At 41.9% G+C, this 72,089-nt stretch overlaps 1 protein-coding gene across 1 annotated transcript; it reads right to left on the bottom strand.

The window, feature by feature from the left end:
• Positions 1–28,918: 28,918 nt before the first annotated feature.
• On the bottom strand, positions 28,919–56,126 carry LOC145797652 (uncharacterized). The gene is made up of 8 exons (XM_082885047.1): positions 56,040–56,126; positions 46,498–47,160; positions 46,083–46,244; positions 45,433–45,996; positions 31,338–31,583; positions 30,635–30,686; positions 29,654–29,982; positions 28,919–29,041 (listed from the first exon to the last, which is right to left on the bottom strand). Exons 1-8 carry the CDS (start codon positions 56,124–56,126, stop codon positions 28,919–28,921), a joined length of 2,226 nt encoding a protein of 741 aa, XP_082741173.1.
• Between the last annotated feature and the right edge of the window lie 15,963 nt (positions 56,127–72,089).

The following is a 72,089-nucleotide window of genomic DNA, read 5'->3' on the forward strand; positions in this document are numbered from 1 at the left end:
AACAGATAGAAATTCAAAACCACATATATTCACATAATTGGCACACAAAATCATATCAGGCACATAATCAAATTGATAATAAAGACCCATTAGCATAATACGGAACAGGGTTATCACAGGCTTCCCCCTTTTAGGAAGTTTGGTCCTCCAAACTTATTTCACCTTTAGTTGAAAACAATTCGGAACACCTTTCATTCAATGGTTCCAATCCTTTTTTATAGTCATTTACTGCTTAGTCTCAAAATCAAGCAACACTCTGTTCTCAATCAGTCAGAGACTTACCTTTCCCTCCATACATGACTTGTATGGTGTCGCACCGAATTAAAGTGTAAGCTGTCGTCGTAAGCAAGGCCTGCCAATGATGGATAGATCTTTCCAACTTCCCTGAAAAATCTAATGCATATTTTTGGAGTATTCCTCCCAAAAATCTAAAAAGTTCTTTTTGATTATACCTCAATTTGCGGATGGAAAACAGCGTCGAATCATAATTCAGTCCCCATTGCCTCTTGAAGGCTTATCAGAATTCAAACACATTTTAGAATTTCTGTCTAAAACAATAGATACTGGGACCCCATGCAAACGAGTAATCTTATCGATGTAAACAGTGGCTAGTCTACAAGCGCCATACAAAATTTTACCGAGAGAAATGAGCGAACTTAGTAATTCTTCATATAATAACCCAAATGGGACTTATAACTTGGGTGCTCAAGGTAGCCCCACAATGAACTTCGTAGTCACATATTTCCATTTTCATTTCGAAACAGAGAGAGGTTGCAGTAGTTCTGCCAGTATCTGTTATTCAACTTTGACTCGTTGGCACCGAAAACATTCAGACACAAATTCAACAATTTCCTTCTTCACAATGGTTCGCCAACATATTTGTTTCAGATGCCAACTAACCTTACCATAGAAGTTTGATCCATTTCTTGTCACAGAAGTTCAATTCATTTCTCAATAATTCTACAATTCACAACTCAATTCAGCACTTAGTTTAGTGACTCATCATAGTTATCCAAGGTTAACCAAAAGTCTTCAGGAATATGAAGTGGATTTAGATACTGATTCTCGAATCAATAAAGGTAGCATCGAAGCAATCAATTTCTAACACAATACACGAGTCCTCAATTCATTCAACAGTTTACGGTTTACAATTCAGTCCACATTCAATCCCCTGTTCTATCGAGTCTTTCCATATTATCTGATAATTGTCAAAAACATAAGGCAATGCATGTACAAATCCCCATGATGTCAAGGACAATATCAAAGGAGTCAATCACATATTAAGCACAATTTACACATCCCCAGAGCCCCAATTACAGAACATAATGGCATTGAGCAGTTATTTACACAGAGCGTACTGAATTCACACACTTTCGGATAATCAGGGTTTTTCAAAGTTCCTTTGATGCTAATAATATCCACACAATACCAAAGGATGACATTTCGGACAAAACAAAGGAATAATTGTCTCGGAATCGAAGCACACTCGTTCACGACCGTCGGTGGCCGACTCGAGACCGATTAAAAAAACCCACCCGTACAAAACCGTCGGTGGCAAAAGAGATATCTCAACAAAGGTGCTACATAGGCTTAACGTCCCCTAGCACGAAAGGACGCCCCAAGAATGTCATCAAAACAAACATAATACCACTCACCATAACCTGATTTCCCAAAATCCGATAACACTGAAGCAGACATATGAAACATATTCTGATTAGTCGAGGATAATTATTCATTACTGTTTACAGTCAAATCAATCTATTGTCATTGGCTTCAATAGCGTCAAACAAACAAGAATGTGACAATACACAAGCATTGTTCCATAAAACTCCCAATTACGGGATTTGCTCAATCCCGTTCACTTGTAACACGTATGTCTCTAACAACTATAGGTCGGTTCTTCATAGTGTTCATGGTTAGATCGGTCTGTTGATAGCCCACAAAAGGTCTTTCAAGTAAGTCAAGTACTCCAAACAGATTCAAGTTTTGCGTCTATCAATTTTTTTGCCAAGAATAATCTGGCCACTTATTTATACACGATTCTTAATTCCCTTTTTACAAAATCAGATTAGATAAAGGGTCTTATCGATCAATCCAAGAAAAGGTCTTGCCAAATTAAGTGGAACAAAGGCCCCATCAAATTATATCCAATGAGGGTTCTACCGAGCCAAATCAGACTAAGGTTCTGTAAGGCATATTCTGTTTGCTTAGGTACATGGTTGATAGTTTCACAACTATTCTAAGTTCATCAGTCCTCAAAGTCATATCAGAGTCATTCATCACAGCTGTTCATATCAAAGTATTTCAAGTCATGTACAACATAGCATTGTCCACATAAGTTCAGGTGTAGTTGCATATGCATGCAGTTGTTCATATCAGGAGGTATGTATCATAATCAATATAGCAGTTCTCAAATAAGTCTTAGATGCAAGCACATGGTACACAGTAACACATTAAGCAAAGTTCTTCGATTACACATAATATAGGATTTATCACGCAGAGGTTCCAAATCAATCACAAAACATAGGTTTATGAGTCGGGCCCAGTATAGGCACATAATCCAGTCAATTCTCTACCAATCAAAATGCACGGTCTCACAATTATAGAGTTCGTTACTTGGGGTGCTCAACTCAGTCACACAATCACAGAGTCACAATTCAAGTGGTTTAGTCAATGAAGGTAGTAATATAACAAATCACCCCGAGCATAGGTTTAGATGTACATGTGTATGTGCATGTGCAGAGTTATTCAATATCCCACACATATTTCACAAATTTCCCAAATGGAACATATACATTCAATGAATACGGTCTCGATCTTGTGGGTCTAATCAATCTAGATACACATGCAGCAGATACGAAAGAATATGCCGATCCGAATCAAATAATACCCCAAGCAAAGATGTACACATGTACTAATTCAGAATCAATCAACACATAAGCATTCGTTTATAAACAGTATAGATACCTGGGATAACAGTTGCAGTATTTTGAGCGCTTTCTGGGATGAGTGTGATTACTCTATCCTGATTAGCAATTCCTACCATTGGTACGGATCTAGCTGAGGCAGAAGATTTATTCACATTTTGCTCAGTCCGAGGACAGTTCCTCGCCATACGGTCCATTTCACCACACCTATAACAAACCCCAGAAATCTGATAACAAACTCCTCAATGTTTCTTACACTGGTGGTGGCAAAGGTTCTTGCCGTAGCGGCAACTAGCATTGTTGTCTTAAGATCTCGGCCATTTCTTGTACTATTCTTGCCAGTCTATCAAGTCGGGCTGTGGAAGAGCCTTCCAGCTCATATGCCCTTAATTTACCCACTCTCTACACAAACTCTTATTAAACCTTGCCGATTACTGTAGTGCCCAATACAAAAATAAACACAGATACACATGCGTACATTCGCACGTTGTTATGTTCTCATTTCATGTATCGTCAAGATACAATTAATCACATACGTAACAGATGATTGCATACTTATCAGATATCGCATGTTGAACATTTACTAAGTAGTTATATACTCAAATCATGTTCATATTTCACATAGACACCCATTGGCAGAATCGAATGCATATAGGCAACTTTTCATGATTCATATGTTCATGTATGTGCATTATAACAAAACAAACTTCTTGTACACACTAGTGCAGGAATTCATATCTCATATAATCACATGTTCTCAACATTTGATTAAACTTGCATTATGGTTTATACAGAAGATTCACAGGTATGCATATACTAAAGAGCATACATATTCAAATATTTTGCAATGCAAGCAATTCACAAACTTATAGCACATAATCGTTCATATCAAAACAGTTAGGCATTTTCTCGATGCTTCCAAATTCATACTTATCATATGAATGCATCCTAGATCTTCTCTAGATGCTTATTGCACTTTTGGACAAGTGTGTGAGTTATTAACTCGTGCTTTGATACCACTCTGTCATGACCCGAACCTGCCCCCGTGGGTTAAGGACATAACCGACCAGTAATCATGATATTACTTACGGCCCCAAACCAAACCAGATGTATTTTAACAGAGTTAACGGGGGCCAAATGGAAGCAATTTTAAAACTTTGTCCATAGAGTCGTGCTTATATGCACATCATAACATTCCATACATACATATGTTCATAACTCACAACAGAAAGTATAGTAACATAAGGTTCTATATAGACAGGATCATTCGAATCTAAGTCAGCCAAAACAAAGCTATGTACAGACGTACACCAAAGTCCTCGCCAACATGACAAAATAACATCGAATGGCAGAAGAGCGAAGACGCATCTTGTGCGTGAGACGCAAAGGCTGACTCTTCAAAACTTTAGTTGTTCCATACAGACTTCACTGGGGCTGGGTTTGGACTTTTCCTGGCTCACCTACAAACACATGAATGAGCGTGAGCGATAACCCAGTGAATAATATCAAATAAGGAATATACATTGGAACAATATGCATTAAACAGCCTTGGGCCCAATTTATATTTCTAACTAATACATACATACATAGATATATGTAAGTTAAGTAACTGCGGTTCCAAACATATCATACGGCCTCGGGCCCAATCCATTCGTATCATTCATGTCAAACTGTTATTCATGACAAACTATCATTCGTGTCAAACTGCTATTCGTGTCAAACTGTTATTCGTGTCATACTATCGTTTGTGTCAAACTGGCCTCTGGCCCATTCATATATGTCAAACTGGCCTCTAGCCCATTCATTTATGTCAAACTAGCCTCTGGCCCATTCATTCATGTCAAAACGACCTTCGGCCCATTCATTCATGTCAAAACAGCCTTTGGCGCATCCATTCTTTCTTGTCAAAACGGCTTCTGGCCCATTCATTCTTTCTTGTCAAACTGGCCTTTAGGCCTTTCAAACTTTCATATCAAACTGCCCTTTTAGGCCTTTCAAACTTTCATATCAAACTTTGTCCACTATTCAAACTAATGAACTTTACAAAATTTACATAGAAGTAAGCAATTGGATAACAACATATTTCAGATATTACTCACAGTGATCAGCTTGTGGATTTGCCTTGGAGTTTGACCCTACATATCACATAACACATATGGGTCACAAATAATTCAATCCGTTCTTTAATTCACATATTCCTGTTTAGGCTTCATTCTTATCTCTTTAATTCAATTACAATGTTCAATGTATGCCTAAAAGTGCTTAGAAGTGAAAGGGAATGGAAAACAGAACACATAATGCATTTTCAAAATTTCAGAAAACATGGTCCGAGCTCGAGCGTGGACTTCCCCGCTCGAGCGAACCCAACTGGTCTGCAAAAGTGCTGGTTGCATCAAATTCACGGTCGAGCGTGAACTCGGGCGCTCGAGCGGAAGGTCTGTCTACATAGCTCCCTGCTCAAGCGTGGACTTCCCCGTTCGAGCGGACCCGTGCTTGCAAAAAAATATTGGGAGCATGAATTCCCCGCTCGAGCGTCGGTTCCCCCGCTCGAGCGGACATCATAAATTCTGGGTTTTCCAGAATGGTTTCTTGAGTTCAATTTCGTTTCAACCATATTTCTTGCATATTACGGCTCTAATTTCACACATACATATACCCACACGATACCAACACCAAATCATAACACAATGAAGCTCCATTTCTTGAATTACTAACATGCATGCCTCAATTTAACCCAAATTCATCACCAATACATCAAATTCAAACATGCAAAGCTCATACCTCCATGATCTACTCTTGCATGTGAGAAATATTCATTCATATCAACTTAATTGGTGAAGAGATGATCAAATACATGGATTTCAACAAGATTCAACATGGATTATACACATTGTGTTCAAATATGGAAATTCATAGCAATTTCCTACATACATGCATCTATTGACTTCAAATACAACCAAAACCAACCCATTTCATCATAATCAATTCATTTCATGTTCATTAACATCATACAACTTTGAATTCACAAAGTTACAACTAATATTCATAAATTCACTCACCTAGGAGCTTCAAACACCCAAGTTCTAGCCAATTCTTGAGTTCAATCTTCAAATTCCCAAGCTTGAGCCAAAAATTTCACAAGTCTCTCCCTTTCTCTCTTTATAGCCGGCTCTTTCTCTCTCTCAATGCACCAAAATCAGATTTTGAGCTCAAGTGTAGGAATAAGTGCATAGGGCCTTTCTACATAAGTTCCCACGAGTCGCAATTTAATAATAATAAATGATTGGGCACTAATTTACCAGTTTAATCAACTTAATCTGGTCCGAATCAATTTCTAATTAAATTTCACCGTAGGTTCTAAAAATTACGCTAATCACAATGGCGTAATCAATTCAGGTTTTGTGGCCGATAAGGCCTTCAATTTATTTCCCAAAGTAGATAATCAAACAAATACTCCTACGGTGAACATATAGAAATTCAAAACCACATATATTCACATAATTGGCACACAAAATCATATCAGGCACATAATCAAATTGATAATAAGGACCCGTTAGCATAATACGGAACAGGGTTATCACATCATGCCTGCTGCTTTCGGAGATTTTCAAAGTATTATGTTTATTATCATGCCTGTTTGTTTTTATCCTTTTAGCTTGTTTGATCGCTCTGTTGTGGAATTCAACACTAGTGGTGAGGAAATATGGATTACAATGTACATGATCCATTTGGAAGGGTTACTAATTAGTGTGTGAAAGGTAGGGGGGAAAAAAAAGATAAAACAAATTCTGATTTTTCGTCTGTTGGATATGTTATGTTAGATTGTTGTTCTGGTAGTGGAATAGAGTTTGGGAATGTGGAAAATGTTCATAATTAGTAGTTTTGTTTTGTCAATTGGTGTTGATCACTACCACAACATGATGTTAGCAATGTTGTAATTGTTTATGTTGTCCTATGTTTTGTGTTAAATTTTCATAGGTGGCTTGAATTTGTTACCACTACATATTGCTTAATTATTCTTCCTAAATCGGCACAACCAGAGAGTAATAACCATGTCCTATGTTATGTTAATTAATCCTATTTATGATTGTGGTTACATTCTTGATATGATTTTGAATGCCATTTATATGATTATATGTGTTTTTGAATTTCTATATGTTCACCGTAAGAAAATCTGTTTGATTTTTTGCTATAAAATTTAATTAAAGGCTGTAGAGGAGACTGAAACTAAAATTGATTGTACTTTTGCGATTAGCATGATTTTTAGAGCCTACGATTAAATTTAATTAAAAATCGATTCGGATTAAAATAATTAGATTAAATCAATTAAATGTAAAGCCATTGGTTAACACTAATTGAGATGGATTAGTTTAAATTAATCACTTAGTATATATATGAGTTAAACACACTTAGGCTCCTCATTTTTACCTCAAGAATCTAAAAATACACTCTAGAGGGAGAGAGTGAGCCGAATTAGAGAGTGAGGGAGCTCAAACTTGGGGATTTGCAAATGAATTCAAGAAACTAAGAGGATTAGCTCAAGAATTGGCTATATTTGGAAGAATTGAAGCTCCTAGGTAAGTAATTGAGCTCAAATTCATGAGTGTATATTTATAACTAAGTGAATCCAAGCATGATATGTGACTAAGAACAAGAATTGAGTTGAATGTAATGAAATTGGAGTTGTATATACATGCATGTTTGCATTCACCATGATTATGTTCATTTGAACATGAGACATGAAGAATTGAGTACCAAATCATACATGCAAGCATAGTTTTGTTGAGCTTCATGATTATAAGCATCATTTGTGCCATTTGAAATGAAATTGGAGTCAATAATTAACATGCATGCATGATTCGTGAAGGTAAGAAACTTGAATGCATAAGTTTTGAAATTGGCAAAGAATTTGGAATGATTTTGGAAATGGACAATGATTCTGGACAATTGGTTTTAGATTATCTAAGTTTTTATGATACACAATGTTTTTCTATGTTTTTGGCATCAATTTGCAAACTTTGGAACTTTGGGGTTGTGTTTTGAAGCTCAAACAGTTTGCTAGAAAACCTAGAATTCGACACATCCGCTTGAGCGAGGGAAATCTCGCTCGAGCATGAAAATTTAGCTCCAAGAAGTTTTGCAGAGATTTGCACAGTGGCTCGAGTGGCAGACTTTATGCTCAAGCAAACCATGTTTTGTAAGACTCCTCGCTCGAGCATCAAAAATCTCACTCGAGCATAAAATTCATGCAACCAACACTTTTTCAAAGTTTTGCAAGCCACTTGAGTGACCAAAGTTGCACTCGAGCAAAGGGCCCTGTTTCAGAAATTTTGAAAAGTTGTTTTACATTCCGTTTTCCGTTCTCTTTCATTTCTGAGCACTCTTAGGCATGCATTGAACACTGTAAATGAACAAAAGGGATAAGAAAGAGGCCTAAGAGAAATAATAAGTTAAGAACGGATTGAATTGTTTGTGACCCAATGTGTTATGAAATGTGTAGGGTCAAGCACGAGGGCAAATCCATTGACGAAACACTGTGAGTAATATCTTAGTAAAGATATTTTGAACTATGTTACTTTTCAAATACTTACTTCTGCATAAATTTCACAGATTTGTTAATTTGAATTGTGAAAGAATGTCCGTTATGCAAATGAATTGCGCCAAAGGCCGTTTGACATGACTGAATTGGGCCAAAAGCCGTTTGACATGAATGAATTGGGCCAAAAGCCATTTGACATGAATAAATTGGGCCAAAGGCAGTTTGACATGAATGAATTGGGCCCGAGGCCATTTGACATGAATGAATTGGGCCCGAGGCCATTTGACATGAATGAATTGGGCCCGAGGTCGTCTGATATGAATGAATTAGGCCCGAGGCCATTTGATAAGAATGAATTGGGCCCAAGGCCGTTTGATATGATGGGCCAGAGTTCGTTTGATATGTTTGGGTTTGATATCTTCGTTACGAATTTTATTCATGTAGCTTCTTTATTTTGATATTATTCACTGGACTTTCGCTCACTCTCATTTAAATTTATGTAGGTGAGCAAAGATATGTCCAAACCCAACTTCAATGAAGAATGTGAGAGGAGGACAAGCTTTATGGAGTCAGCCCAAATGTCTCACGTACGAGACTTTGTTTTTGTTATTTTGTTTACTCTTTTTGATTCCTTGGTGAATACGTTGGATCACCCATGTACATAAACTTTTGTTTCGCTAACTATTTATTTGAAGTTCCTAGATGTACAAGATGTTAATTCTGCCTATATGTGTGAGTTATTATGCAATGCTTTCGAAATAATTCTACTATGCCATATAAGCACAGCTCACTGGACAAAAATTTTAAGTGTGTTTTCGTTTTGGCCCCCTTATTTCTATTTAAACATGTTTAATCAAAATTGAGGCCGTAGGTAATCTCTTGATTACTGGCCGGTTGTAGACACCCCATTTTTTACCATTCTCAAGAGTTGGATGTCATAGCTTGTGCACTCGATGATTGTGACTATTTGTGCTCATTTTAGTGCCCAAAGTCCTTGGCGGAATGCCCTGTCTTTAAGCTTTCAAACCCCGTCCTTTTTATGCCTTGTTTTAGACCAAAACCTCACTGCTTTAAGCTTGCAACCTCTGGTGGCCTGCTGGCCACCAGTGACCTTTTTGCAGATATTTTGTTGACAGTTGTTCCAGTTGTTGGCACAATGGGCTTCATCTCCATACACGTGTATAGAGGGATATTTCTCAGCCAAATGCATGTTTTTCTATATATATGGGGTCTCCTCGCCCATTTTTGAGGGTTAGAAAATTTGGAACAAAAATCTCTTTCTCTCTCTCTCTCTCTCTATATATATATTTCTCTCTCTCTCTCTAGCAAATTTGTGCACATTAGCTTAGATATACTAAACTTTTACCTACACCTCTTTAACCAAAGTTGATCATCTTTGAGCTGAGGCTCCTTGAAGCCTTCTTGGAACTCTTGAAGGTGGTTTTGGCTTGAATTAGTGCCTAAAGTTGATCTTTGCTTCAAGAGGTATACTACTTCCCTTTTAAGCTTGCTTTATTTACTCTTTTTTTTCTATCTACTGTTTTTGGGCCATAAAAAGCTCTGTTTTTGTAGGCTGAAATTCGTGTTTTAGGCCATTTAAGGTTAGGGGGGTATCTCACTCTTCTTTATTCCTTGCTTACAAGGCTTTTTCCACCTTTGTTTCCCACCTTCAAGCTATCTTTTTTTGGGCTTTTGAGCACTAAATTTCAAAGTATTTTCAATAATAGAAATCATGTTTTGCAGTCCAAAATTGGAGGGGTTAGCCTCTCTTCCTTGTGCCTTGTTTGCTAGCCTAGTTAGCTCTATATGTTAGCTTGTTTTTCTAGCCTTTTGTAGCTTAATTCCAACATATTTTAGGCTCTATTTTAGACTATTTTGTCTCTATTTTTGGCTATTTATTGCATTTGAGTCTTGTTTTGCATGCTTCTAGTGTAATAGTCCTCACAAGCTTGGTATTTTAGGCCTTTAGATACTCCTTGTTTGAGTTGATTGCCATGTTTTAGTGCTTTTTTCACTTCATTTCAGCATTTATAATCTTTGCAATCTCCCTCATTTCTTCACTCTTTGTTTGCTTTGAGAGTTGTTTCAACCTTAGGATAGCTTAAGCTTGAGATTGAGGTTCATTGCTTAATGGTTTAATCCTCTTTTAAGGGTTCATTACCAACGACATGACATCTCTCTCTTGCCTTAAACTACCCCTTGTTTGACCCTTCCTTCTCTTTAGAGGACTTCTCACCAATGGACTTAATTGGTTAAAGAATGGAAGGGTAATTAAAATGAACAAAGGTTGAAACTAAAATTGTGCAAAGATAAGAATTTGATTATGTTTTCATGTGTTCAATCAGACGTTAATTGAACACAAGGAAAATTGAGGCATTTCATACTCAAAGTGATGAAATGTGCTAAGTTTTCTAGGTCACCATTGCCCTTAATCATGCATGATAGGGTGAAGGTTGTGAGTTTTGTTCGTGCATTTATTGAACTTGTACACATTGGTTCCTTAGCCATTTTGCAATGAAATTGCTTGATTGATGGTTTAAGAACCGAGTGTATCACTCCTTTGAGATGTTTAATGATAAAGAGCGATACACAGTACAAACAACCTGTGAATACCCTTTGTTTTCCCTGTTTGCTCTCTGTTGCAGCGAAAGAAATGGCGTGTCATCAGTGGCCGGCCGACCACTGTTACTGGCCGGCAGGCCATCACTGTTGGACGACAACCCCTCTATGGCGGCCGGCCGGCCACCACTTCCGGCCTGCCGACCACTAGTGAATTTTGAGCAGTGTGCTTGTGAAGCATAGCAGAGTTGATTTGGAGAAGGAAACAGTGCAAGGGTTGTGCAAACAGAGGCTTCCGATGGCAAATAGCGGATGTTCTTTGGGTGGAAACCGAGCATACATGGGCCTCCCTCGTTTCCCGGGACTAGTTAATCATTTATTTGTTGTAATTAATTAGTTGTAGTTAATTAGTTTGTGTTGTAATATTTAATTAGCTTAATTAGTTTTAGCTAATTAGTTTGTGTTGTAATATTTGATTAGCTTAGAATAGTTGGTTAATTAATTCAAGTTTTGTATTAATTAGTTAAGTAGTTTAGCTTAACTAGTTTATTCATTCGATCTCTCTTTCGTAAGAGCATGTTGTAATAATGTATATGTCTTCCAACCCCACGTCTTTCTCCTTTTTATTTATCCGATTTTTATGGTTAGATTAGAGGCATCACGTTTCAATTAGCATATTTCCTGTTTGTATCCATTCATTTGTCTTGCATACACCGAGGGTCAGTCCATCATTCAAACTTGCATTGTCGTTTATTACCTCGTTGAATACGTGTTTAAATGCATGCTATGAAATTGTTGCAAATAAAATGTTAAGTATCCGAGCCTATTTTAGTTGCATTATTGCATGTGTTGCATTAGTCATCTTGTATAGTTAGGAATCATGCATATTTTCCTAACTCTTTTGTTTCTCTTAGCTTGGAGTACTACGTGAGTTTTTAGTGCTTTAGCATACTTGCATAAGTGTGAGTGATTGCCATGTCTAGCATGCTTGCCTTGATGCTAAGTGCTTGCATGATAAATTGCATGAATACCTGTGGATGAAAGCTTGTTGTTTGAATTGGAATAATTCAATGAATGTACGTTTTAAGCATACTTTGTTGAGTGGCAAATTCACAAACTTTAAGCCCACTTGAGGTGGCAAAATCAAACCCTTTTCACAAAACAAACTTGAAATTGAATTGTTCTAATTTGGGCAAATTAGTCTATACTTGCTTGTGCGCATCACATAGTAATGCTAGCCTAATAAAGCGGAACAATAGCATATAATGTATATAAAAATCATATCATGATTAGTAGAAACCGATCTTTGATCGGGTGAGCGGGGGTGCTCAATTCATGACCTTCCCCTCTCGTAACCCAAGTTCCCTAGCCAAGGCAACTTTGGTGATGACGGACACGTGGCCTTTGGCACGAGTCATGGGTTTCCTAAATATTTCCAAAATAGAATATTTAGATGGCGACTCTGTATCTGGCAAAGCAGTCTATTTTTGGCAATTTGATTCAAAAATCGATTTTCCAAAAGATTTGTTGGATTTGGACTCTTTGGTGTTTATCAATTTCACATTGCACTTGTGAGATTAGATTCAAAACCGTGGGAGTTCGAACTGTAGGGCTTCTTTCGAGCTTCCGAAAGGGGGCACGGAAAAGGCGAGCTACAGTTTCTGGCGACTCTGCTAGGGAAATAGAGAACTTTACTCGAATTCATGATATGAATTTTATCTACACTTATGTGTTTCTTTTCATTGCATTTGCATTGGTGCGCCTAAGTCACTGTGTTTGCCATCTACTATTCTTGGACAGTTTGCCGGAGGCTTGCTTGGAAAAGCTTGCCAAAAGGCTGACTAGTCACAGGCTCTGCCATGATGGGAATACAACCCTTGGATCTGGACTACCTCTATACCGTTTGATTCTCCTTTCACTTCTCAGTGTTAAGTGTGAGAGGTATATTAGGTAGTCTTGTTGAGGTACCCTTTTTGACCATTTGGACTAGTTGCATATCGAAAGCCGTGGAGATTGTTCCAAACTAGGACAGGATGCTCACTTGAATTCAGAATTGTGTGAAACACTTTTGTTTGAATAGTGAACCCTAGTTCCTTACGAAACTAGGACAGGGTAACCCTACCCCCTCATAGGGGTGTTTTGGCTCTCACTTAACTAGCATGTGCTTTTAGAGTGAAACTCTACAAGAATGTGCGTATCAGTTGCAAGTTTAGGTATCAAATTTGTGGGCAGAAGTCAGTGTTGAGTGCAGTTCTGCAGCTTTTGATTACAATTGTGTGTTGTTAACATCTGAGCTGAGGTGCTATGTGGTTTCTGATTTTTTGTTTTATTTTTTGCTTTATTTCTTTTTGCAAGTTAGTTTATCACAATTGCTTTGGACAGTTCGATTACCCCCCAAGCACTCTGGACCCATGTAAGGAGACTTTACAGATTTGGGGATCTTGTTAGGGGACAGCCTATTTTTGCTTCGCTTTCACCGGTTAGCAGACGGAGGAGAGTTAGGCATAATTCACCAGTCTAGCAGACACCCTTTACTTCACTTGCATCAAGTCAGGGACAATCTTCTACATCTAGGCCAATAAGATATCACTCGCCTATTCAGATAACTCTGTACCCTGTAACCAGTATGGAGGACTTGATCCGTCATCTCCAACAAACATTAAATACCATGCAGCAAGATGCTGCTCACCAAGCTGAAGTTACAGCCCACCAAACGGAAGCGATAAACAGGCTGCAGTAACAGCAACCACAGCCAGCAATGGCTTCTGCTTCTCATGCATCTCCTGCTGGTATCCCAGTACCAGGAATCACTGTCAATGTCCAAGAGAATCTGGGCAATCTAGTAGACCTCATCCCACCGCAAGCCTCCAAGGCGCCAGTGTATCAAACTGAGCCTCCGTTTGAATTTGAAGTTGACCCTACTGTACTGAAGGTCAAAAAGTTGAGGAAGCAGTGGGCACAAGGTGTGAACTCAATCCCCGACATCAAAGATGGATACACCGACTCCACAGTGACTTTGCCAAACCGGTTCAAAATGCCACACATAGATTGGTTTGATGGCTCTGGGGATCCCATGGCCCATCTGTGACTGTTCTCTGATATCCTGCGACCAATGGGCCTTAGCAGACTTCAAAAGCTGTCACTTTTTGGCCAGACCTTGTCAGGGATAGCGGCTATCTGGTATGCAAAGCTAGAGGACTCTGTGAAGTAGAGCTGGGAGGAAATAGATGAGGCCTTCATTGTATAGTACTCTTATAATACCTAGATCAAGGTCACAACCCGTGATCTTGAAGCAACCCGTCAGGAGCCAAATGAGGGCTTCTCGGACTTTGTAACTAGGTGGAGGGCCAAGGCCTCGATGATGACTGCGAGGCCATCAGAGAATGATCAAATCAGGATGGTGGTCCGCAATTTGCAAAGGAAATTACTGCAGAAGATGATTGTCTTGCCGTTGTTCACGTTCACTGAGCTCCATGAGATAGGGGTTCAGATTGAAGATGCAATGAAACAAGAGTTGGTAATCGATGAGAAGGGGCAAGCCAAGAGGCCTTTTACATGTAGTTCCAATGCGACCACTAGTGGTAACACATCTGCACGGCCATCTGATGTGAGTGTTGTCACCACTACAGCCAAGACCGCCAACCCATTCGCTAGCATAACTCCACAAACCTCAAATAGCCAAGCCCGAACTCAAAGGGTCTTCACCCCACTCTATATGCCTTTATCCAAAGCCCTAGGGGTGCTGATCAGAAAGGGGCATCTTAAGCCATTAGAGCCTCGCCCACTATCCGATCATCTCCTACCTAAACACAACCCAACCAAATATTGTGCTTTTCACCAGCAGCACGGTCACGGCACCAACCAATGTTACAGGTTGCTTCATGAGATTCAAGATCTCATCAACAACAAGGTGATAACACCACCCCAAAAGCCAAATGTAACCACCAACCCTAATGCGTACACTGGCCATCCCATATGGCCCCAGCGTATATATTATCCCTTCCCACCTACCCAAACCGACTGTGTTCATTCTTGAAAGCACGAACTTGTGCATGATGGACCATCCACACTACAACCCGAACCAGTGGTGGTGATGGATGAAGAAAAAGGGAGTTTGGTCTTGGAAGAGAGTATGAGTCCATTGCTTGAGAGCTCTGCGGACTTATCTGAGGGGGTGTATGACCCGTGCTGCTATATTGTGCCAGTTGATCAAGCCAAACCAGAAGTAGCATTGCCGACAGCAGCAGAGGTCAATGTGGTTTGGGAGGATGGCCCGAGCCAAGGTCTGGATGATCTGGCAGAGCTGGAAGAAGACTTAGACAATCTGTAGTTCTACGACGAACAAGATCAAGGGGACGTGGAGATTGATCGGTTTGATCTGAATGGGTCAACGGACAATTCAGGGTGGTTAAGTGATGAACCTGACCAGGAGGAAGGAACTAAACCATAACCTGAAGAAAGGGAGGTAAGAATAACTGCAGCAACCGGAATGGCCAAGGAAAAGGAAAAACTACCGGAAAGCACCGGTACTAAGAATTTAGCTCAGGAACTGGGTGTCGTCAGTACTACTGATACAAAACAGGAAGTCGTGTTGAAGCGGTTTGTACAAAAAAAGGATCAAGACAACCGGGAAGCTAGAACAGCTCAACTCCCTGCGGGGAATATTTGTGATGAAAGGATGATCGGAATGGAGCCGGACAACTATTTGTCGGCTGTCGGAGATGCATGGTGGGAGGACGATGATCTGCTTTTGGCTCACACTGATGAAGATTAGGGTGAAGATATACCAGACAACACCTGGTACTCTGAAGAGATTGACCATATGATGAGGAGTGGGCGATATTGCAAGCCCCCACACTTGGACCAAGCCGAGGCCTTCGGGAAAGATAAAGCGGTAGAAAGCCAGAAGGAAAAGTAGTTGGAAGAAGAAGCGATGCTGAAACAACTGAAGAAAATTCAAGCCGATATTTCAATATGGGGTCTGCTTATGGCTTCTTGAGTGCATCGACAGGCTATACTATCAACAATGTATAGAGCCAAATTATGCATTGACACGACTCCTAAACAGTTGGGACTGGTTTTCCTAGGAGGCGTTGTGCCAACTCTAACCTTCTCAGACAAAGAACTGCCGCCAGAAGGCTCAACACACAACAAACCTCTGTACATATCAGTTGAGTGCAAAGAAAAGTGGGTGCCAGTGGTGTTGGTCGATACCGGGTCAGTTATCAATGTTTGTTCATCACACACAGCTTATGCCATCAGCCTAAAACCAGCAGATTTCGTGCCTACAACCCAGGTGATTCAAGCGTATGATAATACCAGCAGAGAGGCTATGGGTACAAGACAGATCAAAGTTCAAGTGGGTCCAACTCAACAGGATATTGAATTCCATATCCTGGATGTGCCGACCACTATCAATCTACTGCTAGGGAGACCTTGGTTGCACCAAGTGAAAGTTGTCTCTTCTACCCTCCACCAAATGCTGAAATACCCCCATGGGAAGGGAGTGGCTATTGTGTTCAGCAATTCATCTATACATCCTCCGCCAGAGGTTGCTACACCTGTGCTGGAAATTGTTCATAGCGAAGAGGATATATTCTTTTCTGGGTTTACTCTAGCTGAGGCCCGAGCAGTACAAACCATCTTAGCAACTGATGAGGGCTTGTATGTCAGTGCCCAATCAATCTATTTCATGAACAAGCTCCAACATGTGCCAGGAATGGGTTTGGGAAGAAGTGGCCAGAAAGGTGTTACTGCGTTGGTTGATGTGCCACATAATCCACACGCCTTTGGTCTTGGCTATATGCCCACCAAAGAAGATTGGGCTAGGAAAGCAAAAAAGATGGCAGGAAGAGCCAGAGTTATGAGCTTGTGCACAGACCAATCCGGGGAACCCTGAATGGTCATTTTGTTTGGAAGTGAGAAGACTTCCGATTTTGCGATTTCCTCGAACCCTAGTTCAATTCTGAGAAGCAGCGTGTTCCTGGCTTCAAAATTTTCTTTGACTTACAGCTACAAATACAAAGGAAAAGGCTGAACCAACTGCTGAAGCTGAGAAGAGCATGGAAAATGACTCGAGCAACAACGAACTTGAAGTAGGGGCAGCATTGGCATGTCTTCTTTTAGATCATCCGGCCGACTTAGAGAGCTTGGGAGATAACGTGACCATTTCCATGATTGGGGACCAACCGAGTGTAAACCCTTTTAGCAGCATTTTGGATACATTTAAAGTACTATCTCTCGTTTGGTAGCAGGAGGAGGGCTACCTGTCTAGTAGTTCTGATTCGAGTAGTGAGCCAAAATCTGATTCCACAAAGTCTGTAGAGTCGAAATCAGATTCCGGTGCTTCTGAGTCTGAGTCTGATATTCTTGGGGGTGATAACTCGGATGCCACAGTCTTGTCCAGGTCATCTTTTTCCTTTGCTTTTGAGTCGGTTGTAACCGAAGAGCTGGATGAGCTGGACCTTTTGAATAAGAATGCCACTGCAGATTCTGAGTATTCCTCTGTGCTGCTTGTTTATTGCATTGATCAGGACTTTCAAAATTTTAATGAAAATGAAGACAAAGGAATTCCTCTGGTTTTGAAAAATTAGATTAATCGAGAGGAGAAGAGGTTTGCACAACCCATTTCCGATGAAATCATTGTTTTTAATGTGGGTACTGAGAAGGATCCGTGTCTGGTCCAGATTGGGTCCACGTTGTCTTCAGAGGAGCGCGAGCGCTTAGTCGCTTTATTAAAAGATTTCAAAGATGTTTTCACGTGGTCCTACGAAGACATGCCTAGAATCATCCTGAGATTGTACAGCATCGGATCCCTCTTAACCCCGAGGCCCGACCCGTCAAATAGAAGTTGCAAAGAATATGCCCGAATTGGGCTTTGAAGATTAAGGAAGAAGTTACCAAACAAATTGAGGCAGGGTTCTTGCTTGTGTCTGAGTATCCAATGTGGTTGGCCAATATCGTCCTGGTGCCGAATAAAGATGACAGAATTCGGGTGTGTGTGGACTTCAGAGATTTGAACAAGGCTAGTCCGAATGATGATTTTCCCCTGCCACATATTGATGAATTGGTGGATTTCACCACGGGTCATGCGTTGCTCTCTTTCATGGATGGATTTTCCGGGTATAACCAGATTTTGATAGCACCCGAGGATGGAGAGAAAACCGCCTTCACTATGCCGTGGGGAACCTATTGCTACAGGGTGATACCGTTTGGGCTTAAGAATGTCGGGGCTACCTATCAAAGGGCTACAACCACAATTCTGCATGATATGATCCATAAATAGGTCGAGGTGTATGTGGATGACATGATTGTCAAATCTAAAGAAAGAGAGGGCCACTACACCACCTTGAAGAAATTCTTTCAACGAATCAGAGAATACAGACTGAGGTTAAATCCACAAAAGTGCACTTTTGGTGTAACAGTAGGGAAAATGCTGGGTGTCTTGATCACACAGAGGGGCATCGAGGTAGATCCTTCCAAAATCAAGGCCATCCTAGAAATGCCACCACCAAGGACTGAAAAGGAGGTGCGAGGCTTTCTGGGTAAAGTACAATTCATAAGACGATTTATTTCTAAATTAACCTTGACTTGTGAATCACTTTTTGGTCTCCTGAAGAAAGGAAAGAAATTCTAATAGGATGATCGATGTCAATTCGCTTTTGAGTAGATCAAGCAATACCTTCAGAATCCACCTGTGTTGTTGCCTCCAGAGCTGGGGAAACCTTTGATTTTGTACTTGTCAGTCACGGACACAACGATGGGATGCATGCTTGCTTAGGAATCTGAGGATAGGATGGAGAAAGCTATCTACTACTTGAGCAAGAAAATGCTGGAATACGAGACCCGTTACACCCTGTTGAAGAAAGCTTGCTTAGCCTTGGTATGGGCTACCAGGAAGTTAAGGCACTACTTGTTAGCTCACTCCGTAATTCTAGTTTTGAGATTAGATCCCATCAAATATCTCTTTGAGAAACCAACGCTTACAGGTAGGCTAGCCCGTTAGTTGCTTCTCCTTTCCGAATTTGATTTGAAATACGTCACTTGCAAGTTGGTCAAGGGGAGAGCAGTAGCGGAGTTTTTGGCAGATCACCCAGTGGAAGGGGATGAAGCTGTAGAATACTTGTTCCCAGATGAAGCTATTCTGCAAGTCGAGGAGGAGATTTGGACAATGTACTTTGACAAAGCATCTAATCAATATGGTTATGGAATAGGTGTGTTGCTGATAGCACCTGACAATTCCCATATACCTTTAGCCTTCAAACTACAGTTTAAGGTATCCGATAATGAAGCAAAGTACGAGGCGTGTATCGTTGGTTTGGAAGCCGCCCTGGAACTAGGGGCAAAAAGGTTGGATGTTATTGGGGACTCAAGCCTAGTTGTTTCTCAAGCTAATGGAGACTGGAAGGTCAAAGAAGAAAATATGAAGATCTATCACCAAACCCTGGACATTCTGATTCATAGGTTTGAAAAGCTGACTTTCACGCATATACTTAGAGAGAACAACAGGTTTGCTAACACCTTATTAACTCTATCTTCCATGATAGACATCACGTTGGGAGTCCGGATGCGCCCGATCATTATTGAGCAGAGATATTGTAGACGTCCCCGAACGTCCCGGGAGGGAAATCCCGATTTGCTCATTTGGGCTCACTACAGTTCAGGACTCAAATGTCACGGTCCTGTATCTAATCCCGCAGAGTGCAATGCAAGACCGATGAATCATCAAAGAGTCCAAATCCGACAAATCGTTTTTGAAAACAGATTTTTTTGAAAGAAGTGTCAAACATGGACTGCTTTGCCAGATACAGAGTCACCACCTATTTTATTTTGGGAAATTTAGAAAACCCTGACTCGTTTGCCTAAGGCCACGTGTCCATCATCACCAAAGTTGCCTCGGCTCGGGAACTTGGGTACGATTGGGGAAGGTCACTTCGTGAGCACCCCCGCTCGCCCGATCAAAGATCGGCCTCTACTAATCATGATATCGAGTTTGAAAACATTATGCATTCTTATTCCAGTTATTAGCCTAGTTTTACTATGTGATGCGCATAGCATACAAGTATAGACTAGATCGCCTGAATTGGAACAAAACATTTCATGTTTGTTTTTGAAAGCGGTTTGTTACTCGTAAGTAGGCTAAAAATGCAGATTTTGCCACCCTCAGCTGGGCTTAGAACAGATGATTTTGCCACTATCTAGTGGGCTTAAAACTCACAGTCAATGCATTATTCCAATTCAGATAATCCAACCTTCACCCACAAGCATTCAGGAAGGTATATCACATAAGCAAATAGCCTCATGGTAAGCATGTTATCATGGCAGTCACTCACACGCATGCAAGGATGCTAAAGCATAGAACTTACCGAGTACTCCAAGCCAAAACAGAAGCTATGTTAGAAATCCATGCATGATCCTATCTATGCTGGAATGCCTAATGCAACACATGCAAAATGCTACTAAAATAGGCTCGGCTATTCTACAATGGCATATGAAATGCTACAATTAACACGTATTCAACTCGGAATTGAAATACAATGCAGTTAGTATGATGCATCGAGCCTGGTGCATGCAACACAGATGAATGAATGCAAACATGCGAGCATAAGTATGCTAATTGAAACATGCCCTAATCTAACCATCATAAGATGATAAATAAAAGGGAGAAAGACGTGGGGTTGGAAGACAAGCATCACACACACGCACACTTATTACAGTTGTGCCCTCGCTCGGAGGGTCTGAATAAATAATACAGTCCGAATAAATAATTACAGTCCGAATGAATAATTAAATATTACAAAATCCTAATTAATTAACAAATTAACCAGGAAAGCAATAAACTGGTATGCAAATTCATGGACCGCCTCAGCTCTGTTCTGAATGATGAAAGATGTATGCATGCTCGAGTCGCCTCGTCGGGAAATTCCATCGCGATGCCTCATCTCGCCTTTGTTTACAACTGATTTCAGAAACTTGCACAAAGCTCAAGAAGGCTGAAATTCCACCTTGGGAAGGCTGCCGACCAGCTATTGGCTTGGGAAACACCTGCCGACCACCCTTTGTGGTGGAAACCAAAAAAGGGTGGTCGACCTGCCAGAAAACCTGGTCGACCGACCACTTTCTGCCCCTGGATCCTGGTTTTTCTGCAACAAAGGCAAGAGGGAGAGAAAGCAAGGTATTTTCAACATATGTGTGCAAGACCACTCTCCCTGTCCTTACACAAGCTCAAGGGAGTGTAGACCTCGATCCTCGTGCCACCAATCACGCATCTCGATGCATGATGGCCGAGGAGTCGAATTGCACGACTCAATGGAATGAATGCAAGTATAAACACAACAAGGCCTAAACTCCATCATGGATAATCCGGAGCGTCGGCGATCGGGAATCGAGGCACGTTTCGTCACTTGGAGTACGAAACGTCCCTCGTTTCCCGTATTTGGACTAAACCCTACTCCAAACACAATGCAATATGCATGATATGCATGAATGCAATTCTAACATGCGATCCTAGATGCAATGCCACTGAATGACGCAAACATGTAAGGGGTGAAAATGTAAACATGCACCTAGCATATACAATGCTAACACTACATGGCATGCATAATGCTCATGAACTAAATGCGACTAACAACCTATGGCATACTCAATGCGATTAACAATCTAGCATACGCAATGCGAGGAATGACATGGCATACACAATGCTAACAACATAACATGCACAACACATTGCAACATGGCATACACAATGCAAGGTGGACTTAAACCAATATGAGTGGACCTCAGCCACACTCAAATCAGTGGCCATATGATGGAAATGAGACAACTGAAACACATGTAAACATACACGATGCAAGGGACCGATCCTAAGGCATCAAATGTCACTCTACCAAAGCATGGTAAAGGATGAAACATGGCATAAAATGACACATGATACAGCTCTGAAATGGCATAAAATATGGTCCCGAAACATGCAAATATGGCACACAATGTAAGCTAGAGGGCCCAGGTACCGAAACTAATGAAGTGTGTTACACTAGAGGTACCCAAAGCAATGCACCAAAGGCAAAACCAACCTCAAATAGACCCTAGGCAGATCTGAAACAGTGGGGAAATAGCCTAAAATGATGGCTCGGAATGCAACGAAATGGAGCTCATTCAATGGTCCGAAAACAAGGCATACAAATCCGACTCTCAAACACATTTAAAGAGTACAAAACATGGCAATATGGCATTCAAACAAGCTCTGAAATATGATGTATAATGAGCCCAAAACATGAACACACCTCAGTATATGCATGGAATGAATCTCAAAACTCAAAGTTAAGCATGGGTATTGAACTATAAGCATGCAAAACCAACATTATTCAACCATGAGACCCAAAAATAGAGCTAGGGCAGTCCAAAATAAGCACAATATCAGTTTAAGGCATGGCCAAAAAGTGTTAAAATCAAGGGTCAACAAAGCATGCAAAGAAAGCTAGTGAACCGTGAGTTACATTACAACTACATGGAGCATATGAAGGCTCACCAAACCAGCCAAAAACAAAAGTATGTCATGCCAAAATATGCCCAAATAACCACTGAAACTCAGTCAGTGCATGCAAGAATGATGGGCTCCTTTGAAAGGCCAATAAGGGGGTTGTTCTACACATGCATGATGGACACACACAATGGAAAAACCACCTCTGGATAGAGGTTTTGAGGGTCCTAAAACCTACTAAAAAGAGCCTAAAAAGGGTCTAGGAAACATGCAAATAAAGGCCCCTTTGAAAGGCCTTGAATGGGATTGTTCTACACATGCATCAAAGACACAAAATATGGCCAAAAGGGCTCTGGACAGAGTCAAGGAAGACCTTGAAACTCACAAATAATGGCTTGAAACAAGACTTCTCAACATGCAAAATGGAGCTCCTTTGGAAGGCTAACAAAGCTAGTAAAGAGAACAAGGGGTGAAAGGGTCACCCCTCTCTGATTTTAGGGCTCAAAAACACATCTAAGCCACTAAAAATCCACTAGATTTCAGTGGCTAAAAGGCCAAACCAAGGCCAACGCAAATGCTCAAATGCATGGCTCAAAGCATGAGGAAATGAAGCATGAAAGGGGGTAGATGACCCCGAACAGAAAAATGACCTTGAACAAACTTGAAGAGGAGCTCAAAACAAGACTTTTTTTAGTTTATGTTGAAGTCCAAAAATTCTTGCAAATAGAGCTAAACTATGGAGCAAAACAATGTTAAAATGGAGAAAATGGAGACTTACCCTTTAAGAGAAGAAGACCAGCAGCTTCTGGACCAAAATAGTGAGTCTTCAACCTCTGAAAATCAGCTCCAAGGTGCTTGGATGGATGGTGGAGGTGTTGTGCTAGGAGGTGTAGTGTAAATGGCCAAGAATAATTGAGTTTAGAGGCTTGGGATGTAGAGATATATGGGGGAGTGTATCTATCTTGAGACCAAAATGTTCAACCCTTGCAAGTGGAGAGGAGGGTTGGTTTTATAGAAGAGGAGGTGCAAGGCTTCTTGGAGAAGCCTCAAACAAAAGGGCCAAGCTTCTAAGAGAAGCTAAACAAAAGGGTCAAACTTCTTGAGGAAGCTAAACCAAAGGGGTCAAGCTTCCTCAAGAAGCTTGTCAAAAGGCCAAGCTTCTCCTAGAAGCTAAGCAAAAAGGGCCAAACTTCCTTAAGAAGCCAAACAAAAGGGTCAAACCCAGAGCAAATGCCTCCCAGCTAGCACAGTTGTATGCAACACAAGAAGGCCAAAAAGGAGATGGTTGGCCGACCAGTTCAAGTGGTCGGCCGACCACTTGCCCTGGTCGGCCGACCAGGGTTCAAAAGGTTCAAGGTGAAATGCTGGTTGGCCATACCAGAAAGATGGCCTCCCAGATGAGTACAACACAGCTGTATGGTAGGAGACCAGAAATTGTGGCCCAAGAGAGAAGAAAACCAGCTTTCTAGCAAGTTTCAAAAGGGTTAGGAAGAAAAGCTGGTCGGCCTACCCATATTGGTGGCCTCCCAGATGTGCACAACACAATGGTGGTATGGGAGACCAGAAATTATGGCCCAAAAGTGAGGAAAACCAGCTTTCTGTCAAGAAAATCGGCTGGAGGAGAGAGAAAATTATTTCCAAGAGAATTGCTGGTCTCCCACGATAGTACCACCTTCCAAACAATGAAAATAGGATCCATACAAAAAATGAACCCTAACCGATGCAAAACTAGGGTTCAGGGGCCAAAACAAGCGGCCCGGGGCCCCGAAAACAGGCTGTTAGGCACCGGAGGTGGCGCGCGACAACGAAGGCGGTCTCACGGGCCACAGTGTCCCTCTAGGGAGAGGAAACAAGGTGTGTACCAAAAATCGGAGCAAACGGAGGTAGTTAAGCGGTCCCGAACCGAGGCACACGGCCGACGGCTCCGAAAATCGGTAACTGGTCTCCAAACGGGAAAAATGGCCTACGACCACGAAACGTAGCCTATGGCCACTGAGAGATGGTCTACGAGACCTCTCCCTCCCTTTGGGAAAATAAAATGGAGAAAACAGGACCTGGTTCACAAACCGAGGCAAAACACAAAAGAGCTCTGAAGTCCGGAGGCAAGGCTCACAGTCGAGACTCTGAAACCTCAGAATGAGCACAATATGCATCATCACCGAGCGCTCAATCGGTGACGTCTGAGTCTTAAAGTCGGTCAAAAATGGGGTGTCTACAGATATACACCGGCTTATGAGACTATCGCCGCCTTATGAGACTATCGCCGCAATAGATGAAGCGCAAGATCAAAACCCTTGGTACTATGATATCTGGAACTTCTTGGAAAATGAGGTTTATCCACCAGGAGCAAATGCCAAAGACAAAAGGGCAATATGGCGGATGGCCATTCAATTTATCATCTGCAGAGGTAAACTGTACAAGAGAAGTCGTGTGGAAATGCACAAGTTGTGTGTCGAAGCAGAAGAACCAAAGCGCCTGATAGAAGTCATCCATGCGGGAGAGTGCGGAGCGCACATGAACAGAGTAATGTTAGCCCGAAAGATTCTCAGGCAAGGTTACTACTGGTCTACAATGGAAGAGGATTGTATTGGTTTTGTTCAGCAATGCCACAAATGTGAAATTCATGCCCATCGCATGAATATCCCACCGTCGACGCTATACAATATGACTTCACCATGGCCTTTCTCAGTCTGGGAAATTGACTTCATCGGCGTAATTACACCGAAAGGGTCGAATGGGCATGAATACATTCTGGTGGCAATTGATTACTTTACAAAGTGGGTGGAAGCTCAGTCCTACGCGGTGTTGAAAGCAGCGCATGTGGCCAAGTTCATCAGAAACAACATCATTTTCCGTTATTGAGTCCCAAATGAGATTATTTCAGATAATGGCTCCTATTTCAAGAAGGAAGTGATCGACTTGTTGGAGAAATACAATGTGGCTTTCCATAAGTCATCTACATACCGGTTGCAAACCAACAGAGTTGTTGAGGCCGCCAGCAAAAACATCAAGCATATTTTGCAGAAAATGGTTGAGACCTACAGGAACTGGCTAAACAAATTTCTATTTGCATTCGGGGGCTACAGAACTTCAATCTGGACGTCTACAGGGGCAACTCCTTATTCTCTTGTCTATGGGATGGAAGCTATTCTGCCAATTGAAATAGAAGTCCCCTCGTTACGAGTTATGGCTGAGTGTCAAATAGCAGAGGCGAACTGGCAACAAAGTAGGTTCGAAGAACTGATGTTGTTTGATAAGAGACGACTGAAAGCATGGTACCATGTTCAGGGTTATCAACGTAGGATTGCTAGGACTTTTAAAAAGAAGGTTAAGTCTCGAAATCTCAAAGAAGGGGATTTGGTGCTGAAAGACAACCGAGCTCCCATCCATGACCTTAGGGGCAAGTTCAGACCCAATTGGACTGGTTCTTACATCATCAAAACTATCTGGTCGGGTGGAGCTATTATTCTTATGGACCTAGATGGCCTAGAATTTTCCCAACCGATCAACATGGACAAGTTGAAGAAATACTATCCCTGAGAGGCTTGCTAGGCTGAAAACCCAGAAAGGGACCTAAGCAAAAGTTAGAGCACAAAAAATTAGAAATAAAAAAAAAATGAGCTCGCAAGGTTGAAAACCCTAAAGGGCGGCCTTGGCAAAAGTTAGAGTGCAAAAGGAGAGAGTTAATACTTGAGTGAACCCAAACCGAACTACGTAAGGCCTGATTCCCATCTTCGGGATACATAGGCAACTTTATCCTAAAGTCCGGCCATAAATACCTCCAACTCAACTGTCTTGTCCATGTGTTGATCAGGTCATCTTTGTCTTTTCTTTAACTGGAAGTTTGGTTATGATCTCTACTCTAAGAGAAGAACTAGTTACAGTGCTGAGCAGTGTTATTCAGTCAAGAGGCAATTTGTGATCTTTTGATTCGGGGTTGTACATCTCAAGAATTGATTCTGTGTGTGTCAAGTGGTGATTCTTATTAAAAATGGTTTTGAAAAGTTTTGATAAAAGTTGATTTTGCTCAAATTTTACCTTTTACAACTTAGACCATTTTCAAACCAAAAGGAAAAAAATTTAGTGCTCACAACTTTAATTTCATTGATTTCAATACAAAGTTCTCTAACTCTCGATGCAAATCAAAGTTGCTTTTATTACATTCTAAAAAAAAACTTGAAAAGTAAGATCAAAGCAATAAACTAGGGGCATAGATGAGCCAGGTGCTCTTGCGTCCCCCGCTCGTGCTTGTGGAAGCTTCTAATGCCAAAGTGGGCCCGATTTGTGACTCATCCTCGAGCCAAGCCAGGCACTCGCTAGAAAGGGCACAGTTGAAACTTGGGACAGGGGCCAGAAACTCTCTCGTCCTCCAAACAGTGAGGTATCTAGCCAAATGTGAACCTCGGACGGGGAATGAAACCAGGTACTCTACTTCCCCTTCTGGGCAGGTCTGGTCATGTTCAAACTGACATCTAAACCTGAACAGGAAGTAGAATACACAGTGTGTAAGGCTGATCAGTTGAATGCCAAGTTGCTGAGTCATGCTATAGCTCATTACAGTCAAGTTAAACTAGGGGCAACGCCAAGCAATGTCAGCAACAGACCTGTTGCACATCCAGTATCACTACCACTCCTCGTTTAGGAAATCCACAAGCTATTGGTGGAAGAAATAGCCTCAAGTTGAATACTCAAGGAAAGAATCCACTACCTTCAGCTTATCCATAAGCCACACCTAGGGAAGGATGAAAGAAAAGAGAGATTAAAGAATAGAGAGATGTATGTTAAGAGAAAAGGGCTTTGAGAGAAAAACAGAGCATGAACGCCGAGTGATGTGAGAAACACATATTAGAAAGGATGGGAAACATTACCTGAACAAGTAATGGACTTCCTGCAAATTTGGTAGTCTCTCGCCGATGGAAGGCGTCTAAGCCCATCAAAGTCTCGGCCAGCACCGAGCCAATGCAACTCTTGCCTTCTTTCAAACCTTGGGCCACTTCAATCAGTCGAATGCTAGACCCGCCAAAACTAGGGGCATGAAGGAAATAAGCCAGCATATATAAGAAAAGAGCGTGTTTCCTAAAACCCCGCCAAAGAAGGTTACCTCGGTCAACAACATTAGAAAATTGATGAATCAGACTAGGAATATCCAACTCTCCATTATGGACCAAGGATCGAGCCTTGTGTAGAGTGAGCCCACACATCCGACCCAAAGCTTGGATATGGCCGAAACGGGGCTAAGGTATGATTTCCTCATCACATCGGGATTCCATTAGCACCTGAAATTATTCAATTGTTGGGTATATCTCTTGTCCCCTAAAGCTAAAGACATGTGTAATCGGGTTCCAACATCTAGCCGTGGCATGAAGGAACGGAAAACAAAGTGGAGAATGGCTCAACGAGAAAAGTGTATTTATGCCGAAACCTCAAAAATTCACCTTTCCTGAGCCGTCTAAAGTCGCAATCCAATTCGAGAGTTTTTCAGCAAAAAATGGCTCCATTTGTGAAGAATTTGCCGCTGAAATGAAAAAATCACGAAGCTCAACCTTTTGTAGAAGATAAGGCAGTGAATGGAGGCCAGTTGTCAACAATCTGGAGGTTATGCGCATTGGTGGCCGTCATCCTTTCTCTTCTAGTCGGTAGCCTTCCTTTTGACCTGCTGTCCACCTTTGTGCTAAACAGTGCTGGAAGCATATGTTTTGTTCTACTCTTTGTGTGTCTTAAAGTCTTGTTTTGAGTCCTTTTTGGTTTTAGCAAGTTTGTTGAGTGGTATTTTTGTTGTTTTGTTTTGTTTATAGAGTTGTATGTTGTTTTGTTTATCTAGTTGTTGGTTTGTTTATTGAGTTGTATATTGCTTTGTTTGTATTTTAGTTGTTGGTTGGTTCATTACCCGATTAAGCATCTTGTTTTAATCAAACACTTTTGGCCATTTCAATTCCCTATCCATTTCAAGTATATATGGTGCTCAAAATGCAAAATACAACACATTTTTCATAAACCTGTCGGTTTTATTTCGATCATGGCTTTTTATAAAAGAGGAGTACAAGTTTTAAAGCAAAACAGAACTTCCTAAAGCTATACATGTGCTAATGCTACTAACAAAAAGAAACTAAGCAAAGTACAAATAAATCAGCTCCAGTCATCTCAGACTCAAGAGGTCCTCTTCGTCCTTTTCTTGAGAGGAAACTCAGAGCTATCTCCATCAGCGCCACTGTCTAACTCAGATGCCAAGCCGGAACTGGAATCATCACCGCTCTCTGCTCCGGAGCCTGACTCAGCATTGCCTCCACTCTCAGACCTCGAGTCACCATTATCTCCACTCTCAGAGGACTCAGACTGTGCAATCACTGCCTTCCCAGAGTCACTGGTCTCAACATCGTCATCACTCAACATTGGCTCCAAAGGGCTCCTCTGACCTCAACCACAACGCCCCTCTCGGCTGTGTGCTGGGGCCCGTCTCTCTCTCTTCTCTGCTGCTGGAGAAGGTGGTGATGATGCAGGCATAGTCGTTGCCGCTGGTGCTCTCAATATAGTTGGAACCTGAAAAGATACAGTTTTGACTTATCAGATACAATGTATAGTTACAGATACAGTATGATGAAAATGATGGAATGCAATGAGCCAGATACAGTGCAAGTACAGTACAGTGTATCAGTGTGGTATATTAGTGTGATGTGACAAAGGGCAAAATGCATGCTGTGATATGAGTATTAGTGCAATGCTTCAGTAAGAATATTGTGCACAACAATGTGGAAAATACTGAAATACGGGCAAAGAATAAGGGAAGACTGAATCCCGTGGAGACTGAGCAGTGCCTCCCTCGTCAGGATCATGCTCTCGAATGAAGCTACTAACTCGAGCAGTCCCTCAGTGTACACCGGAGGTGCCTATAAATGCATTAAGATTGATCAGTATCTGGAAGGAACAAATATCAGAAAGAAAACTTAAAGCTGGGAAAATGTGTTATAAACTGGAGGTGCATCGTGAGCTCGGATGTATCTATACCCAGCCTCTGCTGTCTCGATCCGAATCTGTAGGACGTCTCGGCCGGCCTCCAGCATGTCAGTGTGGTCGGGATCTCTGGCCAACCGGTAGCCTGTCCCATGGGAGGAACCCCTCCAGTCCTGGCCCTTGCCCCTATGTCCTACCTACTATAGGGGTGCCTACTGCTTTGCCTACACAAGCATCCGTCAAGGGAGGCATGAGATGTGTCTGAATGAATGTCGAATAATCCCCCTCCTCGCGGAAGTAGTCAGTATCCAAGCCCTCCGTGAACTGGATCATCTCCTGGAATGAGAGGCTCTCTGTAGCCCTCATAGATGCTGGAGGAGGCATGGGCACTAAAGGCTCAGGCAAACCCATGGTGTGGCGCATGAACCGCTTGCCTAGAAACCAAGCTTGACAAACCAGGCCCTCTAGCAGAAGTCGAAAACGAGATGCCCCCCAGGCACCAGCATCATCGCCCAAGGCTGCCAAGCGATCTGTAAACAGGGGATATACAGATGGTTAGTTGTCGTCAATTGTTGATAAAGCAAAAATAACTGTGAGTTTTGAGATACCTCCCCCGCAGCCACTGTGTCGAAGTACCGGCGGAAGAATGTGAAAGTTTCCTGGGTCCTCCATAGGCATCTGTCGTTGTACTGATGAGAGTATGGCACAACAGAGGACATCTCCACCTCTGGCTCCGGGGCAAGGGTCGAGAAATATGCATATACCCAAAGTTGCAAGGAAAAGGCAATAGTAAGTATACAGTGTATAGATACAGAGAATGCATAATGTAGGATACAAAAAGTAGAATGTGTATACAGTATATAGAAAATACAAATACATAATGCAGAAAGCAGAATGTGTAGTACATTGTACAGTGAGTATACAGTGTATAGATACAGAGAATACATAATGTGCGATGCAGAAAGCGTAGTGTTTAGATGTAAAGAGTGAAATATGCAATGTATAGAAAGTGCAAACCAGAAAGCACAGAAATGGAAGATAGAAAATGTAAAGAAGAGATGTAAAGCATACCTCCCAGGCTCTCCAATAGCCTCTGACCCTGTCTCCCCTCCTACAGGATGTCGAGCTCATATAGCCATATAGTGTGGCGAGGCTAGCTCATCCCCAATCATAGAGCTGGACCTGAGGTAAGTCCACCAAGGCACTCAGTAAGTACAGCGCTATGGTGTTCCACCTGTTCGCAAACAAGGTGGTACTCAAGAGGAACATCAAAAAGCCCCGGGCGTAATGCTCGGTCTCCTCTAGGGTCTCTGGCTCTCTCCCTCGGAAGTGCTCGGTAAACCAGCTATATCGTACCATCCCCGGTCGGAAGAGAGGTGGGCGTGCTCCCAGCAAGTGTAGCCTAGCGGCCTCCAATTCGCCCATGTCCATATTGTAAGGGATCGGATCACCCCTTACTTCTACGCCCGTGAGCATAGCAAAGTCATAGGGAGTCATCGTCATCTCCCCAGCGATGGAGAAGTGGAAGGAGTTGGTGGTATCCTACCACCGCTCCACTAATGCACCAAGAAGCGGTCAACTCGCGATATGGCGTGATAGCCCAGTGCAGAATAACCTGAAACCCGCCTCGTCAATGATGTGGCATATGCCGGCAAGGAGCTCCATATACCAGTCCCTCACGAACGTGACTCCGTAGCCCCTAATAAAGTGAGAGTCCTCATGTGATCAGAACAATGATAAACAGTGATATAAGAACAAGCAAATGAAAGGCAGTGTAAGAAATACAGTGCAAGAGTGTGATTGAGGCAAGAAATACAGTGTAACTATACAGTTAAAGCAAGAAATGCAATGTAAAGGGATGAAAGCATGAGAATACAGTGTATACCTCGGTGGTGCCGTGAGACAAAAGGGAGTCCAGCTCCTGTAGCAAGAGATCCTCTAGCGCACGTTGTGCGAACTCTCTAAAGTGCTTGATACCCCCAGGTGGTAGTACGTGTGTCTGAGGATGGTATGTTGCCAGATCAAAGGGGCGTACTCCCAGCAGTAATATCTTGAGCTCAGGCTCGGCCTCCATCGCTGCTAGAGGTGGAATTGCGAACGGAGCCCTGTCATGAGGAATATCATCCGCCGTCTAGAAACAAGATGAGAAAGTGGTTGAAAAATGAAGAAAAACTGAGGAAAAAGGGCAAACATGGAAAAAGTCAACCCTAGCAGAGAGAAAGTGGAAGAAAAAGTCAAAGCCCGAGAAAATGAACAAAACTCGAGAGAAACTCGAGGAGAACAAGCCTCAAGTGGTGGAAATGAAGGAAAAAGCACCAAAATCAAATTTCAATCGTTCAAAACAGAGTAAACAAAGAGGGTTTAGCGAATAAACTTCACTTGGGGCATTAGAAAACGCGTAGAAAGCGCAAATCTAGAGAGAATGAGCACCTAGAGAGAGAGGGAAGAATTTCGGGCATGGGGTAATGAGGAAATGAAGTCTCAAGCCCTATATTTAAAGGCCCGAGCCGAAAAGACCCAAATACCCCCGAATCTGCCACGGGTGGCCGGTAAGCCACTTCAATGGCCGATAATTCTTCTTCGTGGCCGGCAGATGGCTGGCTGCCTTCTCCTGTGGCCGGCAAGTAGCTGGCAGCCTTCCTTGGGGTCATGATGCTATTTTGTGTCCTTGGTTTCCAAGAATTGAAGGGATGGTTCACTATTGAGTTCAATTTGTCTCTACGGAAGCTCAGAATAATGTTTTCAGTGCACGATGTTCGTCACTTATCAACATGAACGAGGTATATCCTTTAAACAAAAACAGAAGATGCTTGTCAACACGATGTTCGTCACTTGTCAACATGATATTCATCACTTGTCAACATGAATGAGGTGCATCTAGCATATGCTCTCGCTCTTGTTTCACGCATAGAATATGCTTCCGTTACGAATCACACATAGAATATGCTTCTGCTTTTGTTTCTCGCATAGAACTTGCCATTAACATTGTATCTCACTTGTTTTTCTTGCATAGAACATGCATTCTTATTGTATCGCACTTGGTAAGTTTCTTTCTTATACATGCACGATATTGTATGTACGGTTCATTCAGAGAAGTTCTAGTTAAAATCATTTGTGTCATATTCGGATCGCATCCATTTCCAATCGGTTAAAAACATTTGGGTGTGCTCGGTGTTTACACCACCCTTCCTCCTCTCATGTGCAATGCTTTAGGATTACAAATCGGTTAAAAACATTCGGGTGTGCCCAGTGTTCACACTGCCCTTCCTCCTCTCGCATGCAACGTGTTAGGATTGCAAATTGGTTAAAAATATTCGGGTGCTCCTGGTGTTCACACTACCCTTCCTCCTCTTGCATGCAACGCGTTAGGATTGCAAATCAGTTAAAAACATTTAGGTGCACTCGGTGTTCATACCACCCTTTTCTCCTCATACGTGCAATGCGTTAGGATCTCGATTGAAACCTCGAGTGTGCCCGATGGTTACGTCGCCCTTCACCTTTCCTGTGCGATGTGTATTTAAGCTTGCATAATTTTCTTACATCCTTTCTGCATGAAACGTGGTTTAGGTCATGATTCTCACGCGTGGAATGTTTATTTACTTACTTCTTTTCATGATTGGAATTTATGTACCTTGTTTCAGTTTGTTTAAATGTGGCATTTTCTTTGCATTGCATTTGCTTTCAAATGTTTCATTGCACAGCCTCATTGCATGATCATAAGTTATGTTCTTGCGTCATGGGTTTGCATCTTGCCCCAGAACTACGCTGGTTTGATTCCTTGCAAAGGGATATGTAGGCAACCTGCAGGCGCAACCATTTGTTTTCTGTCTTGTTTGTTTGTCTAAGTCTTTCGGCCTTGTCAAAATGGGTCGTCTCTGGACTTTGACATTCACTCACGTCATTTCATGACTTCCGAGTTTTGTCAAAGAGGGGCAACTATAGACATCCCTTTTTTAACCGTCCTCAAGACTTGGATGTCATCGCTTGTACACTTGATGATTGTGACTATTTGTGCTCGTTTTAGTGCCCGAAGCCCTTGATGGAATGCCCTGTCTTTGAGCTTTCAAACCCCATCCTTTTTGTGTCTTGTTTTGGACCAAAACCTTAGTGCTTCAAGCTTGCAACCCCTGGTGGCCAGCCGGCCATTGTTTGAGGCTGTCGACCACCAATTGTGCCCTGCCGGCCATCATTGGTGGCCTGCCGATCACCAGTGACCTTTTTGCAGATATTTTGTTGACAGCTATTCCAACTGTTGGCACAATGGGCTTCTTCTCCATACACGTGTATGATGGGATATTTCTCAGCCAAATGCATGGTTTTCTATATATATGGGGTTTCCTCCCCCATTTTTTAGGGTTAGAAAATTTGGAACAAAAATCTCTCTCTCTCTCTCTCTCTCTCTACATTTCTCTCTCTTTCTTGCAAATTTGTGCACATTAGCATAGATATAATACACTTTTGCCTACACCTCCTTAACCAAAGTTGATCATCTTTGAGCTGAGGTTCCTTGAAGCCTTCTTGGACCTCTTGAAGGTGGTTTTGGCTTGAATTAGTGCCTAAAGTTAATCTTTGCTTCAAGAGGTATACTACTTCTCTTTTAAGCATGCTTTGTTTACTTCTTTTTCTATCTAGTCCTATTGTTTTTGGGCCATAAAAAACTCTATTTTTGTGGGTTGAAATTGGTGTTTTAGGCCATTTAAGGTTAGGGGGGTATCTCACCCTTCTTAATTCCTTGCTTACAAGGCTTTTCCACCTTTGTTTCCCACCTTCAATCTATCATTTTTTGGGCTTTTGAGCACTAAATTTCAGAGTATTTTTAGTGATAGAAATCATGCTTTGAAGTCCAAAATTGGAGGGGTTAGCCCTCCTTATGTCTTGTTTGCTAGCCTAGTTAGCTCTATGTGTTAGCTTATTTTTCTAGCCTTTTGTAGCTTAATTCTAGCATGTTTTAGGCTTTATTTTAGACTATTTTGTCTCTATTTTTGGCTATTTATTGCATTTGAGTCTTGTTTTGCATGCCTCTAGTGTAATAGTCCTCACAAGCTTGGTGTTTTAGGCCTTTAGACACCCCTTGTTTGAGTTGATTGCCTGTGCTTTTCTCACTTCATTTCAGCACTTATATATCTCTGCAATCTCCCTCATTTCTTCACTCTTTGTTTGCTTTAAGGGTTGTTTCAACCTTAGGATAGCTTAAGCTTGAGATTGAGGTTCATTGCTTAATGGTTTAATCCTCTTTTGGGGGTTCATTACCAACGGCATGACATCTCTCTCTTGCCTTAAACTAGGACTTCTCACTAATGGACTTAATTGGTTAAAGAATGGAAGGCTAATTAAAATGAACAAAGGTTGAAACTAAAATTGTGCAAAGATAAGAATTTGATTATGTTTTGATGTGTTCAATCGGACATTAATTGAACACAAGGAAAATTGAGGCATTTCATACTTAAAGTGATGAAATGTGCTAAGTTTCCTAGGTCACCATTGCCCTTGATCATGCATGATAGGGTGAAGGTTGTGAGTTTTGTTTGTGTGTTTTTTGAACTTGTACATATTGGTTCCTTAACCATCATGCAATGAAATTGCTTGATTGATGGTTTAAGGACGAAGTGTATCACTCCTTTGAGATGTTTCAATGATAATCAGGGATACACAGTACAAACAACCAGTGAGAATACCCTCTTTTTGCCCTGTTTGCTCTCTGTTGCAGCAAAAGAAATGTTGTGTCATCAATGGCTGGCCAGCCACTGTTATTGGCCGGTAGGCCATCACTGTTAGACGGCAACCCCTCAATGGTGGCCTGCCGGCCACCACTTCTGGCCTGCCGGCCACTAGTGAATTTTGAGCAGTATGCTTGTGAAGCATAGCAGAGTTGATCTGGAGAAGGAAACAGTGCAAGGGTTGTTCAAACAGAGGCTTCCGAGGGCAAACAGCGGATGTTCTTTGGGTGGAAACCAAGCATGAATGGGCCTCCCTCGCTTCCCGGGACTAGTTAATCATTTATTTGTTGTAATTAATTAGTTGTAGTTAATTAGTTTGTGTTGTAATATTTAATTAGCTTAATTAGTTTTAGCTAATTAATTTGTGTTGTAATATTTGATTAGCTTAGAATAGTTAGTTAATTAATTCAAGTTTTATAATAATTAGTTAAGTAGTTTAACTTAGCTAGTTTATTCATTTGGACTCTCCTTCGTGAGAGCATGTTGTAATAATGTGTATGTCTTCCAACTCCACACCTTTCTCCTTTTTATTTATTCACTTTTTATGGTTAGATTAGGGGCATCACGTTTCAATTAGCATATCACATGTTTGTATCCATTCATTTGTCTTGCATACACCAACGCTCGGTCCATCATTCAAACTTGCATTGTCGTTTATTACCTCGTTGAATACATGTTTAAACGCATGCTATGAAATTGTTGCAAATAACATGTTAAATAGCCGAGCCTATTTTAGTTGCATTATTACATGTATTGCATTAGCCATCTTGTATAGTTAGGAATCATGCATATTTTCCTAACTCTTTTGTTCCTTTTCGCTTGGAGTACCAGGTGAGTTTTTAGTGCTTTAGCATACTTGCATGAGTGTGAGTGATTGCCATGTCTAGCATGCTTGCCATAAGGCTAAGTGCTTACTTGATAAATTGCATGAATGCCTGTGGATGAAGGCTTGTTGTTTCAATTGGAATAATTCAATGAATGTACGTTTTAAGCCCACTTTGTTGAGTGGAAAATTCACAAACTTTAAGCCCACTTGAGGTGTGTAGACACCCCATTTTTGACCGTCCTCAAGACTTGGACGTCACCGTTTGAACACTCGGTGATTATCCTTGTTTGTGTTCGTTTGGAGTTCCCGGAGGTCTCGGCTCACGCGCCTTGCCTCAGGATCCCCGAACTCGACCGTTTAGTGTCTGGTTTTGCACCAAACACTTGCATCTTGCCTTTGAGAGGCAGGGTAGGGCTTGTAGACCATCCCCACCCATCACCGGCAGTGGCTAGATGCCACCGGCTGGTTTTTGCTGCCACCGGCAATATAGTTTGCCGGCCGGCACTCTTTGTTGCCGGTCAGCACTTTTTTGTGCCGGTCGGCACTCTTTTTGGCCAAGATGGCATTTTTGGCCGGCCGATTGCTGTTCATCTGCTTTTGCAGATATTTTTAGACAGCTGTATTGCTTTTGCTCCCCTCCATACACGTGTATGGAGGGATCTCCCTCTTGAAAAGCTTGTCTTGTAAGCTTTACAAGAGGCATATAGAGAGAGGCTCTCTCAAAGGCAAGAGGAGAGCTTTTGAGACATTTTTGGGAGAGAAAAATACAGACCAAGCTCTGGTTTTTCTAGGGTTAGGGTTAGATATACACTTTCTATCTCTCTTTCCGTCTTATTTGTACACTAGGTGTTTTGTGTCTCACTATTGCACACAAACACCTAGTGTTTCACCTTCCTCTTGAGACTAGGGTTATAAGGGCTTGTTCTTGAGTTTCTTGACTGGTTTGGAGCCAAAGGAGGCCATTGGAGCACCATTTGTAAAGAGGTCTTCGAGGGTGAGATTCTAGTCCTTTTTTTCCCCATTCTTGCATTGATTTTATACCTATCTTAGAGATGTTTTTGTGCTTATTATATAACATAAAAAAGTTCTGTTTTTAGGCCCTCTTTATTGTTTATTAAGAGTGTTTTGTTGTTTGAGGGTTGTTGACCACCCTTAGACCTCAAAAGGCCTCTTTTTGAGCCATTTTGTGCTAGCTCCGGGATTTTGGTGTTGAGGTCTCTTCACCACTGAACTCTTGAGGGATTTCAGTGGTGAAGATGATGCTTTGAAGTCCCAAGAAGGAGAGGGCCACCCCCTCTCCTTGTTGTCCTTGAAAAGGGCATATTTTGGCCTCCTAAGGAAGCCTATGCTTGAGTGTGTGTTGAGCATGTTTGGTTTGTTTTTCATGCTTATATATCCATAATATAACATGATTTCAAGTTGGTTTTGGAACTTCATGCATGCTTAGCATAGTTGCCATGTAATGCCTCATTTGTGCCTTAACATGTTCTAGGTTGTTAGCCTTTGTAGGAGCATGTTTTAGGCTTGTATTTGTGAAGATTATGTGCTTATCTTGCCATGTTTTAGCTCTGTCCATAGTCGTTTGGGTTGATCTTTGCATGCATTATATAGCTCCTTTGTATTTGGGCTTGTTGGCCTTGAGTATGTGCATGTGTAGCATGCCATCTTTGCATTGTTTTGGTGATTTGGGATCATTCTACATGCCATTTCAGTCCCATTTCCATGCTTGTTTGATTGCCTTGCATGCCTCTTTAATGCTTTGGAAGCTTGTGTAGCAATGCTCCAAGTTTTGTTGTTTATGCATGTCTTTGTTTTTTGAGTCACTTAGATGCCATCTAAGTAGTCCTTTAGCTTTGTTTTAACATGCTAAACCTCTGATTTTGGTCGCTTAATGCATGCCATGTTTGGTCATGTTAAGTGTAGTTCAATGCCTCATTGATTTGCTTTGAACACTTAGGCCATTTGGTGCATGCTTGGCTTGATTTGTTGCTTGGTTTGGCACCATGTATTAGCATGATTTCAAAGCTTATAATGCATGCTAATTGTTCATGTTTGTCCCTTTCAAGTGTGCTTGAATGTTGCTTAAATTGTGCCTAAGTGTAGGCCTTCCATCATATGTGTGTGTGCATGTGTTTTGGCTTCTTGTTTTGGTTATTATGGCCACTGTTTTAGGTCTATTTTAGAGCTGCCTAATTCATGCGTAAGTCCATCTTTCCATCTATTTACATTGCCATATGTATGCTTGTATGCTTGCATAAGTGCTTTGCCATGCCATGTTGCATCCTTAGCTTGTATGCCTAGGTTGCATTGCATCTTGCATGCACTCCTTGTCCCTTGACTTAGGTGATAGGGATTGGGAGTTTTGTTTGATTGGTTTGCATACATTTGAAATCAAAGTTGCATACTTGGTTCTTTGGGCCATCATGCATGGAAATGCGTGATTGGTGGTCCGAGAACCGAGGCACATGTCCCTTTGAGTCATCACAATGATAAGGGACATGGTTGGTGCATACATGCCTTGAATTGTGTTGCCATGCTTTGTTTTGCCCTCTGTTGCTGTGAGTTGCAGGTTCTGCAGGAATACTCTGCCGACCGGCAGTGTAATGTGCCGACCGGCACCATTTTCTCTGCCGACAGATTCAATTTTGTGCCGATGGCCATACCACACTGCCGGTGGCAATTTCGATCAGCCAGTGGTGATCCTTTCTGTCCAAGGGATCAGTCCTGAGGCTTTGACAGCCTCCAGAGGAGGAAAGGAAGGAAAACAGAGGCAGCCCATGCATGGTGGCGCGCTTCCCGAGGTGTTTTCCTGCTTTAATTAATTTATTTAATTTGTTAATTAAATTAGTTAATTTGTAATGTTAATTAGCTTGCGTAGTTAATTAATTTGTAATATTTATTCGGTCCCTCCGAGCGAGGGCAAATCTGTAATAAGTGTGCGTGGGTGGTGTGTATGTCTTCCAACCTCACTTCTTTCTTCCCTTTTACTTACCCGCTTTAATGGTTAGTATTAGGGCACGTTTAATTTAGCATACCCCATGCTATGCATGTGTGCATCCATCCATTCGTATTGCATGCATTAGGCTCGGTACATCACGCTAATTGCATCAATACTTCAATTCCCAAACTGAATACGTGATAATTGTGCATTTTCACATGACATGTTTAGGATAGCCGAGCCTATTCTAACAACACTTTGTATGCGATGCATTAGGCACTTAACATGGACTTGGATCATGCATGTTTGCTAACAAGTTCTTTGTTTTGGCACGGAGTACGATGTAAGTATTTCCGCTTTAGCATCTCGCATGTGTGTGAATGTTAACATGACAGTATGCTTGCCATGCGGCTAGATGCTTATGTGTTAAACTGTTTTGAATGCCTGTGGGTGAAGGTTGGATTGTTTGAGTTGGAAGAACTCATTGAAATCCGTGTTTTAGCCTACTTGCGAGTAGCAAATTCCAAAGCATTTTCAAAACGAACGGATATGCAATGTCTCTTTCCAAATTAGGCAATCTAGTCTATACTTGTTTGCTGCGCGCATAACATAGTAATTCTAGGCTAATAATTGGTTTAAGAACACATAAAGTTTTCAAAAACGGATATCACGGTTAGTAGAGGCCGGTCTTCGGACCGGGCGAAAGGGGGTGCTCATAGCTGACCTTCCCCGATCGTACCCAAGCTCCCGAGCCGAGACAACTCCGGTGATGACGGACGTGTGGCCTTCGGCACCGAGTCAGGGTTTCCTAAATTTCCCCATTTTAAAAAATATTTAGGTGGCGACTCTGTATCTGGCAAAGCAGTCCATGTTTGGCACTACTTTTTCAAAAATCTGTTTCTCAAAACGATTTGCCAGATTTGGACTCTTTGGTTCAGATTAAGAACCGTGACACAAATCGAGAGTCCGAACTGTAGCACGAGGTCGCCCTCGCGGGCTTGTTACAGTTTCTGGCGACTCTGCTGGGGATTTTAGAGGGCTTGACTCGAACTCGTGATATCCTGTTTTGATCTCATTTATGTGTTTCTTTGCATTGCATGTGCATTGGTGCGCCTAGGAACACAGTGTTTGCCATCTGCCATTCCTGAACGGTTTGCCGGAGGCTTGTCTTGTCAAGGCATGTCCATAAGGCTGACCGGCTATGGGCTCTGACAGTATGGGAACACAAACCCCGGTTTACCCGGGGCACCCTTTTTGACCATTCGACCTAGTGCATATTCGGATCCATAGTGACCATTCCAAATTAGGACAGGTTGCTTACCCGTTTATAGGTTGTTTGAAACCGCTGTGTGCGTAGTGAAACCCTAGCTCCAGACAAAATAGGACAGGGAAACCTTACCCCAACATAGGGGTGTTTTGTTCTCTTTACTTGCTATGTGCTTTTAGAGTGTTGCTCTACAGGAACGCACATGTCAGTTTGCAAGTTTGAGTATCAAACCTGGGGACACCAGTATCAGTATCAGTTGTGAGAATCAGTTATCCGCGGGTATTGGTTCAATTTTCGGGAACAGTGACTTCTGGGAACAGTGATCAGCAGTGGGGTACAGTTGTTCGGCTACACCCGTATTTGATCCGATTGGGGCTGAAATGCTGTCTGTTTTTCTTTCAGTTCAGAGAGTTGCAGAGTTGAAACAGAATAGCCAGTGTCCCCCCTTGCTGAGGCAGGATTTATGGCGGCACAAAATTCAGAAGAAGTTGTGGTTATGACGGCTGCATTGGAGCAGGGAACCGCTCCGCAGAGTGAGGCTGCCATCAGTATGTCACACCCACCCAGACTGCCCGTTGTGCACCCGGTTTGGGCTCCCCAGTTATACCAGGCTCGTGAGCCCACCACCTTTGAATTAATGGGGATGATAGGCGATCTCCAAAGGTCTGTGGCAGACCTCGCCTATGGAATGTCGGCTTCACCGCCAGCGGCGCCGTATGCCGGGAATTTTGTACCACAGGAGCCCCCGCTACTGGGGCGGATTGTGATAGAGCTCAGCCAGCCAGAGGTGGCTTCCGGCTATAGCCACGACATGCCAACGTCAACCCCGACCCTTGATCAGGCTGAGGCCAGAGGAAAAGACAAGGCAAAGATAGATGCCGACCCCATTGAGCAACTGCTGTGGGCAGTCGAGGCTCTGAAAGTCAGAGGGATGAACAAGCAACAAACGTCTGCAATAGTGACCAAAGCTGTGGATGATGCTTTCCCCACTCCGATCAAAGGCAGTTCAAGCCAGGCAGAAAATCGGGATGGGCCCCGTCATGCCCAGACAGTTCCTGTAGTTCCCAACCCTGCACCGGGAAAGGTCCAAAAAGCCAAGGCAGCGCCAGCCGATCCTTTCGCCAGCGCATCTGGCAAGAATCCTCAAACTGCAAAGTACCTGCCCCGAGGGCGCAGAGTCTTTCACGACCTCCACATGCCTTTGTCTAGGGTATTGTTAATATTGGCGAAGAATGGGCATCTTAAGCCTTTGGAGCCCCGGCCACTCCCGAAGAATCGCCCCACCACTCATGATGCTACCTTGTACTGCGCGTACCATCAACAGTCCGGTCACAGCACCGATGGATGTTCCCGCCTTCGTCATGAAGTGCAGGACTTGATTGATAACAAGGTTATCCTACCACCCACCTCAGGCAAGCCCGTCACCACTCAGTTGTTGGATTTCGAGGGCTCAGATACTGCGAGTATGTGAAGTGAAACGCCTGCGGGCAACATTTGGTGTGTTTTTGAAGCGTCTGGCACGCATTTTTGAGCATCGGTGAAACCGAGTTTTGTAAATCCTGACTTGGATATCGAGTCAGTCTTTTGTTTTGAGTCTGTCTCTTTGTCTTGAGTCAATCTTTTGCTTAAGGGTCTGTCTTGTTGTATCGAGTCAGTCCCCGTTGTATATAATACCTGGTGATTCTGGGGTTGTTGTCCCGAACACCGTTTTGTTTTGTAATTATCTGTTTTTGTTTTGAGTCTGTTTCTGCCGAGGGGCCAGTTGCACCAACAGAACTGATTGAAACAGCTGTTGCTATCTCAACTTCATGCCTGCTTTCAGTATAAGTGCCAGAGAATTTGATCAGGCTGACAGTACATCTTGCCTGCTCCCCTGTGTGCCAAACTCATTGCATTAACCTAAGTTTTTCAAAAAAAAAACAAACTTTTGAACACTGCGGTGATAAAAACGAAGAGGAAGGAATTCCTCAGGTTTTGTAAAATTTTGATCATTTTGAGAGAAAGAGAGGCGTGCTAAGCCTCTTTATGAATGAAATCATGCTTGTCGGCGTGAGTACTGAGAAGGACCCTGGCCTGATCCAGATTGGTTCCACACTATCTTCGGCACGAGCGATTTGTCGCTTTCTTAAAAAATTTCAAAAAATGTTTTACGCGGCCCTGCGAAGACCTGTGTGGAATCGCTCTTGAGATTGCGCAGCCTAGGATCGTTCTCAGCCTCAAGATTCAACCTATTTGTTTTCCGAGTTTCAACCCGTTCAGAATGTTCAGAAAGTTCAACAGACAAACGCCATGAAAGGCCTGTGTGGCCAGTTTTGAAGCAGCCCTCGAGCAAGAGGCACCAAAGCCGAATCGGAAGGAGTAGATCTCGCCGGAAGAAGCTCGTAGAGCAACCGGGATGGATTCTCCGCAAATCAGTGCAACAGCCGTTCTCCTAGACACAGAGAGGCTTCAATTTCAAAAAAAAAAAAAACCATTTGGCATGGACTTGCTACACTTTCACCCTTTGAGAGGCTCGTTGGGCCGAAAACCCGGAAGGGCGGCCCAGGCAAAAGTTAGAGCAAGAGAAAAATAAAAAAATAAAAAAATAAAAAAAAGAGAAAAATACAAAAAGAAAGATTGAAAAAGAAAAAAAAGAAAAAAAAACAAGAAAAGAAAAAAAGAAAAGAAAAGAAACGAACAAAAGAAAATGAAAAGAAGCTCACAAGGTCGAAAACCCGCATTGGGCGCCTTGGCAAAAGTAAGAGCCTAAAAAAAGTGAAGGTTAAAATACCCGAGTGTACCTTAACCGGAACTACGTAAGGCTTGATTCCCATGTTTGGGATACGTAGGCAACTTCATCACGAAGTCCAGCCCCCAACGCTTTCATAAGCGTCTCAGTCCATGCGATGGTTTCGATTTCATCCCCAAAGTCCAGTGGCCAACACCCTTCAAGGTGATTGTGTCCATATATGTGTTGTGACCGTCTTCGTCATCTCTGTGTCTAAGAGCTCGACCACCGCCAATGAAGACTGTCTGCGGATTGCTGCGGCACCACCCAAACAAGGGGCAACTTTCCGTTGCCACGAGCCGCCGTGAGCCGCCATTCAAACTAGGGGCAACTTTCCGTTGCCTCCCACCCCCCTTCAAACCAGGGGCAATTTTCCATTGCCTCCAATCCGAGGTTGCGCATCTCGAAGAGTAAGTTCCATGCTTGTCGAGCATCAGCTGTTTGAAAAATAGTTTTTGAAAATTTTTACTGAGGTTGACTATTTTCTCGAAAACTATTCCATTTTCCAAAACTGGACCATTGTCTTGGACCCAAAAAAGGAAAATTTTCAGTGCTTGCTGCCTGACTTGCATGGTTTTCAAATCAAAAATCGAACAAGTACGTTAATCCGACTCTCATTTTGATCAAAATTGTTTTAGTAGAAAGCAAAAACAAAGAATGGTTAAAATGATGAACTAGGGGCACAGTTGAGCCGGGCGTTCTGTCTTTCCCCCGTCATCGACGTACTTGCCAGAAGAGCACTCTGCCCGCCAGAAAAAATGGCTGTGAGCTAACGGCATCGGGCGTGAACCCGCAACTTCCTATTCATCCATTAATCACCCCGGGAAGGGATGGAAAATGAGAGATTGAAGAATAGAGAGGTGTAAGTTGAGAGAAAATTGAGGAAAAGGGTTTTGAGAGAAAATCCGAGCTTGAGAGTCGAGTGATGTGAGGATCACAAATGAGAAAGGGTGGGAAACAATACCCAGATTGAACTGGCTCCTCGCGGTCCGAGGTCCCCATCTTCGCTAACGCGTCTGTGTGTCGTGTCTCTTTCATTTGACGGTCTCGTCTTTTGTTTGTAGTCTTTCCCGAGCGTGTCTCGTTGTGTTTAGGTCGTATACCTATATTTGAGTCCTCCCTGCTGTGTTCAGTTGTAGGCTCGATATCCCGGTTTGAAAAACCCTCATTCGATTTCAAAAATCGTTTATGCTCAGAATGCTGTGCCATTCTCTACATTTGAACGCATTTCGACTCCAACCGGTTCCATCTTTGAGGTCCGTCCTGTCAGATTGGGCTGTTTGTTTGAGAACTGCCGTGTGCAAAATAAAATGAATGCTGTGTTATGGGCTGTATGCAGATTAATCCCCAACAGAGTAAGGGCCATGTATCCGGAATCAGGCAGTGGGTTGCTTGGGTTATTTTGCTGTTGGCTGTTTAGTTATCTGATTACTACAGTGCAAGCGTTCAATTTTGAGACAACCAATCAGTTCCATTTACATTGAGGTGTAACATGATGAGATGCGATGCAATGCATGAAATGTGTCAATGTAAACACTTTTTCAGATAAAAAGTCCATTTCATTTCATTATCTTTTCAAATGTACAAGTTTTGGAAACAAAAATCTGCCTGTGGCAGTACAAGGTAATCTATCTACCAACCAAAAAGAAAAGTACAAGAAAGAAAGAAAAGATAGCAAAAATCTGCATCTATGTCAAGCGCTCCAAGGGCCGTCAGTCCGTCCTAGTCCTCTTCCTGGACGAGGGTCCAGGAGCATCATCAGCGTCGTCATCAGAGCCCGAGCTAGAACCGTCTCTGGTCTCCTCCTCCGATGACCCTGCCTCCGCCTCTGACTCCTCGTCGTCGTCATCGTCCGGGACTGGAGCTCGCGAGCTACTCCCGACGTGAGTACGCCCTCCCCTGGTACGGGGAAATATCCTGCCCTCCTCATCTCTCCCCCGAGCAGGGACAGAAGGTCTAGCTGGAGCACCTCCTGCCATGGGAATCTGGAAAGGAGGCTGAAAAGTTCATGAAAAGGGAAATGCATCAGTATACCGTGAGCAGTTTAGCAATGCGGAATGCAGTGTGTGAGTACAGTGTATGAATGCCGTGAGCAGTTTAGCAATGCAGAATGCGGAGTATGAGTACAGTGTATGAATGCCGTGGGCAGTTTAACAGTGCAGAATGCAGTGTATGCAGTGTGTCAGATGCTGTGAGATCAGTGTATCGGGTGTTGTGCCGTGCATCAGATTATGTAAAGCAGTGTATGAATGGTTTGAGGCCAGTGTCAGAAGGACATACCGGTATGCTGTAGACGGCTAGGAGGTCAAAAGTCCGCTGGAGCATCCCCATCATCGAGGCATTCATCGCCAACGACTGACGGGTGTACTCAGAAGAAGCCTGCAAAAGTATCAGATGCATCAATATTCTGTGGAATATCAAGTAAACTGAGATGAATGACTGTACAAAAATGCAGTAATACGTACCGGAGGTAAGTCGGGGACATCAATGAACTCGTGACCAGCCGGTGGAGGGGCGAAGGGGATCTGATAGGTCAACCCACCCTGCCCCTGGAAAGTCAGTACAGCAGGCAGGGCAGGCCAGCCAGCTCCTCGTCCTCCCCGCACTCCGCCCCTGCCACGGACCCGGGCCCTCCTCGAAGATCCAGCCCCTGCTCCCGCTCTGGCCCCAGCCGCCGATGCTACAGGCCTGGCCCCCTCTGCTCGACGGCCACTCAAGGGACGCATCAGGTACGTCCGCACGTACTCCTGATAGTCGCCGGTGCCTCGGAAGCCGGCCTCCTCCCAGCCGATGGAGTAATCATCCAGCTGCTTAGTGGTCAGCCCCTCGGTCTCCCTTATCTCTACAGGAGGGTGAGCCGGGACTATCTGCTCAGGTAACCCGCGGGTCTGGCGTAGAAAACGCTCCCCCAGGTACCAAGCCCGACAGACCGGGCCCTCTAGCAAGATCCGGAAACGCGAGGTCTCCTCAGCACCAGGGAACCGACCCCGCATCGCCGACGGCAAGGAGGCCCATGGCCGCCATGTGATCTGAAAGTGACAGACAGTTTGTTATCTACTGTTATTGAAACATGCAGTGGGAAAGAGAAGCTAAATGAACTGAAAGTAAAGCATACCTCGGCCGGGGTGATGGTGTCAAAATATCGGCGGAAGAAGCCGAATGTCTCCCGTGGTCGCCGGGTGCATCTCCCGTCGAAGCGACTCGAGAACGGGACAGCCGGAGGAGGCTCCGCGACTGGTACGGGTGCAAGCCTAGGGAAGTAGGCGTAAACCCACAACTGCAAAACAGATGTCAGTATGACCATCAGATAAAGCAGGATATACAGAATGAAGCAGAAATGGCAGAGCCGTGTGTTGTGCAGTGTATTGTGTGCAGTGTACAGTGTGAGCAGTGTACAGTCAGTGTAAAGCAGAATGTATGTGTGTGCCGTGTGTACAGTATACAGCAAGTATAGAGCAGACCACAGTGTGTGCAGTGTACTGAGTACAGAAAGTACGAGACAGGAATGAAAAAGTGGAGAAGAAATGTACCTCCCAAGCCCGCCAGTAACCTCCAAGCAGCTGGCCGCTGCCACGAGAAGCCGAGCTCATATATCCGTACAGGGTGGCCAGAGCAGCGCCGCCCCAATCGTAGTGCAAGATATCCCGGACGTCCACCAGTGCGCTGAGAAGACAGAGAGGCACGGTGTTCGCCCGGTCGACGAAGATGGTAGTCCCGAACAGGAACATGAGGAAGCCGCGAGCATACCTCTCCTCGTCCTCTGGGGTCATCTGCACCTCCTCCAAAATGGGCTGAACCCTGAACTGTGTCTCAAACCAGGAGTACCGCACGAAGCCTGGACGAGCTAGTGGTGGGGCCTCCCCCAGTAAATGGACCTGAGCGACGGTCCACTCATCCATGTCGGTGTCGAAGGGGATCGGATCCCCCCCTACCCCGATGCCTGTGAGCATCGAGAAGTCATAAGGGGTCATCGTCATGTCCCCTGCAGCAGAAAAATAGAAAGAATCGGTGGTGTCCCACCATCTCTCCGCCAGAGCGGCAAGGAGAGGCCTGCATGTGGACAACCTGGAGAGCCCTCGGCAGAAGGTGCCGAAGCCCGCCCGATCCACGATGCGCTGGACCGCATCAGGGAGCTCATCATACCACTCCCGCGCACCAGTATTTCCATACCCGCGAATGGTATGGGAACCCTCCTGCAAACAGAAAATGACAATTGCAAGACAACATTCAAAATGCAGTTTTGAAAAGACAGATATGGCATGTATGCAAGTTTGTCAGATTCAGGCAAATACCGGGTGCCGGTGTGCTTACAGTAAAATACGTGTGCTGTGTCAGCGTGTTTAGGTGTTTCAGAACAGATGTGGCATATGTGCAAATCTAACAGATTCAGACAAATACTGGGTACCAGTGTGTGTGCAGTAGAATACAGTGAGTACAGTGTGTTTGAGTGATTCAGGGCTAGTGCAGTGTGTGTGCATGTGTCAGTCTCAAGCAGATATCAGTTGTATGTATGTTTACAGTCAACTACGGTCTACAGCATATCAGATTTCAGCAGTTAGAGAATACAACTAACTATGGCAGTTTTGTATCCTACATTGCAGAAAGTAAAGCAGAAGATGAAAAGTTACCTCCGAAGTGCTGAAAGACAGATGGGAGGTAGGCTCGCGTAGTAGTAGCTCAGGCGCCGCGTACCTCTCAAAGCTCCGGAACTGACGCAGGCCGTCTGGGGGCAGAATGTGGATCGCCGGCCGGTAGGTCGCCGGGTCGAACGGGCGCTCGCTCAGTGGTAAGAGCTCGACCCCGGGATCCATCTCGTGGTCCGGGGGAGTCCCGCCACGTGGAATGTCGTCCGCCATGTAGAGAATGATGTGAAAATGGCCCGGAAAAGGAAAACCGGGTCGGAATACGAAGAGTCAACCGGAAAGTCAACTCCCGAGAAGGTCGAAAATGGTCGGGAAGGCCGGAATGTGAAAGGGCACGGAAATGAAGAGGAAAGTGAAGGGAACAAACCCCGAAAAGGCGAGAACGCCAAACGAGGCACCGAAACGAGAATGTGATCGGTCGAAAACGTCCGAAACGCGAAGAGAAACGCGAATCCGACGACGAAACGGGCGTAGAACGCGAAGAAACGGAGAAACAGGGAAGAGAAAAAGCTCTAGAGAGAGAGAACAAGGGATTTCGGCGTGGAGGAAATGAGGAAATAGGGCTTGAAGCCCTATTTTATAACACCCAAGGTGAAAAGTTAAAACTGCCCCGCATCAGCAACTGTTTGCCGGTCGGCAATGTTTTGTGCCGGCCGGCACTTTTTTGTGCCGATGGAATTGTTTTTGTGCCGATGGCCAGCCGGTGGCCTCATCTTTCGGCCGGTGGGGTTCCCACAGCCTTGTTTAGGCCATTTGAGTTGTTTTTGGTCTTCATAGCTCAAGAAAGTGCAAGAAAGTGCATCTCCGACGCTCAACCGACCTCCGTTTTGACTGCGGGCCGTGTCTCCAGTGCGTGGCACTCGAATTCGTGCAAGGTGTATCCTTTTTGTATCCTTTTGAATTCAAAAGTTGCCCCATGTGTGTTGCACAAGTTCATCACACTACTTCGATGCATTACATCGCGCTGTCGTGCGTCACTCATTTGCATTGTTATGCACGTGTTACATGCGTTGCAACACGCACCCCTTTGCATTGTCGTGCACATCTCCCATGCATCATCATTGCATTTCCATTCCATGCATTGTCATGCATTCCGGAATACGTACGTTGTTGCGCATTTAAGTCTGTTTACATTCCGTGTGGCGTGCGTGTCACACTGGTCATCGCACTGTTTTGTGCATTTCAAAATTGCTCGCGCTGTTCTGCGCATCGCACTGTTTTGTGCATTTCAAAATTGTTCGCGCTGTTCTGCGCATCGCACGGTCTCTTGCATTCCAAACCTGCGCACTGTTTTGTGCATTTCAAACCATCGCGCTGTTTTGCGCATTGCATTTCGTTGCGCAGCTTTGCGCATATCATTTCATTGATTGCGTAGACCGCATGTTAAATTCCATTACTTGCGTAGACCGCATGTTAATTCTTTATTTGCGTAGACCGCATCTCAATTCTTTACTTGCGTAGACTGCATGTTAATTCTTTACTTGCGTAGACCGCATCTCAATTCTTTACTTGCGTAGACCGCATGTTAATTCTTTATTTGCGTAGACCGCATCTCAATTCTTTACTTGCATAGACCGCATGTTAATTCTTTATTTGCGTAGACCGCATCTCAATTCTTTACTTGCGTAGACCGCATGTTTTTGATTGCGTAGACCGCATGTTAAATTCTATTACTTGCGTAGACCGCATGTTAATTCTTTATTTGCGTAGACCGCATCTCAATTCTTTACTTGCGTAGACCGCATGTTAATTCTTTACTTGCGTAGACCGCATCTCAATTCTTTACTTGCGTAGACCGCATGTTAATTCTTTATTTGCGTAGACCGCATCTCAATTCTTTACTTGCGTAGACATTAATTCTTTATTTGCGTAGACCGCATCTCAATTCTTTACTTGCGTAGACCGCATGTTTTTGATTGCGTAGACCGCATGTTAAATTCCATTACTTGCGTAGACCGCATGTTAATTCTTTATTTACGTAGACCGCATTATCAATTCCATTACTTGCGTAGACCGCATGTCTTACTTGCGTAGACCGCATGTTTAATTTCATTACTTGCGTAGACCGCATGTCTTGATTGCGTAGACCGCATTATCAATTCTATTACTTGCGTAGACCGCATGTTTAATTTCATTACTTGCGTAGACCGCATGTCTTGATTGCGTAGACCGCATGTTTAAATTTCATTACCTGCGTAGACCGCATGTTTTGATTGCGTAGACCGCATGTTTAAATTTCATTACCTGCGTAGACCGCATGTTTTGATTGCGTAGACCGCATGCTTAATTTCAATACCTGCGTAGACCGCATGTTTTGACTGCGTAGACCGCATGCTTATTCAAATCTCATTACCTGCGTAGACCGCATGTTTTGATTGCGTAGACCGCATGTTTAATTTCATTACCTGCGTAGACCGCATGTTTTGATTGCGTAGACCGCATGCTTAATTTCAATACCTGCGTAGACCGCATGTTTTGATTGCGTAAACCGCATGTTTGAATTTCATTACCTGCGTAGACCACATGTTTTGATTGCGTAGACCGCATGTTTAATTTCATTACCTGCGTAGACCGCATGTTTTGATTGCGTAGACCGCATGTTTAAATTTCATTACCTGCGTAGACCGCATGTTTTGATTGCGTAGACCGCATGTTTAATTTCATTACTTGCGTAGACCGCATGTTTTGATTGCGTAGACTGCATGCTAATTTCATTACCTGCGTAGACCGCATGTTTTGATTGCGTAGACCGCATGTTAAATCTCATTACCTGCGTAGACCGCATGTTTTGATTGCGTAGACCGCATGTTCAGTTTCATCACCTGCGTAGACCGCATGTTTCAACTGCGTAGACCGCATATTTGCTAAATATCATCACCTGCGTAGATCGCATGCTTATGATCAATTTCGTTGCCGGCGTAGACCGCTTGCTCCACGTACCTAGTTGTATCTCCGTATGCATTGTCATGCTCTCCACTTACTTTGCGCTGTCACGCATTTCGAGTACACCACTATTCTTGCATTGTCATGCACGTTGCTAACAATATTGTACCTGCTAAGTTTGTTTTCTTTTCAGGCACGATATTGTATGTATGGTTCATTTGAAGCTGGTGCAACCAGACGAGCCGCACAGGTATTGTATCTCCCGAGTGAGACGTATTGAGAATTCCATAATTCTCTTACATCCTTTCTGCATTGTAGTGTAGTTTGGTATGCTAGCTTAAAATTGTCGCATGTTTGCTTCATTACAGCTTTCTTTGCATGATCATAAGTTATGCTCGGCTCTGTGCATTGTCTTGCATTTTGCCCCTGCCTCCGGGCACATACCTTATTTGTCTTGTATGTTTGTCTGAGTCTTCGGCCTTGTCAAAAATGGGTCGTCTCTGGGCTTTGACATTCACTCCCGTCATTGTTATGACTTTCGAGCTCTGTCAAAGAGGGGCAACTGTAGACACCCCATTTTTGACCGTCCTCAAGACTTGGACGTCACCGTTTGAACACTCGGTGATTATCCTTGTTTGTGTTCGTTTGGAGTTCCCGGAGGTCTCGGCTCACGCGCCTTGCCTCAGGATCCCCGAACTCGACCGTTTAGTGTCTGGTTTTGCACCAAACACTTGCATCTTGCCTTTGAGAGGCAGGGTAGGGCTTGTAGACCATCCCCACCCATCACCGGCAGTGGCTAGATGCCACCGGCTGGTTTTTGCTGCCACCGGCAATATAGTTTGCCGGTCGGCACTCTTTGTTGCCGGTCAGCACTTTTTTGTGCCGGTCGGCACTCTTTTTGGCCAAGATGGCATTTTTGGCCGGCCGATTGCTGTTCATCTGCTTTTGCAGATATTTTTAGACAGCTGTATTGCTTTTGCTCCCCTCCATACACGTGTATGGAGGGATCTCCCTCTTGAAAAGCTTGTCTTGTAAGCTTTACAAGAGGCATATAGAGAGAGGCTCTCTCAAAGGCAAGAGGAGAGCTTTTGAGACATTTTTGGGAGAGAAAAATACAGACCAAGCTCTGGTTTTTCTAGGGTTAGGGTTAGATATACACTCTCTATCTCTCTTTCCCTCTTATTTGTACACTAGGTGTTTTGTGTCTCACTATTGCACACAAACACCTAGTGTTTCACTTTCCTCTTGAGACTAGGGTTATAAGGGCTTGTTCTTGAGTTTCTTGACTGGTTTGGAGCCAAAGGAGGCCATTGGAGCACCATTTGTAAAGGGGTCTTCAAGGGTGAGATTCTAGTCCTTTTTTTCCCCATTCTTGCATTGATTTTATACCTATCTTAGAGCTGTTTTTGTGCTTATTGTATAACATAAAAAAGTTCTGTTTTTAGGCCCTCTTTATTGTTTATTAAGAGTGTTTTGTTGTTTGAGGGTTGTTGACCACCCTTAGACCTCAAAAGGCCTCTTTTTGAGCCATTTTGTGCTAGCTCCGGGATTTTGGTGTTGAGGTCTCTTCACCACTGAAATCTTGAGGGATTTCAGTGGTGAAGATGATGCTTTGAAGTCCCAAGAAGGAGAGGGCCACCCCCTCTCCTTGTTGTCCTTGAAAAGGGCATATTTTGGCCTCCTAAGGAAGCCTATGCTTGAGTGTGTGTTGAGCATGTTTGGTTTGTTTTTCATGCTTATATATCCATAATATAACATGATTTCAAGTTGGTTTTGGAACTTCATGCATGCTTAGCATAGTTGCCATGTAATGCCTCATTTGTGCCTTAACATGTTCTAGGTTGTTAGCCTTTGTAGGAGCATGTTTTAGGCTTGTATTTGTGAAGATTATGTGCTTATCTTGCCATGTTTTAGCTCTGTCCATAGTCGTTTGGGTTGATCTTTGCATGCATTATATAGCTCCTTTGTATTTGGGCTTGTTGGCCTTGAGTATGCGCATGTGTCGTTTGGGTTGATCTTTGCATGCATTATATAGCTCCTTTGTATTTGGGCTTGTTGGCCTTGAGTATGTGCATGTGTAGCATGCCATCTTTGCATTGTTTTGGTGATTTGGGATCATTCTACATGCCATTTCAGTCCCATTTCCATGCTTGTTTGATTGCCTTGCATGCCTCTTTAATGCTTTGGAAGCTTGTGTAGCAATGCTCCAAGTTTTGTTGTTTATGCATGTCTTTGTTTTTTGAGTCACTTAGATGCCATCTAAGTAGTCCTTTAGCTTTGTTTTAACATGCTAAACCTCTGATTTTGGTCGCTTAATGCATGCCATGTTTGGTCATGTTAAGTGTAGTTCAATGCCTCATTGATTTGCTTTGAACACTTAGGCCATTTGGTGCATGCTTGGCTTGATTTGTTGCTTGGTTTGGCACCATGTATTAGCATGATTTCAAAGCTTATAATGCATGCTAATTGTTCATGTTTGTCCCTTTCAAGTGTGCTTGAATGTTGCTTAAATTGTGCCTAAGTGTAGGCCTTCCATCATATGTGTGTGTGCATGTGTTTTGGCTTCTTGTTTTGGTTATTATGGCCACTGTTTTAGGTCTATTTTAGAGCTGCCTAATTCATGCGTAAGTCCATCTTTCCATCTATTTACATTGCCATATGTATGCTTGTATGCTTGCATAAGTGCTTTGCCATGCCATGTTGCATCCTTAGCTTGTATGCCTAGGTTGCATTGCATCTTGCATGCACTCCTTGTCCCTTGACTTAGGTGATAGGGATTGGGAGTTTTGTTTGATTGGTTTGCATACATTTGAAATCAAAGTTGCATACTTGGTTCTTTGGGCCATCATGCATGGAAATGCGTGATTGGTGGTCCGAGAACCGAGGCACATGTCCCTTTGAGTCATCACAATGATAAGGGACATGGTTGGTGCATACATGCCTTGAATTGTGTTGCCATGCTTTGTTTTGCCCTCTGTTGCTGTGAGTTGCAGGTTCTGCAGGAATACTCTGCCGACCGGCAGTGTAATGTGCCGACCGGCACCATTTTCTCTGCCGACAGATTCAATTTTGTGCCGATGGCCATACCACACTGCCGGTGGCAATTTCAATCAGCCGGTGGTGATCCTTTCTGTCCAAGGGATCAGTCCTGAGGCTTTGACAGCCTCCAGAGGAGGAAAGGAAGGAAAACAGAGGCAGCCCATGCATGGTGGCGCGCTTCCCAAGGCGTTTTCCTGCTTTAATTAATTTATTTAATTTGTTAATTAAATTAGTTAATTTGTAATGTTAATTAGCTTGCGTAGTTAATTAATTTGTAATATTTATTCGGTCCCTCCGAGCGAGGGCAAATCTGTAATAAGTGTGCGTGGGTGGTGTGTATGTCTTCCAACCTCACTTCTTTCTTCCCTTTTACTTACCCGCTTTAATGGTTAGTATTAGGGCACGTTTAATTTAGCATACCTCATGCTATGCATGTGTGCATCCATGCATTCGTATTGCATGCATTAGGCTCGGTACATCACGCTAATTGCATCAATACTTCAATTCCCAAACTGAATACGTGATAATTGTGCATTTTCACATGACATGTTTAGGATAGCCGAGCCTATTCTAACAACACTTTGTATGCGATGCATTAGGCACTTAACATGGACTTGGATCATGCATGTTTGCTAACAAGTTCTTTGTTTTGGCACGGAGTACGATGTAAGTATTTCCGCTTTAGCATCTCGCATGTGTGTGAATGTTAACATGACAGTATGCTTGCCATGCGGCTAGATGCTTATGTGTTAAACTGTTTTGAATGCCTGTGGGTGAAGGTTGGATTGTTTGAGTTGGAAGAACTCATTGAAATCCGTGTTTTAGCCTACTTGCGAGTAGCAAATTCCAAAGCATTTTCAAAACGAACGGATATGCAATGTCTCTTTCCAAATTAGGCAATCTAGTCTATACTTGTTTGCTGCGCGCATAACATAGTAATTCTAGGCTAATAATTGGTTTAAGAACACATAAAGTTTTCAAAAACGGATATCACGGTTAGTAGAGGCCGGTCTTCGGACCGGGCGAAAGGGGGTGCTCATAGCTGACCTTCCCCGATCGTACCCAAGCTCCCGAGCCGAGACAACTCCGGTGATGACGGACGTGTGGCCTTCGGCACCGAGTCAGGGTTTCCTAAATTTCCCCATTTTAAAAAATATTTAGGTGGCGACTCTGTATCTGGCAAAGCAGTCCATGTTTGGCACTACTTTTTCAAAAATCTGTTTCTCAAAACGATTTGCCAGATTTGGACTCTTTGGTTCAGATTAAGAACCGTGACACAAATCGAGAGTCCGAACTGTAGCACGAGGTCCCCCTCGCGGGCTTGTTACAAGGTGGCAAAATCAAACCCTTTTCGCAAAACAAACTTGAAATTGAATTGTTTCAATTTGGGCAAACTAGTCTATACTTGATTGTGCGCATCACATAGTAATGCTAGCCTAATAAAGCGGAACAAGAGCATATAATGTATATAAAAATCATATCATGATTAGTAGAGGCCGATCTTTGATCGGGCGAGCGGGGGTGCTCAATTCATGACCTTCCCCTCTCGCACCCAAGTTCTCGAGCCGAGGCAACTTTGGTGATGACGGACACGTGACCTTTGGCACGAGTTATGGGTTTCCTAAATTTTTCCAAAATAAAATATTTAGGTGGCGACTCTGTATCTGGCAAAGTAGTCTATTTTTGGCAATTTGATTCAAAAATCGATTTTTCAAAAGATTTGTCGGATTTGGACTTTTTGGTGTTTATCAATTTCACATTGCAGTTGTGAGATTAGATTCAGAACCACGGTAGTCCAAACTGTAGGGCTTCTTTCGAGCTTCCGAAAGGGGGTGCGAAAAAGGCGAGCTACACCGGTTATGACCTTAATCCATAGGGGCCGGTTCGAATCATGACAGAGTGATATCAGAACACAAGTTAATAACTCACACACTTGTCCAAATGAGCAATAAGCATCTAGAAAAGATCTAGGATGCATTCATGTGATAAGTATGAACTTGAAGACATTGAAAATATGCTTAAATGTTTTGAAATGAATGACTATGTGCTATATGTTTTGTGATTTGCTTGCATTATGAATTACTTGAATACGTATGCTCTTTTGTATATGCATACTTGTGAACATTTTGTATAAAGAATAATGTGAGTTTAATCAGATAATGGTGAGAACAAGAGGTGATGAATTAGAGAAGTCCTCTACTACCAGAATGTATAGGGATGGAAAGATTAATATAGGATATGGCAGAAACATTAAGGCAGCAATAACAGTGGCAACAACCACACCCTCCACCTCCACCTCCACCTCCACCTCCACCTCCAGTACCGCATGTACAAGATCTACAGAATGATGACCGAACAATTGCTCTCACCAAAGAGTTTAAGAAAATGAAACCGCCACAGTTCCATGGGGGATTGGATCCATTGAAAGCCAAGGCGTGGGTCCTTGGTATAGAGAAATTGTTTGAAGTGTTTCCTTATCTAGAAACACAAAAACTATTGCTAGCCACCTTTACACTAGAAGATGAAACAAGAAGATAGTGGATGTTGATGCGTGAAAGCAATAAAGATATTGGCTGGGCACGATTCTTGGACATTTTCTACGACAAATACTTTCCACAATGTGTTCGTGAAAGGAAAGTGTCAGAGTTCATGGAACTTAAGCAAAACAACATGACAGTAGCTGAGTATGAGGCCAAGTTTACTGAATTGGCCAGATTTGCGCCACATATGGTCGATAACGACTATAAGAAAGTGAGACTTTTTGAAGGAGGTCGTTAAGATGATATTTTAGAGAAGGTGAATGTATTAAAGTTGAAAACCTATATTGATGTGTTGGATCGGGCCATAATATCATAAGCTAACATAGCCAGGTAGAGCAAATCATCAACTGATTGGAAAAGTAAAAGGCAAGGCTTCTTTTCAAAGTAAAGACTTTCAAAGAAACAGAATACGGGCTCCTCAAGCACTTCAAATTCTTCAAGAGATTTGTCTCCAATGTGCAACCAATGTGGTAAGAAACATCACGGGGTTTGCTACCATGTATCAGGGGCCTGCTTTAAGTGTGGTAAAACAGGGCATATGGCTAGGGATTGTAATCAAAACAGTGGGAAGTTAGCTGCTAGCTCAACTGCATCAATCCCAAAACCGAGAAACACTATGAGGCCTACTACCACCAGAGACATCGTGAGGCAAGGGAGAGTCTTTGCACTCGTTCCGGGTGATATACAAAACGCAGAAGCCGTCATTTTAGGTACTATCTCTATATGTAATTAGGATGCATTTGTGTTAATTGACTCTGGATCAACACACTCTTTTGTTACTTTTGCATCTGTATCTAGATTGAGTAGACCTCTAGAATCGTTACCATATTTGTTATGTGTATTTGCTCCATCCGGGGAATCTGTGTTGTGTACATCTGTGTGTCGATTTTGTGATATGCGTATTGGAAATGCTACTTTGTATGTAGATCTGTTACCCTTGGACTTTAGACATTTCAATGTAATTCTGGACATGGAGTGGTTATCTAAATATTGTGCCACCATTGATTGTGTAACAAAACGAGTTGTATTTAGACCACCAGGGCAGGAAAAAATTGTGTTTGTGCGTAACGGGGTAGTGCTTCCACCTTATTTGTTATCTGCAATGAAAGCATGTAAATCAATCAGGAAGGGGTGCCAAGGTTACTTATGTTGTGTATTGTCTGAACAATCTGTGAATGTTGAATTGAACAGTATCCCTATTGTTAGCGAGTTTCTAGATGCATTTCCAGATGAATTTCCAAGAGAATTGGCTGATAGGGAGACAGAGTTTACTATTGATATTGTGCCAGGCACCTAGCCTATCTCAAAAACCCCTTACAGAATGACTATTGCTGAAATGAAAGAACTGAAAGAACAATTACAAGACTTACTTAACAAAGGGTTTATTCGACCAAGTACTTCACCATGGGGTGCACCGGTATTATTTGTGAAAAAGAAATATGGAACCTTGCGCCTGTGTATTGACTACCGTGAATTGAACAAGGTAACGATAAAGAATAAATATCCTTTACCCAGTATTAACGACTTGTTTAATCAGTTGCAGGGCACACAAGTATTTTCTAAAATTGATTTGAGATCTGGGAACCACCAGTTGAAGGTAAAGGCAGAGGATGTTGAGAAAACTGCATTCAAAACAAGATATGGTCATTATGAATTCCTTGTTATGCCGTTTGAATTAACTAATGCCCCTGCAGCATTTATGGATCTTATGAACCAAATTTTTAAACCTTACCTTGATGAATTTGTTGTAGTTTTCATTGATGATATTCTGATATATTCAAAGGGTAGACTTGAACATGAACAACATCTGAGAACGATATTGCAAACACTTAGAGAGAAGAAATTATTTGCTAAATTAAAGAAATGTGAGTTTTAGTTGGATGAAGTTATTTTCTTACGGCATGTCATCAACAGAGATGGGATTTCAATAGACCCACAGAAGATAGAGGCAATTGTAAGTTGGCCTACACCATCAAATGTAATAGAGGTCCACAGTTTCGTAGGCTTAGCTGGGTACTACAGAAGGTTTGTGAAAGATTTTTCAAAAATAACCGTACCACTTACTCAACTCACACGCAAAGGACAACCATTTGAATGGACTGATGAAAAGGAGTTTTCCTTTCAAGAATTGAAGATGAGACTAACCACTGCACCAGTGTTGACATTGCCCTCAGGTATGGAAAACTTTGAGATATATAGTGATGCTTCTTATAAAGGTTTAGGTTGTGTATTAATGTAGAATGGAAGTGTGATTGCTTACGCCTCTCGACCGTTAAGGCCACATGCAAAGAACTACCCAACACATGACCTGGAATTGGCCGCAGTTGTATTTGCTTTGAAAATCTGGCGGCATTACTTGTATGGGGAAAAATGCAAAGTCTACACTGATCACAAAAGTTTGAAGTACTTCTTTAATCATAAAGAGTTGGATATGCGGCAAAGAAGATGGATTGCACTAATAAAAGATTATGATCTTCAGATTCAGTATCACCCTGGGAAAGCCAATACAGTTGCTGATGCCTTGAGCAAAAAATCGACGGGGAGTTTAACTTGCTTGCTTATTGAACAAAAGGAAATCTTGCAAGATTTTGAGAGAACCGAGATTGAAGTTGTGTTACACAAACAAGCTGGGTTGATAGCTGCCATTTCAGCTAAGCCAGCAATAGTTAATGAAGGTAAGCAAAGGCAAAAAGAGGATGAATTCCTCAAGACAATAATTGATGAATTTGAAGCAAAACCAAAATCAAAATTCAGTATTGATGGTGAAGTGTTGAGATTTCAAAACCGAATGTGTGTCCCAAACATTCATGAACTAAAGAAGAGAATCCTAGATGAAGCTCACAAGTCGATGTTTGCTATGCATCTAGTTAACAACAAAATGTATCGGACTTGAAGCAAAGCTATTGGTGGCCCAAAATGAAGAAGGAAATTGCAGAGTATGTGTCCAAGTGCCTTCAATGTCAGCAAGTTAATGCAGAAAATTAGAAATCAAGCGGCCTACTTCAACCTCTTCCTATTCCAGAATGGAAGTGGGAGCATGTGACCATGGACTTTGTTGTTGGCCTACCACGAACTCCTCGAGGTATGGATTCCATTTGGGTTATAGTTGATAGACTGATCAAATCTGCACATTTTCTACCTGTTAGAACTACATTTGATGCTTATAGATTAGCCACTATATATGTTGATGAGATTGTTCATTTGCACGGAGTTCCGGTATCTATTGTATCGGATAAAGATCCGAAATTTGTATCTAGATTGTGGAAAAGCCTACAAAGAGCAATGGGAACAAAATTGAGATTCAGTATCGCGTTTCATCTACAAACAGACAGGCAATCAAAACAGACCATACAGACCTTGCAAGACATGCTCAGAATGTGTGCTTTAGATTTTCAACGAAGCTGGGAAGATTATTTGCCACTAGCTGAATTTGCATACAATAACAGTTTCCATTCCAGCATCGGTATGGTGCCATACGAAGCGTTGTATGGCAGGAAGTGTGGATTGCCAATTTGTTGGACAGAAGTCGAAGATAGAGCTTTACTTGGGCCCGAAATTGTACAAGACACTTTGGAGAAGATTTAAATCATCCAACAAAGGCTCAAGACAGCACAAAGCCGGCAAAAGAATTATGCGGATGTTCAAAGAAGACCTCTTGAGCATGAAGTTGGCGATCACGTATTTATTTGTGTGATTCCAATGAAGGGCCAATTGAGATTTGGTAAAAAGGGTAAATTGTCACCTCGCTACATTGGGCCGTTTCAAATTCTAGAAAGACTTGGCCCAGTTGCTTATCCAGTCGCTTTGCCACCGGGATTCGAACAAATGCACAATGTATTTCATGTATCGATGTTAATGGGTTATCTCCGAGATCCATTCCATGTAATTGATTACCATCGGATAACACTTGATGAGAATATAGAATACAAATAATGGCTAGAACAAATCATTGATCGGCAAGTGAAACAATTAAGAAATAAGTCCATCCCAATGGTAAAAGTAGAATGGAAAGAACACTATGGGAAGGACGCTACATGGGAAAAACAAGATGAGATGCGACTACGCTATCCACATTTGTTTCCGAACGGAGGTAAAATAAGTTTGGAGGACCAAACTTCCTAAAGGGGGGGAAGATTGTGATAACTGTGATATCTCTGTTCCATAATATGTTAAATTGGTCCTTAACATGAATTTGATTGTGTTTAATATGATTTTGTGCGCCATGACGTGAAAATATGTGGTTTTGAATTTCTATCTGTTCACTGTAGGAATAGCTGTTTGATTATCTGCTTTGGAAATTAAATTAAAGGCCCTATCGGCCACCGAAACCGAAATTGGTCGCGTCATTGTGATTGGCATGATTTTTAGAGCCTACGGTGAAATTTAATTGAAATTTGATTCGAATCAAATTAAGTAAATTAAATTAGTGTTATAGTGCTCAATTGTTTAATATTGTTAATTATGATTAATGGGACTTATATTTAAGTGGAGCACTACATTCAATTCTTTCCGTTAGCTTCATTTTGGCTGAAATTACTCTAAGAAAGAGGGAGAGGGTCAGCTAGAGTGAGAGAGAGGGAAACAATTGGTGTTTTGATCTTGAACTTGAAAGTTTTGAAGACCAACTTACGAATTAAGCTTAAATTTGGAAGATTAAAGCTCCTAGGTAAGTAATCAACCCTTAATTCATGAGTTTAATGTTGTGATTTTGTGAATTTAAGTTGATTGATGATCAAGAGTAAGAATTGAAATGAAATTGAGTTGATCGTGTTGAATTGAAGGTTAATGTATGTTTGCATGTATGTAATTGTTTGGGATTTGCATGTTTGAGTTTGAAATACATGATCCATGTAAATTTCTAGTTGAAGCTCATGTTTACAATCACCATTGGCACCATGTGAGTTGAAATGAGGGTAATGTATCACATGCATGTACAATTTATAATAGTAGGAGCTTTGAATGCATGAAGTTGATGAGTTGGTGATGAGATTGGGTTAATTTGGGGCATGCAAGTGTTTTATTCATGAAATTGAGCTTCATAATGATATAATTTGGTGTTTGTATCATGTTAGCACAAGTATATTTGACGTTTGAGCTATTATATGCTTGAAATGTTGATTGGAAGGTCGAATTGAGCTCAAAGAACAATTCTGGGTTTTCCAGAATTTTGATGTCCGCTCGAGCGGGGAAACTTCCGCTCGAGCGTGAAATTCGTGCTCCCAGTATTTTTGCAGACTTGGATGTCCGCTCGAGCGGAGATCTATGTAGACAGACCTTTAGCTCGAGCGCCAGAATTAACGCTCGAGCGTAATTTTGATGCATCTAGCACTTTTGCAGACCTTATGGGTCCGCTCGAGTGGGAAGTCCACGCTCGAGCAGTGACCTTGTTTTCTGAAATTTTGAAAAGACATTCTGTGTTTCGTTTTCTGTTCTCTTTCACTTCCAAGTACTCTTAGGCATGTATTGAGCATTGTAATTGAGTTAAAAAGATAAGAATGAAGCCTAAAGAGAAAAATGTGAATTTAGAACGGATTGTATTGTTTGTGACCCTTTTGTATTCTTGGAATGTGTAGGGTCGAGCTCCAGGGCAAACCAGCCAACCGGTCACTGTGAGTAATATCGATATCTTGATGTCGTCATTTGTCCAATTGCTTATTTCCTTATAAGCCTTATAAGTTGCTAGTTTGAATTACGAACAAATGTTTGAGATGAAAATCTGAATGGGCCAAAGGCCAGTTTAACAAACGGAAGATAAATGGGCCAAAGGCCAGTTTGATATCAATGAATGGGCCAGAGGCCAGTTTGATATGAATGAATGGGCCAAAGGCCAGTTTGACATCAATGAATGGGCCAAAGGCCAGTTTGACAACAATGAATGGGCCAGAGGCCAGTTTGATATGAATGAATGGGCCAAAGGCCAGTTTGACATCAATGAATGGGCCAAAGGCCAGTTTGACATCAATGAATGGGCCAGAGGCCAGTTTGATACGAATGAAAGTTGAATGGGCCTAAGGCCAATCTGACATGAAAATCTAAATGGGCCAAAGGCCAGTTTGACAAATGGAAGATAAATGTGCCAAAGGCCAGTATGTTTGGAGCCACAGTCACTTGACTTAAATTGTGTATATATATATATGTTAAATAGTAATATGAAATTGAAAGCATCAAGACTATGCTTAAGTGTTTTGATTTGAACAATTATGTGCTATAAGTTATGATTTACTTACATTGCAAATTATTTGACTACATATGCTCTCTAGTACATGCATATTTATGGAACTCTTGTATAAAGTATAATGCAAGTTTAATCAGATGGTGAGGACAAGAGGTGATGAAATAGAGGAGTCCTCTACCGCCAGAATGGATAGAATGGAAAGACTGATATAGGAAATGGCAGAAACTTTGAAACAGCAACAGGAATGGCAACAACAGTGGCAGCAACCACACCCGTCACCTCCACCTCCGGCACCACCCGTGCCAGATAATCTGAATGATGATCGAATAATAGCACTCACCAAAGAGTTCAAGAAAATGAAACCACCACAGTTCCACGAGGGATTAGATCCGTTGAAAGCCGAAGCATGGGTCCTCAGCATTGAGAAACTATTCGAAGTGTTCCCCTGTTCAGAGACACAGAAAGTGCTTCTAGCCACCTTTATGCTAGAAGACGAGGTAAGAAGATGATGGATGTTAATGCGAGAAAACCATAAAGATGTTGACTAGGTAAAATTTTTGGAGATTTTCTATGACAAGTACTTCCCGCAGTGTGTTCGGGACAGGAAAGTAGCAGAGTTCATGGAATTAAGGCAAGACAGCATGACTGTAGCCAAGTATGCGGCCAAATTCACTAAATTGGCCAGGTTTGCACCTCATGTGATTGATACTGACTATAAGAAGGCAAGGCACTTTGAAGGTGGGCTCCGAAGTGACATTTTAGAAAGAGTGAATGTCTTGAAGCTGGAGACTTACATTGGGGTGGTAGACAGGGCCATCATATCAGAGGCTAACATAGCTAGACAAGCTAAGCCACCAACAGAGTTGAAGGGCTATAAAGACAAGGCTTCTTTTCAAAGAAGAAGTTTCTGAAAATATAAACACGGGCTCCTTAAGTACTTCGAATTCTTCCCGAGACGCGTCTCCCATGTGCAATATTTGAAGCAAAAGGCACCGTAAGGTTTGTTACCGTGTGTCAGGGGCCTGTTTCAAGTGTGGTAAACAAGGGCACATGGCCCGAGATTGTAACCAAAACAGTGGGAAGCCAGCTGCTAGCTCAATTGCATCGATCCCGAAGCCGGGAAATACTTTGAGACCTGCTATTCACATTTATATGTTAACATTCACATTGATAAGAGTATAAAATTGGCCCGTGGCCCGAGGCAGGCCCGGCTCGGCCCGTTGACAATGTGAATATTCACATTGACATGTTAACATTCATATTGATAGGAGTGTAAAATTAGCACGCACCTCGTGACTGCCCGAAACTCGCCCACGGCCCGTGGGTAGCCCGGGGCGGGCCTGACCCGGCCTGTTGACAATGTGAATATTCACATTGACATGTTAACATTCACATTGATAAGAGTATAAAATTGGCCAGCGGCCTAGGGCGGGCCCAACCCGGGCCGTTGACAATGTGAATATTCACATTGACATGTTAACATTCACATTGATAAGAGTGTAAAATTGACCCGTAGCTCGTGGGCGGCCGAAAGCCTGACCGCAGCCCAAGACGGGCTTGGCCCGACCCGTGACAATGTAAATATTCACATTGACATGTTAACATTAACATTGATAGGAGTGTAAAATTTGCTCGCTGCCCGAAGCTTGCCTACGGTCCGGGGTAGGCCCGGTCTAGCTCGTTGACAATGTGAATATTCACATTGACATGTTAACATGCACATTGATAGGAATATAGAATTGGCCCGTGGCCCGTGAGCTGCCCGAAGCCCGCCCACAACCCGGGGCAGGCTCATTTGGGTTCGGGCCTGAGCATGTCCGAGACCTTAGGCTAGGGCCTAGGCCATCACTTTGAAGCCCGGCCCATTCAAGGCTCGGTCCGAGGCCCAGCCCGCCCGAGGCGCAATGTCTTTTTTTGTGAAAAATAATAAAATTTTGGTAGAAAAAATTAAAAAGAATTAAAAAAAAACGGCTAGGCCCGCCCAAGCCTGACCTAAGCTCGAGGCTAGACCCAGGCCCACCGGCCTGACCCGAGGCTCGATCCATCGGCCCGTCCAAAGCCTGAATACCCTTGTGCTAGGGCTAGGGCCTGAGCCTAATTTTTTGGCCCGTGGGCTAGGCCGGGCCGGCCCGGATTTTTTCGGACACCCACGAGACTCGATATGGACCGGCCTGGGCCTCTACGCATTAATGATATGAACATTCACATTGACGATGTGAACATTCACATTATAGATATTTTGGTAATTATGTCTCCCATAGGACTTATTGAAACATAAGAAAATAATGTAGACTAAATAGAATATAAGTAGATGAAAATGATATTTTGGTCTTCTTACCTCAAATAGGGCTTAATGGAATAGTCAAAAAGAACGTAGGCTGCCCAAAGCCCGCCCGCGGCCTGAGAAAGGCTCGTTTGGGCCCAGGCTCGAGCCTAGTCTGAGACCCTAAGCTAGGGCCTAGGTCATCACTTTGAAGTCTGGCCCGGCCCATCGGCCCGGTTAAGGCCCATTCAAGGCTCAATCCAAGGCCCGGCCCTCGGCGAAGCCTAGTGTCTTTTTTTGTGGAAAATAATAAAATTTTGGTAGAAAAAATTTAAAAAAAAATGGCTAGGCCCGCCCAAGCCAGACCCAAGCCTGAGGCTAGGCCCAGGCCCATCGGCCCGACCCAAGGCTTAACCCACCGGCTCGAGCCCGGACCCAAACGAGCTTCTCCCGGGCCGTGGGCAGGCGTCGGGCAGCCCACGGGCCGCAGGCCAATTCTACATTCCTATCAATGTGCATGTTAACATGTCAATGTGAATATTCACATTGTCAACGGGCAGGACCGGGCCTACCCCGGGCCGCGGGCAAGCTTTGGGCAGCGGGCAAATTTTACACTCCTATCAATGTTAATGTTAACATGTCAATGTGAATATTCACAATGTCACGGGTCGGGCCAAGCCCGCCTCGGGCTGCGGTCGGGCTTCGGGCCGCTCACAGGCTGCGGGCCAATTTTACACTCTTATCAATGTGAATGTTAACATGTCAATGTGAATATTCACATTGTCAACGGGCCGGGTCAGGCCCGCCCTGGGCCGCTGGCCAATTTTATACTCTTATCAACGTGAATGTTAACATGTCAATGTGAATATTCACATTGTTAACAGGCCGGGCCAGACCGGGCCCGCCCTGGGTCGCCCACGGGCCGTGGGCGGGTTTCGAGCAGCCACGGAGCGCGGGCTAATTTTACACTCCTATCAATGTGAATGTTAACATGTCAATGTGAATATTCACATTGTCAACGGGTCGGACCAGGCCCGCCCATAGGCCGCAGGTGGGTTTTGCGCCGCCATGGGACGTGGGCCAATTTTACACTCCTATTAATGTGAATGTTAACATGTCAATGTGAATATTCACATTGTCAACAGGCCAGGCCCGCCCCGACTCGCGGGCGGGTTTCGGGCCGCCCATGGGCCAATTTTATATTCCTACCAATGTGAATTTTAAAATATGAATGTTCACATCATAAAATTGCTAACCGTTCAAAAAATATTTATAAGGGTATCAAAATTAAATATAAGGGCATAAGTGTCCAAAAAAATAGTGTAAATTAAGAAAAATTATTTTATATAATAAAACTATACATACATGAGACTAAATGGGTTAAAAAATTCCTTCATGGACTTCTTGGATTAAAACACGTCTAAATCGGATTTATCAATTATTTCCCCTAATTTAATTAAATAATTTCGTGAATTTTTAGGTTTCCTTTGATAATGTGATAAGTTTTCTATTTTCTATTTTATTAAATAAAAGATTAAAAAAATAAATATATAAAAAGAGAGAGAGAGAAAAAAAATAATAATTTTTAATTTTTTTTTATAATAAAATAACAATTTATTTGACGTACAAAAATATTCTTAAAAATAAAAATAAATAAGCATTTTAGTGAGTTAATGTGGACGGTGGCTGGACGTGCAAGATGGCTTTGATTATTTGGCAGCTCGATTGTACCAAGATGGAGTCAGGATTTTATCATAACGAAAGCCATACATTAGGTACATACGCTACAGCAAATTACGCATGTAACATTTAATATTTTTAGTCTTGAATTTGCAAATTATAATTGGCAGTCGTTAATAATAATGTTTCTGTAAAAAATGTATTAAAAAGTCAATTTTTTCTTATATGATAATATGTATCCTATGTATTGAAATTTTAACCTTTTTTTTTAATGAAATGTGAGTGGGAGGTTGTTAACTGGATCATAACTCTTACCAATGTTACATAAATTATAACAACATTAGATATTAGTAGAATTGTGAGACTCAGAAAATCCGCTCACATGGATTGTTAATGAGATCTAATGAAGAGATGAACTTAGCTTCTGTAAATCTGCAAGGGTGAACATAATTGGCGCCACCCAACCAGGATGCAGGCAGTGGCGGAGTCAGAAAATCAAATTAGAGAGGGCACTTATAAATTATAATATTGAAAAATTTTACAAAAATATTTAAAGCAAGTTTTTACAATTGATTTCGAGAAACATAAAAAAAAATAATGTTATTTATAACTAGTGTATCATAGACAATATAAAAAAATATAGATATAAGTCTTAAAATAAATTATATAATGAAAAAAAAAATTATACAAAATTTGATTGAAAATTCAATATAATGGTAATACCACGTCATCATTAGTATGCGATATCACCAACTAATAGTAAACAAACATATAGAGAGTGAACCTCACATGTCAAATGTAACTAACAATCTAATAAATTTCATAACTTTATAGTGAGATTACTTATACTTGCATGTCAATAATAATGACATCACTGTTACATTCAAATTTTTCATAAAATTTTCATAGATGATATGGTTTATAATAGTCTCTTCATTTTCATTCAAAATAACCATTATTGTTCTCATAATTTTTAAAATGTCATTGACATTTTACTCTAATAATATTTTTATAATTTTTTTTATTTAAAATATTTTCTTTATATTTGCAACAAAACAACAACGCCTAATTAGTACACATGTGTGTTTAGGAGGAGAAAGATTGAGTACACACCTAACCTTTAACATAATGCACAAAATGATGGTCCCAAGACTTGAACCCATAACCTTAAGGTTATTAGGCTAAGGCTTAATCATTGAATCAATAATCACCCTCTTTCTTTATATTTGCAAAAAAAAAAAAAAAAATTCCCAAAATTCAGGGGGGCACGTGACCCCCCGTCCCTGGCTGCCTCCGCCACTGATTGCAGGCCGGAGACACTCGATGATAAAGTTAGTCACTAGATACAGAGAAACAAGAAAAAGGAAGCGAGGAGTGTTTGTGTGCTGTGTGCCAGAGAAAGATCCTACTTATACTCCATGAGGTGACTTCTTTTTTAGATAAAGGCAGGCCGAATAAGCCCAACAGTTGACCCTTTGGCAGATCTTATTTGGGTTAGTCCAATAACCTAATATATATTTTTTTCTGACTCTCATAAGTATGTATGTAGACTTATTATAATAATGATAATTGAGTATGTCATATTAAATGATAAAATATATAATTTTTTTACCAAAATCAAAATATAAATAAATTAGTGATATGTATGTGAACTTATTAAATCAATGTTAGTAAAGTGTCATATCAAATAATAATTATAAATTATAAATAATAAACATAACAGCGCTTTTATTTTCTTTTGGTAAAAGTTAATAAAATTTTATTAATTTATAACATAAGATAATATTTCTTTTAGTAAATTAGCATATCAACTGTGCGCAGGTTAAATAAATAATTAAAAATAATTTTAAAATTAAATAATAATATAAAATTTATTTTAAAAATATAGAAAAATAATTTAGAATGAATTAAATTTTAACCATTTTATTAAAATATATATTACAATTGTTATGTCATTAACTGTATATTTTAAGTTCACAATAAGAAATAGTTGTCATAATTTAATTGGTAAAGACGGAAAAAATAGAATAAATTAAGAAAAAAATTATATTTATGATAAAATAAAAACAAATTTTGTTTTATAAATTTTTTAGTTTTAGTTTATTCTATGTCAAATTTTATCATAAAACTTAAACATATCTTTTACAAATAAAAAATATATATATTTTTTGATAAAATCGTTAAAATTGGTCAAAAGACCAACCAACTTAGACAAAAATTAATTAATTTAAAGTGCATTCAACTGAAATGCGTACAATACTAAAATATTAAATGGGAGCATAGGTTTATGTTATATAAGTGAAATAACTCACTTTTTCCTTCTTTTCCCGATGTGGGATTATGTAAAATAAAAATTAATAATTGTTCAAGCGAGAAGTTTATTTCGAATAAAATAATATTAGTCATTTAATATTTAATTAGGTCAATTTTTAGTTTTTTTTTAATCAAACAAATCTAACCAATATATCTTGATAAAATCACTGGGATCGCGGTTGTAAACACCCCATTTTTTATCGCCCTTAAGACTTGGACACCTCAAGTTGATCACTCGATGATGAAAAGTTCTGTTGTACAAACGTTCGATTTTTCAGCAAAAAGAGCTTCTAAATATCGACCTTACATCCCATTTTTAACCAAAACTATTTTAGACCTTAAAATCCTCATTTTCAAAATATTTTTCTAAATATTTTTACCATGTTCTGAGGCTCGTATTTCGTTCAAAATATTTCACTTTTCAGTAAACCGAGTAAAGACAAAATGGAAATAAATGAAAAGGAGGTGAATTCTTTCAAAAATCTTTAAAAGCATCTTATTTATAGGTTTGGAGTTGGAGGAAATAAGAGGAGAGGGAAGAAAACTAGTTGGGGAAAAAGTTGGGCATCAGCCCGTTAAGATATAAATAAGCATCCTTCACTAAAATAGACATATCTCTTTGCACACTTAGAATTTAGATGTGAGGCCACCACCATTGGAAAGTAGATTTCTGAGGCTTCAATTTAGACTCAAGAATGACCTAAAATCGAGTCCTGATGAGAGAGATATGCCCGTTTGAAGTGAAAATAGATTTTTGCCTGGCCGGCCACTACTAGTGGGCGACCACCTACTATTAGTGCCCTGCCAACCACTTGTGTCAAAACTAGATATTTTTTGCCAGCCGTCTATACAGATGCATGCACCACTCCAGCTGACTCTATACAGATATTTTCGAGATAGACACATGTTTTTCTATTTATACTTGACCTCCCCTCTTGGTTTTAAGGTAACAAAAAATTCCTTAAGGACCAAAACTTGAAATTCTCTCTCTATCTCTATCTTGCAACACACACACCTTATCCAAACACTTCCTAAACCAATATTGGAGTTTTCTTTATTGAGATTATTGAGTCCAAATTTCAGCCCTTAAGAGTAAGAACTTGTGGGTTTGTTAACAAAAAAGTTGCCTTGCTTCAAGAGGTATATTTTTGAGCATCTCTACACTACTTTCTTTCTATCTTTTCTTGCTGATTTTGAACTGTTTTTCAACTATTTTTGTGGGCTGAACCTTGTGGTTTAAGAATATTAAAGGTATATGGGTTAACCACCATTCTTTGAACCTTATTCTATAAGCTTTTGCCCTTGTATTTTCCATTTTTTTCTCAACTTTTTTTGAGCTTTTTACCACTAAATTTTAGAATTTTTCAAAGGCTAAAAATGTTGTTTTGAGGTCCTAAAAATAGAGGGGTTAGCCACCCCTCCTTATGCTTGTTTACTAGCTTACATTCTCTATTATTTCGGCTTATTCTTTTAGCTTTTTTTTACATCAATTCCAGCACTATTTTAGTCTAATTTAGGACTGTTTTGAGGTATTTATTTCATTTAAGCTTTGTATAGTATGCTTGTAGTGTAATGGTCCTCATAGGCTTGGTGGTTTAGACCTTCGCCACCAACCTATTTGAGTTGGTAGTATTTATTTCTTACTTTCCATACTTGTGTTCACCTCTAAGCATCTCTGCAACCTCCCTCATTTTTTGATTTTTCATTCTCTTTAAGAGTTGTTTCAACCGATGGATTGTTTAAGCTTGAGATTGAGGTCGTTGTGCTTAATGGTTTAATCTCCTCGAAGGTTCATTACCAACAGCATGACGTCTCTCTCATGCCTAAAACAACCCTTTGTTTGACACTTCTTTCCATTAGAGAACTTAATCTTCATTTTTGGACTAAATGAATTAAGGAATGGAAAGGTAATTAGAAAAGGTAATTAAAATTAGGAATAAAATAAACCAAGATAATAATATAATTTGGTGTTCAATCGCACGTTAATTGAATACATGGAGACTTGAGTCATTTCATTCATGTTAGTGATGAAATGGTTCAAGTTTCCAAAGTCAACCACTCCCCTTGATCAATCCATGATAGGGAAGAGGTTTTGTTGGTCTTTCCTTACCATTTATTAAAATTGTGTCCCTTGATTCATAAGTCATCATGCAATGCAATTACACCGATTGATGGCTTGCGAATCGAGCCTACTATTCCTTTGAGCTGTTTGATAATAAGGAGAGGCAGGGTGGACAAACATCCCCTGAGAATACTCAGTTTGTGCTTGATTTGTTCTCTATTGCAGCAGGAAAAACCCAACATTAGTGGCCGACAGGCCACCTTTACTGGACGACAGGCCACTATTAGTGGGCAGCCGGCCACCACTTTTAGCCTGCCGGCCACCTTTTTCAACCAAGCAGAACCACTTCCTTCACAGAGTAGAGTAGGGGCTGAGGTGTAAGAAATAGTGCAGATGCATTCTCAGGGGAGCAAATAATATGCATGCATAAGCCCTTCCCTTGTTTCTCGGGTCCCGTTGACTTGTGGACTTGTAATATGAAATTAGTTAGTTAAAGTAGCTAGTTAATTCATGTTGTAATTAGTTAGCTGTAGCTAGTTAACTCATGTTGTAATTAATTAGGTAAAGTAGCTAGTTAATTTCTGCCTTTTAATTAATTAGTTAGATTAATTAATTTTGCGTTGTAATTATTTAATTAGCTAGAATAGTTAATTAAATTCGGAATTGTAATAATTAGTTAGCTTAGCTAATTCATTCATTCAGACCCTCCTGCGCGAGGGCAAATTGTAATAATGCGTATGTCTTTTAACCCCATGTCTTTCTCCTTTTTACTTACCCGCTTATGTTTGATAGTATAGAGCATCATGTTTACTTAACATTTCTCATGATTTACATCTATTGTATTGCATGCATTAGGCTCAGCACATCATTCTAACTCACATTGTTATTTATTACTTCTTTGAAAACGTGCCTAAACTGCATGCTATCAAATTGATTCATATGTCATAATTAATAGCCGAGCCTATTAATCGCATATTGCATGTGTTGCATTAATCATATTGCATTAGTTAGAGCATGCATTTTTCTAACTCTTTTCTTTTAGCTCGCTTTGGAGTACTAGGTGAGCATTTCTTGCTTTAGCATATCGCATGCGTGTGATTGTTGCCACGACAAAGCATGATGCCATAAGGCTAATTGCTTAAGTGCTATACCTATTTAAGTGCTATACCTGTTTGAATGTCTGTGGATGAAGGCTATTTACTTGAACTGGAATAGTTTAATCGAAGTACATATGAGATCACTTTTTTCAGTGGCACTTGTTCAAAACAATTTTCGAACAAACATGAAATCAAAGAATTCTAATTTTTGCAAATTAGTCTATACTTGTGTGCAATACTTAGTAATGTTAGTCTAATAATCAGAACAATGTCATATAATGTAAATAAGAATCATATCATGATTAGTAGAAGTTGATCTTTAATCAGGCGAATAGAGTGCTCAATTCATGACCTTCCCCTCTTGTACCTAAGTTCCCAAGCCGAGACACTTTGGTACTGACGGATAAGTGGCCTTTGGCATGAGTCC

Source organism: Camellia sinensis, chromosome 8 (assembly GCF_055761805.1).
Source record: "Camellia sinensis isolate YWXY chromosome 8, ASM5576180v1, whole genome shotgun sequence".
In the NCBI taxonomy this organism is placed as follows: Eukaryota; Viridiplantae; Streptophyta; class Magnoliopsida; order Ericales; family Theaceae; genus Camellia; species Camellia sinensis.

Excerpts from the sequence above, each read along its gene's own strand:
- LOC145797652 (XM_082885047.1), bottom strand. The coding sequence starts at position 56,126 with ATGTCCAAGAATCGTGCCCAGCCAATATCTTTATTGCTTTCACGCATC. Across the intron at positions 31,584-45,432 it reads ATGTCCCCGACTTACCTCCG|ACGGCGGATGATATTCCTCA; the intron begins GTACGTATTACT and ends TCTTGTTTCTAG. Across the intron at positions 30,687-31,337 it reads TGTCTCACGGCACCACCGAG|GTGGAACACCATAGCGCTGT; the intron begins GTATACACTGTA and ends GTTTGCGAACAG.